Source organism: Bidens hawaiensis, unplaced genomic scaffold, assembly GCF_021521415.1.
Source record: "Bidens hawaiensis isolate Kalapana, Puna unplaced genomic scaffold, B.hawaiensis_p1.1 tig00012328_1, whole genome shotgun sequence".
NCBI lineage: Eukaryota > Viridiplantae > Streptophyta > Magnoliopsida > Asterales > Asteraceae > Bidens > Bidens hawaiensis.
In genome coordinates this window covers 102,975-163,922 of record NW_027492003.1, presented here as the reverse complement: position 1 = coordinate 163,922, position 60,948 = coordinate 102,975, and the positions used below count along the sequence as shown (strand labels likewise).

Here is a 60,948-nt window from a genome sequence, read left to right as displayed (position 1 = left end):
CCTTAAGATGGGAGATCAACCCTACGACCCGCTGACATTCTTGTTTTTTGATGGGAATGAAGTAAGCACGCGTGCGTTGATTTGACAGGTGTGTCCCCCCTCGTTGGGCTACGGGACCACATGTTTGTGGGTGGTCATGCGATAAACAAGGCTGAGGCGGGTAAAGTAGCTAAGCACGAGAAAGCTTGCCTTGAGAATCAGCACGTGTTCGTACCATTTGCTTTTGACACTTTTGGCGCTCTCAGCCCTGACGCGGTTCAGTTCCTTAAGCCGGTTCAGCAGGTGGTTAGCAATAACTCCGCTCATGCTAAGGGGAACGTTGTGTTTAGTAGGGTAGGGTTTGTTATTCAGAAGGGGGTAGCGGCGCAGCTTGTTGCCCGTCTATCTGCTTTTAGTCTGTAATTGTCTATTTAACGGAACTCTAATGTACTTACATATATAAAATATTTGTAGTTTTTTAAAAGTTTAAACCGTAAAATTCACACTTTAGTCATTTTTTTATTAAATAATATTTTTATTCCGCGGAGTTATTATTATTATTATTATTATTATTCCGCGCCTCCGCGGTGTCACGCTGTATAAACGTAATGAGTATCCATCACTCAACACTGGCAATAAACAAACCTTCACTTTCTATTTAATCAAATTACCATCTAATAATAACAATAACAAACAATAATAATATACAAAAGTTATAAACAAACTTTTATAAAAATCAGTTACAACATCTCCGATCCAAACAAACACACCAACTGAATGAGCGGCAGCGAAGAAGGAAGCTCCGGCCACTCCGCCGGAGATCCGCCACCGGCAGCCACAACCGCCGGAGGAAAGAAGAAAGACAAGGCGAAAGTAAGCCGGACGTCGTTAATCCTGTGGCACGCTCACCAGAACGATCCAACGGCTGTGAGAAAACTATTGGAGGAAGATCGTTCGTTAGTTCAAGCTAGGGATTATGATAACCGGACTCCGCTTCACGTCGCGTCACTTCACGGATGGATCGAAGTGGCTAAGTGCTTGATTGAGTACGGTGCGGATGTTAATGCACAGGATCGATGGAAGAATACGGTATTATTATTATTATTACTGATATTATTATTGTTTTCATCGTCAGTAAAATTAGAGCTGTTTGAATGATGTAGACAAATTGTTAGGGCTATGATTACTGGTAGGTAGGCGTGTAAATGAACAAAATGTTAGTTAAGATGTTCGTTCATTTAAGTTCGTGAACTGTTCGTTTATTTGTGTTACTGGTTGGAATTGGAATGTTATATTATTATTATTATTATTTGTTAGATTGTGATAAGAAGTGCTTGATGATTGATAATTGATGTAGTGTAGTTTGATTAGTTGAGTATGTGAAATGTTGTTGATAAATTGTTTGGGCTAGGTTTACCAGTAGGCCTGGAAACGAACCGAATGTTCAGCGGATGTTCGTTTATTTACTAACGAGCGAACTAACATAAAAAAAATTGTTCGTTTAATTAAACGAACTAACATGCACATGTTTTGTTCGTTCATTTACGTTCGTGAATCGTCCGTTTATGTTCATTTGTATAGGTCTGTTTATTTGTGTTCGTTTATGTTTATTTAAGTCGTTAATTATGTAATTTTATGAAAATTTTAACGTAATAAATATGTAAATTTAGATGTGTTTTTATTTTGGATTTTTGGATGGATATGTGCTTAATGTTCTATATGTGCTTTTTTGTGTTCGTTTATGTTTGTTCAATTATGTTCAATTATTTGCGTTATGTTCGTTCATTTGGGTTCGTTTAACTCATTAACTATGTAATTTTATCTATTTTCAAAGTAATTAAATATATAGCTTTAGATGTGTTTTTATTTTTATTTTTATTTTTGGATGAATTATGTGCTTAATGTGTTATATCTGTTAGTTTGTGTTCATTTATGTTTGTTTGTGTCCGTTTACATTTGTTAATATATGTTCGTTTATGTTTGTTCGATTATGTTCGTTTACATTCCTAAACTGTTTGGCTGGAAGTTCGATGAACTAAATGAACGAACACGAACAGATCAAATGTGTTCATTACGTCCATTTACATTCGTTAATGTGTGTCTATTTTGTTCATTAAAGCTTTTTAATGACTTTTTTAATCTTATCATTTCCTTAATGAATGAACGTGAACAAGAAATTCCGTTTGGTTAGTTGTCGTGAACCGTTTGCATGTCTGATAAAAACTTAAAGACGAACATGAACTAGGTCTTGTTTGGTTTGGTTTACAGCCCTACCAGTTTGAGTTCAGTATTTCCTTGTTGTTTATGCTCAATTTTATTGGAAATTCGTAGAACAATTAAGGTTTTATCTGCATGTAGAAGAAAATAAATTGTAGGTTTTTATAATCTATCATGGATTATTTTTTATAACATGTTTACAATTTGAATTCTTGTATAGATCCATATTGCTCATAATTTCATCTACATGGCAGTATATCATATGGACAGCTTGATATTAATGCTTTTTAGGTTTTTTGTATTTTATTATAGTCTATTCAAAAGTGGTTACCAAGTAGGTTTGACTGACAATTATAAAAAAACATAGTTTATATAGATACAGTGCATCCGTTTATGCTGTCCACTAAAGCAAACATTTTAGTCCCCGCCGTGTAGCTCAGTTGGTTAAGGGGGCGTAAGACTTGGAACAATAACCTAGAGGTCGTGGGTTCGAAACCGATCCTAAGCGCCAATCGCCTTGCCGCTAAGTTAGGCTGATTTACCTCTCACGTGATGGGCCTGGGACGGTCTGACGTGGGCCGGTTTGCGTGTCCGGAACAACACGTTTTGGAACAATAAAGCAAACATTTTAAACTCATTCTGGAAGCATACATGTTGCAGCAATCTTACCTAGATTAGTAGGTTCTGCTTGAGTAATCAATCGCCTATTTGTACACTTGTTTATATTCTAACATCAACAAATATATGATTATAATATTCAATTAACATGCCTAATTGCTTCTTTTATGTAAATAAAAATAATTTTGGTAGTAAAAGAATCATCTTTTTGATTCAGTCAACTCACAATACTTGATATTGTTCATGACAGCCTCTAGCTGATGCAGAAGGAGCTAGAAAACATAACATGATTGAGTTACTAAAGACGTACGGTGGTTTGTCATATGTAAGTTCACAACACCTGTCAAGTAATATATAATTTATTCTTGAAGCTTTATTTTGTGGTATAAATTTATGATGCATGTTATGCTTACACAATCATTCTTTAAATCAGTTAATATTGTATTTACCAATACACCATTCATCTTTTAAGACTTTTGTTTATGGGATCCTATGTCTTCATTAGTGATCTTTATGTGTTCTTAAGTTTCAAAGGCTTGACATTTTTTGTGCAGGGACAAAATGGAAGCCATTTTGAACCAAGACCAGTGCCACCGCCCCTTTCAAATAAGTGTGACTGGGAAATCGACCCTTTAGAGCTCGACTTCGCTAGCTCCCACTTAATAGGCAAGGTATGTGATCATTTGCTAAAATCTTATCTGTTTAATATATAAAGTTTTAAACCGTTAAGGAAGTAGTGACTAATGACTATAACTATTTATACTAATAGGGATCTTTTGGTGAGATTGTAAAATCTTGTTGGCGTGGTACACCTGTAGCTGTCAAACGCATACTTCCAAGTCTTTCAGATGACAAATTTGTGATGTGAGTTTTATCATATCTGGTCAACTAGTCAACTACTGTAAATTGTAAAAACAACCCTTTTTTTCTTATTCTCGTTTTGTTACCAATCCAGTCAGGACTTCAGGCATGAGGTCAACTTGCTGGTCAAACTTCGCCATCCTAATATCGTGCAGTTTCTTGGAGCTGTTACTGAAAAGAAACCGTTAATGCTGATAACCGAATATCTTCGAGGGGTAAATTTAAAGTACATTAATATTTACATTCATGTTATAGATTGTTATCTGAATATTAATATATTAATGCAGGGTGATCTTCATCAGTTCTTAAAGGGAAAGGGTGCGCTAAGCCCACAAACAGCTGTAAATTTTGCTTTAGACATTGCCAGGTACTTCTTATATTATTTGAGTTAATTACACGAATGGTCCATATGGTTGTCCATATTACACCATCAATGTTACCTCGCTTGTGAACAGTAAGGACCATAGGTGCGATATGGTTAAACTTAAATCCGAGGACCATCTGTGTAATTAACTTTGTCTTTTATAAAATAGCAAAATACACCTTTTTTTCATTTTTATTCTTATTATTTATTTAGTTATTTATTTATATATTTGTATTTGCAGAGGCATGGCTTATCTTCACAACGAGCCTAATGTCATCATCCATAGAGACCTAAAACCAAGGTTTGTCATCTTGTTTATTTGATATTTTGTATATTCACGATATAAATAAAGATTAAGGTTTATCTTTAATTTGGTTCATTTTTATTATTCTAGGAATGTTCTTTTAGTCAACTCGAATGCAGATCATTTAAAAGTTGGAGACTTCGGACTTAGCAAGCCTATTAGAGTTCAAAATTCACACGATATTTACAAGATGACCGGCGAGACTGGCAGCTGTATGCTTTTTTCCATTATAATTTTAGCATTTTATATTATTTTCTACATAATCATCTTTATAATTTTTTCTTGGTGTAATTACAGATCGTTACATGGCTCCTGAAGTCTTCAAGCACCGTAAATATGACAAAAAAGTCGATGTGTTCTCTTTCGCAATGATTTTATATGAGGTAAATTCTGGTTGAATAATTTTTGTTATATAAGATTATAAAGATAAAACAAATAATACACAGTTTGATAATTATTTTTTTTGAATTTTTTTAGATGCTTGAAGGTGAGCCACCGTTATCGGGTCAGGAAGCTTATGAAGCAGCAAAATATGTGGCCGAAGGACACCGGCCTGTATTTAAGTCAAAAGGTTACACACCGGAACTCAAAGAGTAAGTCAACTAGTCAACTATCAGACTTAATATTAATATTAATAGTATGTGATTTTGATTTGTTTGAATTTAATTCGGTAGGTTAACAGAGAACTGTTGGGCCGCAGACATGAACAAGAGACCGTCTTTTTTGGAGATTTTAAAGAGGCTTGAGAAAATTAAGGAAACAATACAACCAGATCATCATTGGCATATTTTTACATGACCAATCATCGCTTGCCACTTGGCAGTCATCGATCATGTTCGACACATCATCACGTCATCCGCTTATGAACATATTCAGTCTTAGGAAAATGAGTTTCCGTCTTTTTTTCTTCAGGTGAGTGTTAAGGAGTTTCAAGAAATCTTGATTCAAATAATGAAATCTTACTTTTATATCTTGTCTTTTTTTATATTTAAAAGATAATTCTGTTACTTGTTATGAGGAACGATTCAACGTTTTGTAAATGTGTACGCGTTACTTGTTATGAGGAACGATTCAGAATTTTGTAAATGTGTACGCGCTTTTGTATGTGTTGCTGCAAGATACACACACCTAGTGATATTGTATTCATAGTTTTTACATGCGACTCTTATGTAGTCAACTGTTGACTTTTTAGCAAGACTTTCGAAAAAACCGTAAAACAAAATGTCAAGATTCTTGGCTTAAATGAGCTTCTTCTTTTCAAAAAATGTCTTCAAATGCCATGCTTGTAAAGCGGCTACAGATACGCAAACAAACAGTGAAAGGAAACTCAACAATGCCATTCTCGAGTTTGTGTTGATGTTAAGTTGTTGCATTTCACGTTCCCTGCAGGAAGCATACAAAACACGACATTCTGTTATTAACATGTTCGGTGTTTGACTTTTAAAAGTCAAATGAACTACTTAAGAATGATTCATGAAAATCGTTTGTTGACCTTTCTCGGAGATAAAGCATCTCTTCATGAATGTAAGTGATGGCATCTTCAAGCTTCTTTAGCTCTAATTCCATTGCCTTCAAATCAGTTAATAAAAAATAGTATTATATTATGTTCTAGTGTTATATTATCATAATTGTATATATAGTTTTTATATATATTTAATATACTAAAGAAAAAAATTTATATAATTTGCTCTTGTTATCTTCGGCTCATGAGCCCACACAAGCTTTTAATAAGTGAAGCTCGGGCTTGCTTATTAATCAAGCTTAAGCTTGAGTTCGTTTAAGCTCGGCTCAAGCTTTTAAAAAGCCTATCTCGAGAAGCTCACAGCTTGACTTGTTTACCCGGCCCTAGTTAGAACCGAAACCGGCCTGAAAACGTTGTGACAAGAAAGATGCTTACATCTACAGACCCTTTTTTAGCCACACTTGACCAATCCTTAGCAGCCAGACCAGACCTCCAATCAAAATCAACCGAAAACTTGATCGCCGGACGATGATCAAGTGCAAAAAAACAAGCTAAGTAATCCCCACCCTCAACAGCTTGAAATGAAAACTGTCCTGATTGCACATGATCAGCATAGTGATATGAATTCCCATGCATAGATGTCACATAATAAATTCAAAAAAAAAATAAAAAAAAATGAATCCAAAGTCAACCCAAAATCACTAAAGGTGGCAACTTATGGTTTAGAGAAGGGTCATCAATACACACCTTCTTACGTCTAATCCCATATTGTTTCAAACAGCAGGGCCGTCTTTGAGGCATGGCAGGGTAGTCGACAGCCACAGGCCCGACACCCCGTTAGGCCCGAATTTTCGTTTGTTTTCAAAAAAAATTATATGTATTTTTATCAAAAACATGTGTATAATCAATGTTTCAACACAATTATATAACCACTAACTTGGTCTAATGGTAAAGGGGTATGACATCTAACCAATAGGTTGTGAGTTCTAGTCTTATTTAAGACAATTTTAAGTTTATTTTTTTACAAAAGTTTTTTACACAACTTAAATCATAATCAAATAAGCCCATTTATAATTAAATTGTTTAAACCCAACAAAATGTTTCTTTTACTTAAGGTCCAAAAAAAAGTTCGCCTTTGGCCCAAAATTTTTTTCGTCTTTTCGGAGCCGGCCCTGTCAAACAGCAGTCCATATATAGTTATGATAGCCGTTTTGAACAAAAGTTTTCAAAGTTTGACTTTTTTTTGTTCAGAATAAACGTACAGTTTCAACCGGTATTTTTCAAAGTTTGACTTTTTTTTGGGGTCAAAACGGCCGTCTGAGTGTTTTGTGGACAACAGTTTGATAAAAAAATGATTAAAAATTTTCATTGACTGCTATGGTCAGAACAGCCATCCGGATATAGTTCGGACGGCCGTTTTGAACAAAAAATTTTCAAAGTTTGGCTATCTATGGTCAGAACGGCCATCTGGATCTTTTTCAAACGGCCGTTCTAATAAATAACTTTCAGAGTCAGACTTTTATGGTCTAAACGGTTGTTCGGATATAGTTTGGATGGCCTCTATGAACACCAAATTTTAAAGTTTGAACATTTATGGTCAGAACGGCTGTGCGGATATCTTTCAAATGGCTTTCTAACCAATAATTTTCAAAGTTTGACTTTTCTTTTTCGTCAAAACGGCAGTATGAGTGTTTGTGGACGACCATTTGAACATGAATTTTTAAGTTTGCCCGTCGATGGTCAGTACAGCCGTACGAATATAATTCGGACGACCGTTTTAAACAAAAAGTTTCAAAGTTTGGCCGCCTATGGTCAAAAAGACCGTCCGGATCATTTTCAAATAGCCGTTCTGACCAATAATTTTCATAGTCCGACTTTTTTGGTCTAAACGGCTGTTCGGTTGTAATTCGGACAACCTCTATGAACAACAATTTTCAAAGTTTAACCGTTGGCCGCATGGTTCTTTTTCAAACTATTGTTCTGACCAGTAATTTTCAAAATTTGACTCTATGGTCAGAACAGAAGTCCATAACAAAAAATTTCAAACGTTGACTTTTTATGGTCAGAACGGCCGTCCATGTCTTTTTCAACGGCCGTTCTGACCAACAATTTCTAACGTTGACTTTTTGGTCTTAACGACCACCTGAGTGTTTTCTACTTTTAACTTTTGTACACGACTGTTTGATGGTGTGAAATCAAATACCCGTAAAGTGAGTTTATGTGAATCCGGTAAGGGGCTTCGTTCATCGGGTTTAACGACGGAATAGTGACCAACTGTCATCGAGTTGGTTTTGATATCTTCTGATATGCATTTGGTGCGACCTGACTCGATATCAAACCGCACCGATTGCACAACGGTGGAGAGGATGGGTATTGAAGAAACGTGGATCGACTCACTGGTAGACGATCTACTTTCCTCGGGTGTGATTATGCTATTTCACCGATGGTTCTCTGGGATCTGGGTTCTTCCACCTACAAAATGAACAGCACCGTAAACTTACCCCTCAGAAAGGGACAGAGGGGTCCTCTTTGGGGTAACCCTCCGGTGTGAGAATAAGAGTTTGTAGGAGAAGATAATAATATGAGAGTAAGGAAAATGGAGTGTATTGCTTAATATAGCATAATACTGTGTAATTGGGTGTCTCTCCTTGTGGAGTTGATGTGGTATTTATAGTGCTAGGGTTTCCAATGATTGGGCTCAGACCTAATTAGGGCCTTTTTGGCCTCCTCCAATTGCTTTGCGCCACGTGTCCTTGAGACACCTGGTGCTTTTTCATTGGTTATAATCACGTGGTAGCACATGGGCTTTGCTGAGTTGTCCACCTTTCATTGGCAGCTATCAGCATCAGCATATTCTTATTCCTTAAAAAGATACCTTCTGGAAGGTTGTCTGACGTGCACAATCAAGGTTGCCCTAATCCTGATTTGGATAAGGACGAGGTTGATTATGTGCATGTGTGATATGCGCCAATCCTGAGGATGCGCGAGGTCTTCTCTTTATTCTCACGCGCAGATGTTTCATGCGCAGATGTGATATGCACGAGCATGTGATATGCGCCACGCGCGGATGCGCCACGCGCATATGTGATATGCGTGAGCATATGTGATGCGTGAGCATATGTGATGCCTGAGCATCTGTGATGCCTGAGCATATATGATGCCTGAGCATGTGATGCCTGAGCATGTGATGCATGAGCATATGTGATATGCGTGAGCATATGTGATATGCGCCATGCGCATAGGTTTTGGCTTTGTGCCTTCATAATGTCTTGATTTCAAGCCTCTTGTCTATATCTTGTGGGTTGACCCGCCTCGCTCGGTGTTGAGGCGGGTACATACCTCTTCAAGCCCCCCCAGTCTAATGTGTGTCTTGTCTCGCGCGAGCGAGGCAAGATAGATATTAGACTTAACAGTTTGCTCTTTTAGTAGGGGTTTGTCTTTTTCTTCTTATTACTCATCGTTGCGCGAAATTCTATCCTTTTTGTTGCAAACGAATCGTCCATGTACGTGGTTGGTTGTTGCTGACGTGCGTCAGTGATGGAGACGTGTCAGACCTTTCGTGTGCTCGAGGTGCTACAGTTGCCTTTCATGTCCCCTCACATAGTGTCAGGAACACGTGTCGCGCTCGCGTTGGTCCGTACCTGCGTGTGGTGGCGCGTGAACTCTGGCAGCACCTGTATAGTTTCTTTTCGTGTCCCCTCACACAGTGTCAAGGACACGTGTCGCGCTCGCGTTGGCTTACACCTGCGAGTGGTGGCGCGTGAAGTCCGATCAGTACCAATTTTTCTCTCTCCTGGGCCTATAAAAGCCAGCCCTTTTGAGTTTTTTATCCTTCATCTTCTTTGTTGTTTATTCAGAGCTTTTCTTTCTATTCCGATTGTCTATCTTCTGCTTCCAGATCTCTGTTCTTCAGAAGCATCCTTTGTCCGATTTTACAGTTGTATGTCTGATAGCTCAGACAACACAACCTCCCCCAGCCATCGCCGTGTGAAATCATTAGTAATGTCTACGTTGAAGAAGACCGGCAAGGGGAAGAGGGCTGCTGAGGCCTCATCGGAGGACGTGGGGAAAACCAAGGCAGTGAAGAAGTGGGATGAGATCCCCTGTAAACTTAGGCAGTCCGATTTTGACAGCCTTATCGCCTCTCAGGGGTTTCTCCCTGAGTTTGGCTGCATGTTGCCTGGGGCCGGGCAAACGGCGGCGGACCCGCCCACCGGCTATATATCCCTTTATTGCCATTTTTTCACCCACTGCAACCTTCGTCTCCCGATGACAAGGTTTGTGGGTGCGCTGCTTAAGTTTTATGGGATTCATATATCCCAAGTCCATCCGTTTGGACTTGTGCGCATGACTCATTTTGAGTTCATGTGCAAATCTCAGCGCGAGGAGCCCACCCCTCGGCGCTTTCAGTTTTTTTATAAGCCCAAGATCCAAGATTCTTGGTTCTCATTCATTCCTCGCAGTCAGAAGGTCAAGTGCTGCACTGTTTCCTTCAAGAGCCTTCATGACTGGTCTGAGAGATTTTTTTACATTAAGGCTGGTGTGATCCCCATCCGCATGACCATGCGCGCGATCTCTTCTGCGCCTGCGGATGTGGGTGTCTTCAAGAACCCAACTGGCGCCTGGGTTAAAACGTTGACTGCCGAACCATCCCCCACCAAGAACATTTGTGAGGAGGCGCTGGTGGGGGTTGGTATGAGCAGGAGGTGGGCCGACAGCGCGACTGAGCCCGTTATCCAAGTTGACGGCTTGTGTAAGTTAACTCAATCCATTACTTCTGCGCGACTATAATTCGTTTTACTGATATCATTTGACTTGTTTTGTGCAGTCAGCAAGGAGTATGTCCACGCCGCCTATGACGAGCATATGGAGGGTGGCTCCGTCGCGCTGGGCGCTGGGGAGGTTGGCTTTCCCGATCGCTTCGATGACATGTTCATCCCTGTTGATCTGGGATTTCTATTTGATAGCGATGCGCCTGGTAAGCCTTTGTACTTATGCCTTTATAATACCAGATTTGGCTAACCTTTCTGTTGCGTGTATTGTAGACGCGCTTGAGAACTACGAGCTGGAGCTCGCGGAAGAGGAGGAGGAGGAGGCTGAGGCGCCCCAACTAAAGCGTAAAGCTAAGGGGAAAACTGGCGCAGGGGCCAGTAAGAAACAGAAGAAAGATGATGCCCCTGTTGTTCAGGATCCTCCTACTCAGGCGAAGGGACTTGAGAAAACCCAGGTGTTTACCACCAAGTTTTCCTTGTCTTCCCTGCCTCAAAAAGTGGGCAGACCTCCTGTCCACACGAGGTATGGTGTCACTACCTCCTCCCTTCGCGCGGCGGAAAAGGGGAGCGGCGTTGCGCCTGCCGTTTCTTCTTCGACAGGTATACTTTGCTTATCCTTTATGGTTCTATGTGCGCGATTCTGATAGAATTACTAATGAATCTTTGCTCACTCAAATGTTTGTAGAGCCGGCGACCTTGGTGGATCAACCTCAGGCCCAACAAGGTGCCGAGCCTGCGCCGGAGGTCGCTTCGAAGTCCCCTGTTCTACCCTCAAAAAAGGGGAGAATGGACTTCATGGCGATGTTTGATTCGCGAACGGAGTTGCGCCAAGGTATGTATTGCGCTTTTATTTTCTGACTTTTTTCTTTTAGATCAAGTCATGAACCATATCTTTTTGTTGATTTTTTTTTTCATAGGAGTCATAGCTGGCGTACAAGCTGCTGGCGGCACTCCTGGCGCCGGTGCCAGCGCCGTTGGTTCTGCTCCTGCTCCTGCAAACGCTGAATCTCCCCTCATCGGGATTACTAAGGAGCAGGAGGCCGTTTTACGCGCCGATCTGGCGACGTCAAGACCTCCCTCACCTCCTCCTGCGCGCAGCCCTCCTCGCGAGACTGATTTTGGTTCTCGGTCGCAGGAGAAAAGGCCTGTTTCAGAGGAGGATGAGGAGGTTCAAGTTGAAGGCTCCGACAGCGGCCCGCGCCAGCCCTGCAGCGCCACGAGGTTTCGTGGCGCAGTCTTCTCGTGGGACCGGCGCTGACTTTTCTGCTTCATCCCCGCAGGTATTGGTTCGTTTTTGCTCCGCTGCGCGGACTTCCATATTAGTGTTTTGATGACTTAGATCATTACTTTGTGTTTGCAGGAAGCCGATCACATTTACTGCCCAAGATGGAATATTACTGAGGACAGCTCATTTCAGTCCATGGGTGTGTGTGCGGACTTCTGGGCTCATTCTGTGCCTCCAGCTGAAAGGAGGTTTCAGGAGGGCCGCGCTCGCGATGACTTGCTCAACGATCATCTGTTTGCTGGGTCGGCTTTCTTTGCTGCCTCCCAAGAGCTTCGCTATGATTACGTGAAGGTACGTGATGCTCTTGCGGAAGCCAAGCAAGAGGCTAAAGTGTCTGCTTGGCATCTTTCTGATGCTCGAGAGAGAGCTGAGAAACTCCAAGCAGAGCTCAGCGAGAACAGAGCAAGTGCCAACACCGCCTTCGTGAAGCGCGGGCATGAGCTACAGGCTGCGCGGGAGAAGCTACAGGCGGCCGAGGAGGGCGCGGCCAAGTACGCACGTAGAGTGCGCGACTTGGAGCTTGACGCGAAGCGCGTGACCAAGCTCTTGTCCAGTCTATAACTGAAAAATCATCATTGGAGAGTGAGGTTGCGCGCCTGAAGAAGGAGCTGGCGGCCGCGCGGGCCGAGAAAGATGAAGCCTTGGCGACGGCAGCGTCTAGCCAGGAAGCACTCGAGCTTGCGCGAGCGGAAAAAGAAGAAGCCTTGGCGGCAGCAGCGTCCGACAAAGAGGAGCTGAAACAGACTAAGGAAACTGCTGAGTTGTTAAACTCTCAGATTCCTGCTCTTGAGACGTCTGTTGCTTCCCTCGCGCAGGATCGCCAATGGCTAATCTCACAGGGTATGACTCGTTGCGCTTACGCGATGAAATACTCAGACGAGTTTCAGGCCCTTGTGATGGATTGCAACGCTGCCGCGCGCTTGGTGGGTCGAGCTGAAGGGTTTAAGGATGGCTATGAATATGGCATGCTGAAGAAGAACCCATCCGACTACCCTTATCAGAGCGACGTTGCCTGCGCGGACATGGCCGCGATGGGGGAGAAGTATTTGAATACTCCCATCCCCATCCTTGCGCAGGTATTTTAACCTTAATGAGATTACCTTGACTTATTTTCCAAGTCTTTTTATACTCATATTTTTCCTTATGATTTGCAGATATCCGCGCTTGCTGACCAGCCCGATCTCGGCGCGCTAAAGAAATTACTTGACGAGTGCGAAGGGGCTGGTGGCGGCGATGATGGCGCGGGGAATGCCGCCCCTGCTAGCGGTTCTGGCGCGGCCAAAGGACCCGCTCCTGACACTATTGTGACAGAAGGCGACTCCATTCAGGACGAGCATCTTAACTATGGTCAGTTTGGAGATGACGAGGAGTGGGCTGCGCTAGATGCTGAGGGCGGTGATGAGGACGATGAAGAGGTTGACGTCGACGTGGAGACTTGAGAAACCCTTCATGTTTTTTGTTTTTTATTTGTAGTTTTGTATCTCATCATCTTGTAAACTTGTAAATTTCAATGCTTTGGAATGAAATTTTGTTTTTCCCTTATTCGCATCTTGCGCATTCCCCATTCATCTCTTTATATTGCATGTTTGCTTGTTGAATATAAGATATGCTTGCACGTTGAAATAAGAACAAGGTTGTAAGGAAATTATTTTACTTAATCCTTGTCATATTGTAAGTGTTTTTGCAATATCCTGACTATGTTGACACGTGCTTTGGCGTTTCATTATTCCTCTTTTGCGCGATGTTATCGCGCATTTATTATAGGGAATTATGAGTTTTTTAGCCTTTACGTGTCAATATGTGTTACTCTGATATCCATTACAATTTCATGCGCGACCTCGACCTGAGACCTTAACAACTATGTTTTGGCATTTGCTTTGCCTTAGTTGTGCTTAGGTATTTTTATGGTCAGGCTGCGCAGCATGTAGGATGGATGTTGCGAGTGATTTGAGCTAAGGCTCACATTATTGGGCTAAGGCCCTGAGCTAAGGCTCATATTATTGGGCTAAGGCCCTGACGTTTTAGAGTTAAGACTCGTTAACGCGTTTGAGCTTGAAGCTCGCGCATGTATGTTTTACTTCGTTTTATTTTTTGTTTTGATGTCAATACAATGTTGTCATATTGCTCAAAATTAATAAAGGGAAGTGTGAAACATGTATGCAAAAGGTAATAGAATCCACATTAAGAGAAGATAGCGCGTATCATTATTCATAATGGCTTAAAGAGCCTTGATTACAAATTTGACAATTTTTACATGAAACATTTTCTAAGCTGTGCCGCGTTCCATGCGCGCGGGATCTTCTTTCCATTCAAATCTTTCAAAGCGTATGCGCCTTTTCCCAATTCTTCCGAGACTTGATAAAGTCCCTCCCAATTGGGGGACATCTTTCCCGGGGGTATCGCGCGGCTAGCTTCATTGTTTCGAAGGACAAAATCATTCTTCTTGAAGTGGCATTCTTTCACGCGCTGATTGTAATATTTTTCCAGTTTTTTCTTGTACTTGGCTTCACTGATGATAGCCGCCTCTCTGCGCCCTTCAAGTAAGTTGAGATCCAACCTCCTTTCGCGCTCGTTATCAATCTTGTTCATCATGAGCACTCTATGGGATGGGCATCTAATTTCCGCTGGAATCATAGCCTCCGTTCCATAGGTTAGGCTGAACGGGGATTCGCCATTGCTGGTTTTGCTTAATGTCCTGTGTGCCCACAGGACATTAGGTAGCTCTTCGACCCAAGAATGGGATTCTCCCTCCAACCTTTTCTTCAGCCCATTTAACAAGCTTTGGTTCGCGCGCTCCACTTGGCCATTCCCCTGAGGGTGGTATACTGAAGTGAAGATTTGGTTGATGCGCAATTCCTTAAGCCAGCTGGATATCTTCCTGTCAGTGAATTGCTTGCCATTATCACTCACAATTTCCATGGGAAAGCCAAAACGGCATATGATGTGGCTCCAGATAAACTGCTTCATCGCTTCGGCTGTGATTTTTGCTAGTGGCTTGGCTTCAACCCATTTTGTGAAATAGTCTACTGCCACTACCAAAAATTTTACTCGCCCTTGCGCTTGCGGTAGGGGGCCCACAATATCGATGGCCCATTTGTGAAAAGGCCATGCGGAGGTCACCGGAATCAAGTTGTTCTTTGGCCGCATGGTGTTTGGCGCATAGCTCTGACACGCTTTGCATTTTTGGATCTCTTTTAAAGCGTCCAAGTACATGCCTGGCCAATAGTAACCTGCGCTCATTGCCTTGGTAACCACCATGCGCGGGCCAGCATGTATTCCACAGATTCCTTCGTGTATCTCTCTGATCACGTAGCTTGCTTCCTCAGCATCTAGGCATTTCATGAGCGGTCCAAGATAAGAGCGTCGATATAGTGTACCATCAAGCAGTTCATAGTTCTGCGACTTGTGTCTTATCTTCCTCGCCTGTGCGCGATCGTCCGGTACCTTTCCCTCCTTCAAGAATTCCATTACTGGAGTTATCCATGATGAAGGGGTTGTATGAGTTACAAGGACAGACTTCTCTCCCACCGACGGGTTGCTCATTACTTCTACCCTGACATCTTTGCCAAAGTGATCGAAGCTGGTTGATGCCATCTTGCTCAGCGCGTCGGCAGATTTGTTTTCACTGCGCGGAATATGAATGATTCTGAAGCAGTCAAATTGCTCGATGAGCTTTTTCGCCTGCTCTAGATACAGAGGCATGGTGTTCTCCTTGGCATCATAAAGGCCATTGACCTGTGCTGCTACCAAGTATGAATCAACATGGGCCTCTAGCTTTTTAACTCCGAATTTGTGCGCGATGCGCAGGCCAGCCAGCAGGGCTTCATACTCAGCTTCATTGTTGGTGCTCTTGAAGTCCAACCTGATGGCGTAAGTATATTCCTGATTCTCTGGATCCACCAGCTTGAGGCCTGCGCCAGATCCTTCGTTGTTTGAAGCTCCGTCGGTGAATAATCTCCAAACATTTTCTTCATCATTGGCTCGCGGAGGGTCTACCTCGCGCTGAGCCTCTTCAATTTTTCCTTCGGGGATTTCTGCAATGAAATCAGCCAAGACTTGTCCCTTTATCGCTGGACGGGGCTTATAGGCGATCGTGTGCTCTCCTAATTCCAGCGCCCATTTTGTCAGCCTTCCCGAGAGCGCGGGGCGCCGCAAGACTTGCTGGATGTTGTAACCAGTCAGAACTTCAATGGGATGACCATTGAAATATCTATGAAGCTTGCGCGACGCGTGTGTTAGTGACAAAACTAACTTTTCCATGATGGAGTAGCGCGTCTCAGGATCTGTCAGCACCCGACTCACATAGTATATTGGCGTTTGGATTCCCTTGCGATCCACCAACAATACTGCGCCGATGGCGCGCTCTCCTGCTGATAGGTACAATGTCAAAATTTCACCAGGGAGTGGAGCTTTGAGCGCGGGCAGATTTATCAAACATTCTTTTATCTCACTGAAAGCTTGCTCGGCCTCAGGAGTCCCTTTGAATTGGCTTTTCTTTAAGCAATTTCTCAATGTGTTGACAAATGGGGTAGATTTGCTTGCATGGTTCGCTAGGAACCTGTTGATTGATACCAATCTACCATTCAGCTTCTGGACTTCTTTCATGGTGGATGGCGAGGGCATGTCAAGGATGGCCTCCACCTTCTCAGGGTTCACCTTGAAACCATCCTTGGTGACCATTACACCTAGAAATTTTCCCTCTTGTACGCCGAAAGTGCATTTGCTCGGATTGAGCTTCATGTTAACTTCCTTTAGGCGCCCAAGGGTTTCTTCGATGTCTTTGAGCATTTGTTTTTCCTCCCTGCTTTTGATCACCAAATCATCCACATAGACTTCTAGGTTTCTTCCAATTTGCTCGCTGAAAACGGCATCCATAAGTCTTTGGTAGGTGGCTCCCGCATTCTTCAAACCAAAGGGCATTTTTGTGTAACAAAAAACACCCTTGTCGGTTCTGAAGGCGGTCTTGTCCTCGTCTTGTGGTGCCATTTGAATCTGGTGATAGCCCTTGTAGGCATCCAGGAAACATTTGAGCTTGAATGGCGCCACGGAGTCCACCTTTGCATCGATGTTTGGGAGGGGGTAACAATCTTTTGGGCATGCTTTGTTGAGGTCCTTGAAGTCAATGCACATCCTCCACGACCCGTTACTTTTCTTTACCATCACAGGATTGGCTACCCATGTCTGGTATCGTATCGGGCGGATGATGTTTGCGCGTAGTAGATCCTCAACTTGCTCATTCATGGCCCTCGCCTTCTCATCCCCCATGACTCTCTTCTTTTGAGCAATTGGCTCTACAGACTTGAACGTGTTGAGAGAATGTTGCGCCAGGTCTAGCGGAACCCCAGTCATATCAGAGTGTTGCCACGCGAAGACCGACATATATGCTCTGAGCAATCTTTTCATTCTCAACCTCGTGTCGTCTGATATCGTAGCGCCAATTGTGATTGTCTGCTCCGGGAATTTTGGGTTGAGAATCCATTCCTCTGGCGCGTTGTCTGCCATTGGAAGTTTCATTCTCCCTTCCCGCGGAGTACTTGTCACTGCACACAAATGATCTCGGTATACAAAAGTTACACCTGTAGGTGTTGGGAACCCCAACGCGCCGTGCGCTGGCGACGGTATGGCGTTGAATTGGGCAATCGTTCCCCTACCCAAGATCATATTGTGGCATGAAGTGGTGGGCAAGACCAAGAAGTTGACTACTTCGGCTCGCTTGTGTTTCTCATCCCCCATGGTTAGTTCAAATTGTATTTGACCTAGGGGATGAATGATTTCATTTGAAACACCAGAGATCGGTGCATTCACAATTTCAAGCCTTGCTTGGTCTGCCAGATCCAGTTTCCTGAAACATTGCTCATACATGATGTCTGATTCGCTGCTAGTGTCCACCAGGACTTTTGACACTTCATAATGAGCAATGTGTGTAGTGATGACAAGAGGACTGCTGATGGAAGGGCCTCCCCTGATTCTTGGGAAGATTACTTGTTGCTCGCAGCCAATCTCCTTGGATTTGCGCGCTTCTCTTTCTTGATATTTGCCCTTGCCTTCCTCCCTCGGCTACACAGATTCTTTTGTACTTTTTGCTGGCTGAGGCTCCTGGTTGTTCATTTTCTGGTCTTGAGTTTTTCACCAGGTGAGCCAGCTTGCCTGATTTCACATCTTTTTCAATTGCATCCTTCAAGTGGTGGCATGCATCAGTGTTGTGTCCTGTGGACTTGTGAAACTCACAGTACTTGCCACTGTCTGATGGTCCCTTGTAGTGTAGTGGCTTGGGGCTTTTGAACTGGACATTCTCAGTGCTTAACACTTGTGAAGGCGTTTTAGTGAGGGGAGTCCATATTCTTGGCAGAGGTCTGTTAAGATCTCTGCCGCCTTCCCTCTTGTCACCCTCCCCGCGATTACGAACGTCTTTTTGGGGCTGGGGTGAGCTTGGTTGCGCCTGCTTTTCTGCGGGAGAAAAACTGGTTGGTTGCAACCTGGACCATACAGAGTTCTGTTTGCCCCTTCTTTCGTTGCTGCGCGGTGTCTCAGCTTGATGCGCTCTTTCTCTTGCCCTATCTTGGGCAATTTGTTTTTCATTTCTCGCGAAGACTCGCGATGCTTCCATTAGCTTGGCCCAAGTGGTTGGCATGCCATCTCTGCTTACGAGAGCTCGGCGGAGTTGATCACTGCGCGCGCCTTGTATAAAGGCCACGCGCAAGAGTTGCTCAGTGATACCTCCGATTGCCAGAGACTCCTGATTGAAACGAGTTATGTAGTCTTCAATCGTTTCATCATTCCTGCGCACGCAGTGCATGATGTCGTCAGGGTCGCGCGTGTGTCTGCGCTGCTGTACGAAGTGGGCTTGGAACTTTTCCAATAGTTCCTCGAACCCATCGATTTGCCCAGTCGGCAAGCTCTCGAACCAGACACGCGCCGCGCCCGTGAGGCAGTGAGCAAACATGTGACACCATGTTGGCATCGTCCAGCTTTCTAGGTTTCCAGTGTTGTAAAAACCTTGTAAGAAATCGTCTGGATCCGTTGTGCCGTCATATTTGCCCAAACCACTTGGCATCTTTGTTTTGTGCTGAATAAGAGCCTTCGCGATCCGCTCAGTGAATTTTGAATGTTTCACCAAGATGGCTGGCCTGTATGGTGTGGTTACGTCCACTTGCCCTCTCACTGGTGGGCTGTACGGCGTGTGCAGATCCAGATCGGCTTTGGCTCCAGGCGCCATGTTCACGTGCGCGCGGAGCTGTGAGCCTCCTGCATGAGTATCTCGCGTCTTCCTCATGCTGTGCACTTCTTCATCACTGAACTCAGCGTTTGCAGTGTGAACAGAATGACCATCTTCCGGCGCGCGCGCCCTTTTTGTTCCATGAACGTTTTGCTTGTCAAACGCTAGCCTTTGTGTTAAGTCGGCTGACTTTTTGTGTTTGACCAGCTCATTGTACTTGTCCATTAGACGTCGTTGCTCGTTTATGAGCCATTCTTTGGGGTCATTGGTTTCATCTTCTGGACCCATTGGTCCCTTTTGTTTCGCGCCGGCAAGATTTTGGAACGTGAGATCGTCTGGAGGAGTTTCAGTCTGGCTATGAGGAGTTGTGATGAAGGGATGGTTACTGGTGGTGCGCGTAGAATCACGCGGCGCCCTCAGAAACTGCTGTCCCCCATTAACATCCTCACGCTCAATATCCTCCAGAACTTGATCGACGTTACGAACACCAGAAACCATGGTGAAATTTTTTTTTTTTAGAGAACTGGAGATTTTGTTGCCGTTGTAACAGGTGATGGCGCCAATGAAGAAACGTGGATCGACTCACTGGTAGACGATCTACTTTCCTCGGGTGTGATTATGCTATTTCACCGATGGTTCTCTGGGATCTGGGTTCTTCCACCTACAAAATGAACAGCACCGTAAACTTACCCCTCAGAAAGGGACAGAGGGGTCCTCTTTGGGGTAACCCTCCGGTGTGAGAATAAGAGTTTGTAGGAGAAGATAATAATATGAGAGTAAGGAAAATGGAGTGTATTGCTTAATATAGCAGAATACTGTGTAATTGGGTGTCTCTCCTTGTGGAGTTGATGTGGTATTTATAGTGTTAGGGTTTCCAATGATTGGGCTCAGACCTAATTAGGGCCTTTTTGGCCTCCTCCAATTGCTTTGCGCCACGTGTCCTTGAGACACCTGGTGCTTTTTCATTGGTTATAATCACGTGGTAGCACATGGGCTTTGCTGAGTTGTCCACCTTTCATTGGCAGCTGTCAGCATCAGCATATTCTTATTCCTTAAAAAGATACCTTCTGGAAGGTTGTCTGACGTGCACAATCAAGGTTGCCCTAATCCTGATTTGGATAAGGACGAGGTTGATTATGTGCATGTGTGATATGCGCCAATCCTGAGGATGCGCGAGGTCTTCTCTTTATTCTCACGCGCAGATGATTCATGCGCAGATGTGATATGCACGAGCATGTGATATGCGCCACGCGCGGATGCGCCACGCGCATATGTGATATGCGTGAGCATATGTGATGCGTGAGCATATGTGATGCCTGAGCATATATGATGCCTGAGCATGTGATGCCTGAGCATGTGATGCGTGAGCATGTGATGCATGAGCATATGTGATATGCGTGAGCATATGTGATATGCGCCATGCGCATAGGTTTTGGCTTTGTGCCTTCATAATGTCTTGATTTCAAGCCTCTTGTCTATATCTTGTGGGTTGACCCGCCTCGCTCGGTGTTGAGGCGGGTACATACCTCTTCAGGTATGATCACAAAGGTTGAAAGCATGAGTGTTTGAAGGTTCATGGTAATTAACGTATGTGTTGGTTTGAGTTAACTCGTTAAGAGGTTTTAGATATATTCGATGTGTTTTAGGTAGAAGCTGCTTTCAAGCATCACAAGATGTCATGTTGGCTTGTTGCTATAGTAATAGTTTATGCATGAAAGACAAATATATATTTTATTACTAGTTTGAGACCCGTGTATTACACGGGTAATCGATGAAAATTTTAGACTCTAGCCATTAAGTAAAACTCAGTCTACACAATGATCATATATTGTTAATACAATTATAATTTACATTAAAATTGTAAAAATTACAGAACTATTGTTACACAACTATGTTACAAGTAAGTAAAATAAACTTCCTTAGGCGGTCCGTAGTGGTGGGCAACAAAGGGCGATAATCGGTTGTTGGGGGCGATAACACACGCCCCCCCGGTCTACAAAACGGACGATTTTGGGCGGGGCGACTTGCAGTTGTCGCCTGTGCTCTTATTTGTTTTATTATTATTATATGTTTTGTGTGATATATATATATATATATATATATATATATATATATATATATATTAGGTTACAACACCATTACATCCCCAAAACAAAAACTTACCCTTTGCTGACTGTGCTCCACATGACGCAAAACACCCCATTTTGTAGTCCCTCCACTACACATAGCCTTATACACTACATTTGTTATATTGGTTGGTATAAATTGTTTATAAAAAATCAAAATCTTTAATCTATGTCTGATTGTAAGAACATCCACAATGGTGGATAAATAAAAAGAAACTAAACGCGTCACATCAACTGCCACATCAGATTTTCACTAATTCACTTTTAAACACCAAAAACTCTCATTTCTCCTCTAACAATACATCCACTTTTAAACACCCATATATTCCACATAATCACTTACTTCTATATTTTTTCTATAAGCTATAATATTTTTATAAGTATCTTATTTTTTTATTTCATATTATTTAAATATTTATAGATGGTTACTGTCTTTCAAAAAAAAAAATTAAGATGGTTACCGTTGGTATATAATCTTAGAAACAAATAATTTTTTTACCATTGAAAGTAAAATCAAACAAAAAAATTTATTTTTTAATTCAAAAAGAAAGATAATTAAAGTGAGGTTAAAATTGGTTTCAAAATCTAAATGAAAATTGAAAATTAATTATATTAGACCCGTTTATCATGTTTTCTTTCATTTAGTTTTGTGAATATACTTTAAACTGAACATCACCTCCAATAGACATTTGTCAAGTTCAGAATTTTGAACCAAATTAAACATGGTGTTGGAGTTGCTCTAACTTTTGATAAGGTAAGATATAAGTTTACTTGTAACTCTTGATGTAGCCATATATAATAATGTGACAAATAAGGTTCTTTCAAGTACATACCAAATTACCAACCCTAATAATGATAAATATTACCATGAAACTAACAAAAAGTATTCATAAATGTAAAATATCATATCTTTTAAACAATTAATATCATGTCATTTGAGATCACCCGTTCATGTTTATCCGAAAAACATGATTATCCCAAAAACATATTAACTAAACTTATCCTTAAAATTTTATAATCTGAAATTGGTTGATCATGATAAATTTGTTATCATTAATATTATGTGTATGAAAAAAATTTAATTGATTTTATATTTTTACAATTAAAAGTTGTATAATAAAGCAACATATATAACTGAAAATTAAAATATAATAGAACGATTTGCTTCATTTCATATGAATGTAATTCAATGAAAAATAACAAAAAATACTAACCTTAAAGTCATTATTCAAATAACAGTGATTATTCTGAGTTAGCAGAATATTAGAATATTTAAAGTTGCATAAAGTGAAGGTAGTGATTTTTATTTAAAATAATTTTAATGTATTGGATAAGGAATATTTAAAATTTGAATACTAATATCTTGTTATTACTTATTAATTAATATTATGGAAAGTTGTTGGAATACTTAATTAATCGATATATATATATATTAACAACTTATAGAGATAAAAAAGAAAGAAAAAAAGAAGAAGCAAATATTTCTGATTTTATGAAAGCATGGTAAATGACTTTTAACCTGATTAACTATTTTTTTACAATTAATATAAAATGGAATATCTTTGAAATATAATGAGAAACATGATCAAGTTACAGATACTATGAAATATAATAAATATTTCTATTAAGTTATATTATAATTAAGGTGTGAATCTTAATGAATTTTTATAATATTTGAATAATAAATGTTGACTGCAATTTTTTTTAAATATTTTGCGCATAGCTTTATTGTTTTGAATATAAACCAAAGTAAACACTTTAATTATGTACTAACCAACTGAAAACACTAACATAACCTCAATTTGTTGTATCTATATAAAAATAAAACTAATAATTTAATATAATATTAAAATTATGTAAAAACCTAACGAAGACGATATTCTATGAATCTAGATTTCAATATCATAAATAATTTGGAAAGCGAAAATAGTGGATGGGATTGAAGCAAATTTTTGGTTTAAAAATTTAAATTTGAATACTTTTAATTAAGTAATTTGTATTACAAGACATATTATATTAAATATATTTAAATGTATAAAAAAGTATAAATCAAGTCACAAAATATATGTTTTGAAACATTTTAGTTTAAGTTATGAAAGAAAATATTGAAAACTAAATATTTATTTTCTTATTGCTAAAACCCTTTATATTACACAAAAAGTCAATAAATTAATTAAAACAAAACACCAAGATTTATGTAATAGGTATTATTTATGTTTGCAATATTTGTATAAAATGTTTGGAGAAAATTAAGAAAACACACATTTTTCCGAGTTCAAATTCATATGAGAAAATTTTAAATCAAAATCTGTAACCAATCTTATATAAAATATTATGTACTATTGGTCGAATAGTTTAAAAACAATTTGTAGTTTATTACCATACAAATCCAAATTCATAGACAATGACGCGCCTTTATTTTCTTTAATATGCAATTACATGTAACTTGAAAATTTTATTCTAAGCTTACAACTTCAATATTGAAATTTCCTTATTTCACCATTAATGTTAATTAATGAGTTGATTAGGATTTACATTTAATAAAAGTAAACTTGAATTAATATATTGAAATAACTTAAAGATAATGGACCATTTATTGAAATATGTTGAAAAAAAGATAATGAGAGCTATAAGATTGACAAGTGGCAAAATTAAGTAGTCTTTTATTAAAATAGATAGATTTTGAGGATACAAAATAGTGTGAGATCAGTTATAAAATTAGTGTTTAAAAACAATTATATATATATATATATATATATTATGGCTATATTGAATATTCTAACATATACTAAATTAGTTTAGAAACTCGTATATTACATGAACTATAAATAGAGAAAATTGAATAATTAGTTATGTGGATTTAGAAAATGCTACAATTTTCGATGGTTATGGTTATAGCTAAGACGGAAACCTTAATTAGGATAAAGTCAAACACATGATTTTTAACGAAAAATTAATTTATCTAAATCAAATTATTATCTAGGTGTGAAAAGTAATTTATGCTCACAAAATTATTTTCTAGCTGTGAAAAAATTATTTATCTAAATCAAATTATTAAAAAGGTTAAAAAGGTGAGTATCTTATTTTATTCTTCTTTTACTTGTAGTTTTTATTTGTTTGTTTGAGCTTTTATTGTTAGTTTAAAAAGTGTTGTTTCTGTTTATCATTAAACAGGGCTAGCAATGAGTGGTTTTCTTTTATTTCAATTAACGAAGCTATCAGTGACTCGTGGAATGATTAAGGAGGTGAGTACCTCATTATAGTCATGTTTTACTCGTCATGGTGTCCATTCGTTCGTTTGAGCTTCCATTTGTTCATTTGAAAATGCTGCTTCTGTTTTCCCATAACGGGGCTTGCAGCGAGTGGTGGTATTTTGTTTTCAATTAACGGGACTATCAGGGACTCTAGGTATGATTGAGGATGTGGGTCACTACTTCTGTTATTGTTTTACTCATCATGGTTTTCATTTGTTCGTTGGGCTTTTCATTTGTTCGTTTGAAAAATGTTGATTTTATTTTCACTGAATGGGACTAGCATCGACTGGTAGGCTTTTGTTTTCACTAAACGGGGCTATAAGAGACTCGTGGGATGATTAAATAGGTAAGCATCACATTCTATTCTTCTTTTACACGTTGTGTGTGACATTCGTCAATTTCGGGTCACTTTTGTTATGTAAACCCGACCCGTTTGTAACCCGAACATTTCAAATATATAAAATATTGGATCTTGTCATTTAAAATATATAAAATATATAAAATATTGGTTTTTTTTATATTATGCATTGTTTGACCATTTAAACATACCCATTTTTATGCAAACCATAAAAGAATCTTTATACCCAACCCTTCACTCCTTCCCTATATATACACACCCATCTTCTTCATTTTACTCTTGCTACATCTCCAAAAACTCTCTCAAAACTCCATAGATTCAAGGTTGTTATTTCTTATGTATTCTTGAAGTTTTGACTTCTCAAGTCAAACTAACTATAGTATTTCATTCTAACTTGTTCATCTAACATTACTAACTCTTGAATATGGTGGTACAACATATATATAATACACACCCCTTGTTTCCTTTATTTGTTACTTCACCGACTTTGGTTGGTTAAGTTTCGAATGTCATAAGGCAAGGCTTCATGGAGGACTTCGTGTTCTTGATATATATTTACACACACGTAACTTATTATACATATCACTTATGACTACTTCTAACCCTTTAGTTTGTTCATCTTATTTACAAGTTCCATGGTGTGGGTTTGTATAAGACTAACCTCGGTTTAACCGAAACTAGTCCAAACCGGAAACCGAACTTTTGTTTACTAGTTTTGTTAAAATAGTTGTTTAAACATGTTTATTGCTAGATTTGAGTTTCAAAAATCATTTTTACAAGTTCTTTGATATTAAGCATATGGAATCCATCTATGAACTTGTTGGGAGATGGAAACCGAACTAAACCGAAACTTTTGCTTAAAAGACTTGTAGTTAACTTTTTTTGTTGTAAAATTTAAGTTTTCTTCATTTATAAACCAATATACAAGTTCTATGATATTTGGGCATGTAGAAACCATCTATGAACTATTTGTGAGATGGAGACCGAACCAAACCGAACTATACCGAATTTTACTCGCTTAAGACACACAAGTGTGTTTTTAGCTATCAAGACTTGTATATTTCTTTAAAAAATAGTTTACAAACTGATTTTAATTATTTTCTTAAGTACTTGGAATAGTTGGATCCAACTTGATCTCATAACATAGTTTGGACCGACAAAACCGAACACTCGCTTAACGTGCGTTGTTAGTTCTAACCAATAGATCTACATACTTGGTTAAGTGTTAGTATGTTTTAATGAGTTATCTCATAACAATTAATATTTTGGAAAGTTGACTTTGGGTTTGACCATTTGTGAAGACCCGAACCGACAACCCGAACACTCGTTAAAAACCCGTTTTAGTATCTTTAGCCTAATGGAACTTGCATTTTAGCATTTTCTCCACCTTATTACTTAACATTGGTTAAGTAAATATTAAGGTTAGATACTTTAACCCGGTTTTGAGCAAACTTACATTTTTTTAAAAGGGTTATTATTATAAATTCTTAAATAGTTACATTTTAAACCTTGAACTTTAATTGATTAGTTTTTGCAAAAATTATTTTATTTAAAGATCTTCAAGACAACCTTTCTAAATCCAAGACTTTCTTTTATTTAGGCTTCATACTTTAAACTCGTCGTTCCGACAAATCTCCAAATAATCAATCTTTCAAGTTTATTACTTGAACGTGAGTAACTTCATACCCCGTTTTCTATCTTTTATTTTGGGGGTGACATTTCAACTTATCTAAACTAAATGTTTTATACTTGGGTCTTAAACCACAAACGTTGTTGTATACCTTACTTGAATAATTGCTCGATTTGGTGTTCTCATAACATAGTTTGGACCGAAAAAAACCGAACACTCGCTTAACGTGCGTTGTTAGTTCTAAACAATAGATCTACATACTTGGTTAAGTGTTAGTATATTTTAATGAGTTATCTCATAACAATTAATATTTTGGAAAGTTGACTTTGGGTTTGACCATTTGTGAAGACCCGAACCGACAACCCGAACACTCGTTAAAAACCCGTTTTAGTATCTTTAGCCTAATGGAACTTGCATTTTAGCATTTTCTCCACCTTATTACTTAACATTGGTTAAGTAAATATTAAGGTTAGATACTTTAACCCGGTTTTGAGCAAACTTACATTTTTTTAAAAGGGTTATTATTATAAATTCTTAAATAGTTACATTTTAAACCTTGAACTTTAATTGATTAGTTTTTGCAACAATTATTTTATTTAAAGATCTTCAAGACAACCTTTCTAAATCCAAGACTTTCTTTTATTTAGGCTTCATACGTTAAACTCGTCGTTCCGGCAAATCTCCAAATAATCAATCTTTCAAGTTTATTACTTGAACGTGAGTAACTTCATACCCCGTTTTCTATCTTTTATTTTGGGGGTGACATTTCAACTTATCTAAACTAAATGTTTTATACTTGGGTCTTAAACCACAAACGTTGTTGTATACCTTACTTGAATAATTGCTCGATTTGGTGTTCTATGCTTATTTGACTATGTGTTTATCGCTTTTGGATGGTGGAACTATAAATCCTAGACCATTTGGCAACCCCTCATGGCAAGGTGTCGTTAACGTAATGCAATTAACGATAACTATAAAATCCTAAACTATTTGGCAACCCCTTATAGTTGGGTGTCACTAACTTGTTAGCGATAACTATTTATCCAAGTTTATAGCTATTATTTATGGTTTTGTATACTAGTTTTGTGGCTTTTCATACTATATATCTATTGTTCAAACTTATGAATTGCTCACCAACCTTTGTGTTGATAAATTTTATTTTATGAAATGTTACAGGTTTGCATCTAGGTTGATTATAGAGTTCGGTGAAGAAAACATCACAAATACCGTCAGGATATTAGCAAAAATGAACAATATTTGATTTGCTTTATTTTGTTATATTTTGTTGTATTTGAGTTATGAATATTTGGTTATGTGACATTTTCGATGTTGTGAAATGAAACGAGTTTGTTAAATATTGTCGCTTTAAATAGTGTCATGCGCTTATGAGCAATCGTTGCACCCCGGCATGTTCCGCCGCCTTTGGTCGGGGTGTGACATTGTGGTTTTCATTAGTTCTTTTAGACTTCCATTTGTTCGTTTGAAAAATGTCGATTCTGTTTTCTCTGAACGGGGATAACAACGACCGGTGGGCCTTTATTTCCTATTTACGAGGCTATCAGGAACTCATACGATGATTGACGAGGCAAGCCCCTCATTCTAGTCTTGTTTTACTCGTCTTGGTTTTCATTTGTTCGTTTGACAAGTGTTGCTTTTGTTTTCACTTAATGGAGCTAGTAGCGACCGATGGGCTCACTAAACGGGACTAGCAGTGACTGGTGAGCTTTTGTTTTCACTGAGTGGGACTATCAGAGACTCGTTGGATGATTAAAGAGGTGAGTACCTCATTTTATTCCTCTTTTACTCGCTGTGGTTTCCATGTGTTTTTTTGAACTTACATTTGTTCGTTTGAAAATGGTCGATTCTGTTTACACTAAACGGGGCTAGCAACGAATGTTGGGTCTTTGATTCCTATATATGGGGCTATTAGGAACTCATATGATGACTAATGAGGTGAGTCACTCATTTCAATCTTGTATTACTCGTCGTGGTTTTCATTTGTTCGTTTGAAAAGTGTCGCTTATGTTTTCCCTTAACGAAGCTAGCAGAGACAAATAGCCTTTTGTTTCCAGGCAACAGGGCTATCAGGGACTCATGGATGAGTAAGTAAGTGAGTCCCTCATTCTAGTATTGTTTGGAACGATGTGGCTTTCAATTGTTCGTTTATGCTTCCATTTGTTCGTTTGAAACCTGTCGTTTCTATTATCACTAAATGGGACTAGTAGCGACTGATGGGCTTTTGTTTTCACTGAACGAGGCTATCAGATAGATGAGGCATGATTAAAGAGGTAGGTACCTCATTATATTCTTCTTTTACTCGTGGTATTCATTTGTTTGTTGGAGCTTTCATTTGTTCGTTTGAAAAATGTCGCATCTGTTTTCACGAAACGGGACTAGCAGCGTCTGATGGACTTTTGTTTTCACTGAACGAGACTATCAGAGACTCGTTTGATGATTAAAGAGCATTCATTAACCCTTACCAACTTAGCTTTAACGCCCTAAACGTTAAGATACAATTGAGCCTGACCCTGATCAAAATCTTTTAACGGGTTAGTTTAAAAACTTTGTAATGTAATGCCAAGTTAACAGACTCTTCATTAAACTATAGAAATATATTAAAATCAGTCACTCTATATAATGTTACATAGCAATAAACTTCCCATGTTTTTAGTGTAAACAAATTATTTCTCATTACTAAACTTTCATTTCTTTATAAAAGTCATTATCTAATCTCAAAATATAAAAATAGTTTTAAATGTATCTTTGATAAGACAATACAAACTTAAAAATTTTTCTTTGCATTATTTCTTTTGGATGATATAGTCCCACCTAAATATAAAAATGTCGTGTGAATTTGATTTAATGGTTAGTTGGCCTGCCTCCCATAAAAGAGATATATGTTCGATTCCAACTTAAATGATTTTTATAGACATCTAGATAAAGAGACGAATCAAAGCTTTAATCTCAGGTTTAAACCTATCTGAAGGCAAGGGATTATGGATTCCATTCGTTCCCGTGCTTCAAGGTGAGGGAAGGGGGTACGATCTCATAACTGTCGAAAACTCAAGCCTGAATATAGCTTCAAATATAAATGAACACATTTTTTTTTTAAATTTGTACAATATTAATCCACCGTCACGCTCACATTTCATATTTTCTTGATTTTATAATAACCTCTCAAATCATCTTTTTAAATCTTTTTGCAAACTTTTAAACACCTATTTTCTATATTATCAAATTCCCATCAATGTGTTATCATCATCATCATAAATTCATAACCTTGAAATCTTGAATATTACATTTCCCAATTTCTTGATCACACCAACCTCATAAAGTTTGAATCTTTTCATCAAATTCATGTAAAAGATTCAATCTTTTTGCAAATTCTTGAACACCCAGCTCAAGTTTTGATCGGGGTTATTAATATTATTAATTTATGTTCAATTTGGTATAAAAAATTGACAAAAAAAATGTGTTGAGAATGAGGAAGAAATGGATGTTAGATCTGATATCAGTTCCGGGCAGGGGTCAAGGGGGGTTAAATTATCCGGGCAGGTGACCCAGAGGACCAGATTAAGGGTCTGGTTTATTAGGGTTTGTTCAAGTATTTTGATTTGGACTTGTTTGGTTCAGTTTTTGACTGTTACTGAGCTTTGGCATCCGAGGTTATTTGCCGGGATCTTGAACCCGATCAATGCGTATATTCGGGGACCTCCACCGCCACCTCTACCGCCCATAAGTGAGTGTTGTTGTATAAGAGGGTGTTTGGCCGAGCTTTTAAAAATTGTTTATTTGCTTTTTGCCAGCTTTTGCTTTTCAAAAAGCAGATAAGCAATTTTTAAAAGCTCGGCAAAACACCCCTTAATTGTTGGTTCATTATTCATGTTTGTTTGTATGTGTTTTTTTAGTTAGTTACAATTTGTATGTTTGTTTTAGGTAAGTAGTGGCTAAATAAACGTATCTTGACACCACTGACGTGTCATATGGCCCGATGACTCGTATGATATGACAAGGAGAAAATGGGCATTTCGGTTGTATGAGTGACAAATCATACTTCTTGTATGATGTTTTTGACTGATAAAGAAATGATTGATATGATCACTAATATGGTCATACAACACGTTTGACCATTTTTCGTCCTATTTATGGTCCTTTATGATGTGAAGGGCCATAGTTGATTTGATAGTATATGGCCCGCATGATGTCATATAATTTGTATGACATCATATGACCCGTATGATGTGACATACAAGCTGTGTATTGTGTACACTTTTGGGGGTACACGTATGGCCGTATAATGTGACAAGCTTTGCAAACCAGAGTTGAGTTGACATCATACGTCGCATATGATGTGACAGATAAGCTGGTTTTTCGGGATGGTGTACCAATAACATGACCCCTTTAGGTAAAATGTTTTAGTTCATATCTAGGACCGTAGGACATAGGTATGTCACATAAAATTTCTGAATGCATATGCTACAATAATTCCTTTTAAATTATTAGCAATTTGTACCAAGGTATAGGGGATTTTGTTTGATTTTAATACTTTGTTGTGTAGGGAACTACACGAGTAACGGTTATCTTAAAGTTTCTTGTAACGGTGGTTTAAATCAAATGAGAGCCGCGGTTCGTATCTCTTTCGTTTCCTTTCATAATTAATCTACACTTCACATAAATCATTTTCAATCATATACTAAATGTTGCCATTTCAGATATGTGACATGGTGACAGTCGCTCGTCTTTTAAATCTCACTTTGGTTGTTCCAGAGCTCGATAAAAAATCTTTCTGGTCCGATCCTAGGTAATCACATTTGTTCTTTTAATAACAACTTATTACAGTATATTTATATTTTGCTGTTTCTTCAGTGATTTTGAGGACATATTTAACGTACGTCACTTCATTGATTCACTAAGAGATGAAATCCGGATTATTAGACGATTACCAAAAAGATTTAGCAGAAAATACGGATTCGCGCCTTTAGAAATGCCACCTGTCAGCTGGTCAAGTGAAAAATACTACCTTGAACAGGTATTTATTATTATTATTATTATTATTATTTTAGTTCTATTGGTTTAATATATTTATGGTTATGATATTGCAGATTTTACCACTTTTTAACAAGCATAAAGTGATACACTTTAATCGAACCGATACACGATTAGCAAACAACGGGATTCCACCTCATCTCCAAAAGCTTAGGTGTCGTGTCAATTTCCACGCGTTAAAGTTCACACCGTCAATCGAAGCTCTCGGGAATAAATTAGTGAGCATACTTAAAGAAAAAGGTCCATTTATGGCATTGCATTTGCGATACGAAATGGACATGTTGGCGTTTTCGGGCTGTACACATGGATGCACTATTGAAGAATCCGAGGAACTTAAACGTTTAAGGTAAATCCATATACCCGTTTGACCGGTTGACCCGGCTGGCCCGTTTTGATGACAAGTTTTGTTTTTTAGATACGCATTCCCGTGGTGGAGAGAGAAAGAAATAATGTCGGAAGAACGGAGATCGCAAGGTCTTTGTCCTTTGACACCTGAAGAAGCAACGTTAATATTACAAGCGCTTGGGTTCGGTCAAGACACGCAAATATATATTGCTTCGGGTGAAATTTACGGGAGCGAAAAACGACTTGCGGTTTTGAGGAATACGTTTCCTCGGATTGTAAGTGATTGTTTTGACTTTTTATGTTTTTGAGGTGATTGGTGTTTTTGACTTTTTGGAGTGAAGAGTTGACTTTTGGGTTGACTTTTTAGGTGAAGAAGGAAACGTTGTTACATCGGGAGGAATTGAGACAGTTTCAGAATCATTCGTCTCAAATGGCGGCTCTTGATTTTATGGCTTCGGTTGCGAGTAACATTTTTGTTCCGTCTTATGATGGTAATATGGCAAAGCTTGTTGAAGGCCACCGAAGGTAACATTTTGATGCGTGTGTGAGTAATTTAAAAAGATCTTGGGTCGTTTGTAAGAGCCGAAAGCGAGCCAAGGTCGGCTTGGATCTTGGCTCACTTGTTGGCTCGTTTTAAATTAAATGCCAAATGTATTACATATGTATATATTTTTTTAACATAAAGACGCACAAAATTTTCTAATGATAAAAAATAAAATAAATAAAGTTTTAAATTTCTTGCGTTGTTTAAAAGCAAATCCTAAATTTTTTATACAAGTTTTAATCCAAAATTATAACCCATTGTTTATATATATATAAATTATGTAGTTTACAAATATTTAGTAGTTTTTATACATATCAGTATTTTAAAGAATAAAAAAATTTAAAAATTCTTTTGAAAAATAAACAAGCCGTTAAGATAAACGAACCAAACCAAGCCGAGCCCGCCCTGGCTTGGCTCGGGTCGTTTACACACTAGTGCCCGATATTTTGGCTCGTTAAGATAAAAGAACCGAGCTGGCCCACCCTGACTCGGCTCTAGTGTAATGTATACAAAGATGGGTAATTTGGTCTTTTTACTAGGACAATGAATACCGCTAAATATTTCGAGTAAAACATAATGTAATTCGACCCATTTATGAACGGTTCAGTTCTGTTTGTGTTTTAACTCAAACGGGTCAAAACAAAGCATTGACCAAAAGAACGGGTCAAACTGGGCTGAAAACTTGTTTTGTAATATTGTCAATTTGTAATGCAGGTACCACGGGTTCAAGAAAACCGTCCAACTAAACAGGAAAAAACTTGTAGAATTGATAGACTTGCACCAAAACGGGACTCTGTCGTGGGACGAGTTTTCAAACGCGGTTAAATCATCACACGAAGAGCGAATGGGCCGACCGAAACATCGTACAAGAATTAAAGAAAAACCTAAAGAAGAAGACTAGTTTTATTCTAACCCTGAAGAATGCTTTTCTATGAAAGCAAATTTTTCATAGTTGTTTATATTTGATGAGTGCAACAAGGAAGCACTTGTCTTTATGGCATAAAGATTTGTTTTTTTTTTTTTTAAATATTTTGAATATAATTACTCAATAGTTATAAGAATGCTAATTTTCTTTGATAATTTGACAAGATTTTGTTCATGCAAGTTTTTCATATTTTGATTCTTATATAGGATTGAATTAGACACATTTTGGAGTACAAATCTTGACTCAAACCTAAGATGACCCGAATCCGTTCTGACTGGCAGGGCTAGTTCTAAAGAAGTAAACTCAAGCTAGCATTTTAAGCCCCCATTATAATAAGGTCTCAAATTTTTAGTTGGTAATATAAAGGCAACGGATAAGTGTCCAAGTTAGACAAAAAAAAAAACTAAATGATGAAAATTACCTTTAAGTTATTTGAGACAAACATATTCGTGGTTAGTTGTATTGCTTTGTAACAGTATAATTCGAAGAAGGCACCCAATTCTTGTTTCATTTAAGGGCTTCAAAAGGTTTGGGGTCGGCCCTGCTGAGTGACGCCCAACTCATCCTAACTCGCTTGTCTTGCCGGATCATATCTTCACATCATTCTCAAATTCATGTCGTTCGGTTTCACTTATCTTACCATCACAACTTGTAATTCCGTTTAAAACTAAAATTATCTTATAATAACTTCAACTTTTACAAAAAATATATAAGCATATATATTCTTTAATATTAAAAATCTAAATTAGTATCCAATTTCCTCCAAATTGCATAGATGGCCCAAGATCATAATCACCCCAATAATAACCACTAGAAAACTAACCCCATGATAATCATATTTCTTCTTTATGTTTATATAAGAGTCTTTTTAGAAGGACTATAAAAATAACAAAGTAAAAGATAGAGGGTGATTGTGAATATATGCATATTAAAGATTTAGTTTTCACATCATATATATAACTCTCATTTTGTAATTCATTTACCAATACCATATTCATTCACATATTCATTCGTTCATAAAACTTTTACTCAATATTACATGCCATCTTCATCAATCCATCAAGAACCCTACATTTGTTCAAAATCTTGAACACTTGATTCTTGTGTACGTTTTCGTTCCAAAAACAAACGATACAATGATGAGTAAGTTTGATCATATTTTTAACCTGTCTCCTTCTTCTAGTGATGAAGAATTTGAAGAGAGTTCAAAGAATATAATCGCGGTATTCAGGAAAGTACATAAAATGAAAGAAACTGATCATGGTTATGATCATGGGGTCACATTGGATACAATTATCAACGAACCGGATTTATCCAATGTTCTTAGACGTCTTTTCGGAAATGAAGAACAAGTTCATGATCCAGAACCACAAGATCATGATCTTGATGATAATAATATTCTTGAGAATATGCAAGAAGAAAGTAGAGATAAAGATGTACAAGATAATGTTGAAAACCTTGATAATATTTTGCATGAAGATAGTAAAAATGAAGCCTTGGTAAACCCTAATGAAGTGTATGATCAGAATATTATGCAAGAAACAAGAAGTGAAGGTTCGGTACAAGATGATCGTGTTGAAAACCCTAATAAGTTCTTGGAAAGCAGAAATAATTTGGAGGAAGATAGTAAAAATGAAGTCTTGGTAAACTGAAGAAACACTAACCGGACCCCGGGCAGATTACGAGTAACCTGGGGGTTAGATAGATGTTTCCCACGAGGGGTTAGACCCGGTAAAGATGGTTCTTCTGATAACCTGCAAAACAGACACCGTAAGCTTGTCACTGAGAAGGGGGGGGGGGGTTCCTCCTTGTGACCACCCTCCGGCGTGAGAATCAGACTAGATTGCTCTTTAAATATAAATGTATATTAAGAGATTGCTAGAGCAGATATCAGGTATATGATGATAAGATATGTTAAGATAAGATGAGATGAGATGGTCATACCATTTGTGGTATTTATAGCCGAAGGTAGGTTTCCAAGGAGGTGTGGCCGGCTGCAATAGTATTCCTGTTCAACCAACAGTGGCCTACGCACGTGCCCTGCTGGTAGTTGGTGGGTAGGCAGCGGCTGATAGTGACCAGGCCTGCTGTGTACTATTCCTTTTCCACCAACTGCCGGCTATGCACGTGGTATGGCAGTAGTTGGTGAGTAGGCAGCGGCTAATAGTGACATACAGTACAGGAGCATGCTGCTCGCCATACTGTTGTCAATAAGCTGTCGTATCTTTAGTCAGATCTTTTGCCCATACCTCGTCAGGTACAGTACAGAAGATCTTCCCGTATCGTACGGACTGGCTTATTTGGGCGGGAGTATTCCCCCTCCCGCCCTTGTGCGAGATTGTTCCCGGCTTTGCTCATTCCTTCAGGTGACACTGAGTGAGAGCTAAGTGCCTTGTGCGTGTAGCCTTGCTGCGCGGGTGGCCTTCCCTGATGGCTTGTATCTGAAGCTGCGGGAACAGGCGGAGTCCTTCACCATTGGGAGGCATTTCCTGCGGGAACAGCTTGCGTACTGCGCGTAAGGACGTCACGTCTCTGAGCATGGTGGGTCCTGCGGATCCAGTTGGTTTCTGCGCAGACGTCCCTCTTCAAGGTGAGTCTTGCGGGTCCAACTGGGCTCTGCTGGGACCTACCTCTTCAAGTCCCCCCAGTCCAATGTTCTTCTCATGAGTGTTTAATAAAGTGAGGTGAACTTTTGGACTTAAGCAAAGGGTTTTGAAAAGGGGTTTTTTAAGGTTTTCCATGGGGATTCTTCCCGCGGAAGTCCTTGTCAGTTGCAGAAATTCCCGACTTTCCTGCTTGATCTTTGGGTATGATGCGGGTAGGTCTGTAACCTCCTCGCAAGTCAGGAGCGTTGAGTCCCACTTGTGTGGATTCTCCATGAGGTTTTGGTAGTTTTGAACATAGTAATCAATTATGTTAAAACCACCAATTCCATCCTGGAGCTTCAAACAATGTAGTTCTCGACGTTCCCGCTATGCGGGGATGTTATTTCCGTTTCCGCAAGCATTGCCCAGAAGATCCTTCTTGGTTTCAATTCCCAGCGGAGCGCTAGGTATGTGAAGGGTTTTGCCTTGACACTGTACCCGCGCTCGTCTTACGGTTACTTTACTTCCAAGGTATTCCTGGCGTCAATTCCCTGCGGGTGCTAGGTATGTGAAGGGTTTTGCCTTAACACTGTACCCGCACCCGTCTTATAGTTACTTGGTTGCCGAGGTATTCTTGGCTTCAATTCCCTGCGGGTGCTAGGTATGTGAAGGGTTTTGCCTTAACACTGTACCCGCATCCGTCTTACGGTTACTTGATTGCCAAGTTATTCTTGGCTTCAATTCCCTGCGGGTGCTAGGTATGTGAAGGGTTTTGCCTTAACACTGTACCCGCATCCGTCTTACGGTTACTTGGTTGCCGAGGTATTCTTGGCTTCAATTCCCTGCGGGTGCTAGGTATGTGAAGGGTTTTGCCTTAACACTGTACCCGCATCCGTCTTACGGTTACTTGGTTGCCAAGGTAAGGGGTATTTTCCCGCTTACTTTTGAATCTTTTTGAATTTTTTTGAAATTCGAAGAGTTGGTGAAAGGATAAGAACAGTCCAAACCTCTGAAACGTCGTGCGACGGTTTCTTCTGACTGTGTCAGGACGTGCAGGAAGTTATGGTGACGTGACAGTACATGGTCATTCCAGACGCTTTTTCAGGCGCGTGGGCGCGATTTTTCGGGCGCGTGGCCGCGAAATTAATGGTACGCGTCCTGTCAACAGCTGTTGCCAGCTTGCTTTTTGCCACGTGTCATAGTTTCATTGCACCTTCAATTTCTCTCTCTTCCGCATTAAATTCATCGCATTAATTGCGATTAGTATATAAAGGGGGAGAGGGTTCTTTGTAATCCACACTTTCACTCTTCTCTTCATCTTCAAAACGATTTCCGGCGAATACTCATCTTTTCAGTCGAGCATTCCCTTGAAATCGTTTTCTTCTTTCATCTGCAAGATGTCTTCACGTGATCTCGAGTCTACAGCCGATGACAAGAGTACTGTTGGTGAGTGCCAGTGTGCTCTGCCTGTCGATCTGTATCAGTACATCGTCAGGAAGTTCATGCTCGAGTCTCTCGAGCCTGAGTTTCCTGAACCCCACCAGACGGTGTACGATGCCCCCAGAGGCAAGATCGGGGTATATGCTGCATTCTTTGTTTATGGGAATCTTAGGTTCCCATTGACAAAGTTTGTTTACCGTGTCCTTGAAAGGCACGGTGTGCACCTGACCGAGGTGCATCCGATGGCGATTGCCAAGGTTCGCCACTTCGAGTGGGTGTGCCGGATTCTGGGCATTGAGCCCTATGTTGACCGCCTGATGACCTTCTACTCTTGGAGGTGCATCCAGGGGTGGTATACTCTGATAACCCGGATTAAGGGTTTGAAGATTTGCGCAACCGAGCGCAGTCTTCGCTCGTGGAAGCGGGAGTTCTTCTACATCTCCGCTCGCGCCATCCCCCTTGCCATGAAATTCAAGAATGGGCAAGCACTTCCCAGCCTTCACGCCTCCAACTACCAGGAGGCGGAATGGTTTGCGAAGATATCCCGAGTCCAATCTCCGGTTTACCGGTTTGCGGAGTCCGGGATGGTGATGCTGGGGATGAGCCGGGTGTGGAAGGCTGCGGATGCGCAAAAGATCCCAATCGTCCTCGAATACGGTTCGAACTCTGTTCCTTACGGTATGCTTTGTTTCCTTTTGTTGATTTAGAATTTCTTCTAATCTTCTTTCCTGTTTATTTCAGAGGGGAACGACTTGCAGTCGCTCATGTACCCGCGGGAGGCTGACGGTCCCGCTCGGATGGGTACTCGCGCTCTAGACGAGAACGAGTTGCCCATCCTAGAACAAACGGCGGATCGGTTCGTGGAGGTCTACCTGTTAGGCCATGAGATCCTTAGCGCCAGGCGGCCAGGTAAGGCGCTATTCGACCCTCGACCCCTCAATGTTGAAACCTCTGCTGGAATTCTGATGAGGAATCCGCAGATGGTCCTCCGTTGGTGCGGAAGAAGAAGGCTGCCGGCGGGAAGGGGAAGGAGAAGGTGGCCTCCACTGCCGATCCGGTGCCTCGGTCTGACTCGGAGACCGAGAGCGAAGAGGTGGCGGGGAATCCCGGTGGTGATAAGATCACTATTCCGGAGGCTGTGACAACTGTCACCGAAGAGCCCAGGATGACAACGGTGACCGGCGTGAAGAGGCCGTCTCCATCGGGTTCATCCCCGCCCGTCCGCACTTTCAGGCTCAAGAAAACCCGTAAGTACAAACTTCCTATATCTTTAACTTCATAGTTTTCCATCATTAACACTTTTCTTCTTTGTGCAGGCGTGGATGTTGACGCATTCCAGGGTGGAGCGCAGAGTACTCCGCCCATGACGGTAGGCTTGGTCAGCCTACCTGAGGCGACGACCCAGGCGCCTGCGCCTGCTTCCGCTGGTTCAGTTGCTCACTCCTTTGAGCCGACTGTTCCAGCTGTGATGACGTCACCGCCGGCTGTGAGTGCTATTTTTACCGCATCTTTCACCGAGCCGGCGGTTACATTTGCTGCGGATTCCGCGGCGGCGACCGCGGCGGCTTCTACCATGCCTCCGTCATCGGCAACGACGGCCGAACCTTCAGGTATGCATGGGGCTTATCGCCAACCTCTGCCTCCTTCCCATCTGCCTGACCTCTTGGATGGATTTCCGTTGGGTTCAGGTGATGGGTTTGGCGGCTATCGGCCTGTTATTGACCCTACAGGTGCGTAGGGTTCTTTTGGCCCATTTTATATATTTTTTTATCATCTTTTCCTAACTGCTTTATGTTTTTTGCAGTGTCGAATTCCAATGAAGTGTATGTTCCACGATGGAACATTCGCCGAGGAACAACCCTTCGCACCCCTGTGGAGTGCGTAGAATGGGCTCGTCACGCTGCTCCCAGTGGTGCGTTGGGGGAAGCCATGGCTAGCTACCAGGAGGGTAGGCTAACCAATGAGCTTCGGGTTCTCCTGGCCCGGATCCAGCCGCGCGTCGAGCTGCTTTGTCGTGAAAACGACAAGTTAAAAGCAGCTCGCATTAAAGAAGTGGCTCAGGCGCGGGCTGTCCGGGAGGAGAACCAAAGGCTTTCCGCAGTGGCTGCGGAAAAGGAGAAGGCCTTCAAGGCCCTCGAGGTTGAAGTTCAGGCTCGACTCGAGGCCCGTTCCAAGGCTGCCCAAGCTGTTAATGAACAACTTCGGCTGGCTAAGGAAACTGCAAGGAACGCAACCGAGAGGGCCACCAAGGCTGAAGCTGTTGCTGAGCCTCTACGCGTGGAGAATGAAGAGCATAAAGCCAAATTAGAGGCTCTCCAGCAGGCTCATGATGCCTTGGCGATGGAAGACGCCAAAAAGCTCCAGGAGATCTTGGACCAGAGGGGGGTGCTTGACCATACTGAGCGGAAGCTAAAGGGCGTCGAAGAGGCTGCGGCTAAAGAAGTGTTGCTTGCCAACCTCAACAAGAGTGAAGCCGAACGCGCCCGTAACGAAGCTCAAGCTGCCCTCCAAGAAGCTCTGGTTGCCTAGGAATGGCTTCTTCGAGAAGCGTTGTCTCAGGTATGCTTTTTATGTCTTTACGCTTTTCTTTGTAAATAGAAAAGGTTCTGATACTTGTATTTTCTTTTTTGTAGGTTGTGCATCGAGTCTTCTCAGAGACGTCTTATGACGATGCTATGAGCGCAGCCCTCAACGCTTCTCATGAGGATGGGGAAAAGGCCGGCTTCCTGCTTGGTCTAGGGTTCGTTGAGAAAGGCATCCCGCCTTCCAACTTCCCTTTGTATAATGTTGATACTGAAGCTGTTTACGACCAAGCAGTGAATCAGTACGCCGCCTTCCCGCATCCGGTGGTGGAGAATGTGAATCAAGTTGCTGCTGCTGATGATGGGTTAGCTATCCTTAAAGCTTTCCTTGAACTGCCACGATCTACTGATGGTGCTGGTCCAAGTGGAAGTGGCCCTGAAGCCTGATCCTGAAGATCCCTTCCCACTGCTAGGATAGATTTAGCTTGTATGGATTTATTTTCTTGTAGGCGGGTAGTTACCCGGCCATTCTTGTAATGAATCATTGTGAAATATAAATCTTTGTGCGGGTAAGACCGCTACTTTCATTGGATTCCTTGCTTTGTAAACGTTATATGACTTGCATACTTTAGTTTAAATTAGCAATTTTCCAAGTGTTTAGAATAAGTTAACCTTTGAACGTGGTAGATAATAGGTTGAAGTTTTGCTTCCTCTTTCGTGATTGTGCGGGTAGGACCGTCACTTGCACTTAGTAGGATGGCTAAACTTTACCTATATCTGACCTGCGTGGAGGTTTTCCTCATCTTTTTTGAAATTTCTAAGTATTTAGGATAAGTTAACCTTTGAACGTGGCAGATAATAGGAGTGAAGTTTTGCTCCCTTTCGTGATTGTGCGGGTAGGACCGTCACTTGCACTTAGGATGGCTAAACTTTACCTATATCTGACCTGCGTGTAGGTTTTCCTCATCCTTTTGTTAGAAATTCTCTGTTTTGAATAACCGTTCGACGCGCGGTTGTTAATAGGTTAGTGTTCAGTTTCCTCTCATGATTCATGCGGATAGACCGGCACTTTCATTTAGTGGGATGACTGAACTTTTCCCTTTCAACTGGCCTGCGTGAAGGTTTGTCGTTTTTTGGGTTTATGCGGGTTTTGCCGCCTTCCCCACGCAACGACTTCACGTAATTATGCGGTGAAAACCGGCATATCCGTGTTGAATAAATTAACCGTTCGACGCGCGGTTGTTAATAGGTTAGTGTTCAGTTTCCTCTATCATGATTCTTGCGGATAGACCGGCACTTTCATTTAGTGGGATGACTGAACTTTTCCCCTTCAACTGACCTGCGTGACGGTTTGTCGTTTTTTGGGTTTATGCGGGTTTTGCCGCCTTCCCCATGCAACGACTTTCACACTTATGTATACGGTGAAAACCGGCATCAGTGTTAGTTCATAAAGTATAAATGTAAAATCATCAGCGTCGATGTTCTAAGGAGAATCATTTCCATTAGAAGTGGCTCTTGGCCTTTTCTTTACAAATTTGGAATTGATCTACATGCAAACTGTGTAATTGAACTCCCTTCCATGTTGTTGGGATGGGAGTGCCATCGAGCCGATACGCACCTGGTTCGGGATCTCGTTCTTTACGCAGCATGTAGTCTCCACATTGAAGCTGGAATTTTATTCGTGTTTTCCCTAGCTGGGGTTCTACACGCATCAGCCTGCTCAGCGTTCATTGCGCCACGAGGTGCGCGAGCGTCCCATCTCTGAAAAATGCTTCGACCATGTCCTTTACGTCTATGCATTCTTCGGTGTTGTGGCCTTTTGTCCTGTGAAAGTCACAGTATTTGCTCCAATCAGCATTGTGACGATGTCGGATTATTTGAGGCTTTGGCCATGGGAGCTCCTCAGTAGCGAATATCTCGGTGACGCTTTTGGTGAGCGGCGTCCATCTGGAGTTCTTGTTTGACTGTACGTTATCCCTTCCGCCTAACCGATGCTGCAAGCCGGATGAGGTGTCAAAGTTTACCCTTGACTGCCAAATGCCTAGCTTCCGCTTTTTGTTTAATCGGGCGGTAAGGACGTTGTCTTCTCTTGTTTTCTGGGTGTAGAGGTTTGTGCTCTGTGGGAGATCTCTACCCAGTTGCTTCTCCGTTTCCGCAAAGCGTTTAGCTGCTGTCATGATGGCATCCCATGTGGATGGCATGCCATCTTTACCCGTTAAGGTGCGGATGAGCTCTGGGTCGTTCGCGCCCTGAATAAAAGCAGCGCGAACAAGATCTTCGCTAATGTTACCCAGACTTAGCTTCTTCGAGTTGAAGCGAGTGATGAAGTCTAGCAAAGATTCATCTTTTTCTCGAATGCACTTGAGGATTGTCCATTGCTCATCGGTATACTTTCTTTGCTGGCTGAAGTGTTGGCTAAACTTCTGTTGGAAGTCTGCCCAGTCGTAGATGTGGTTGACCGGTAAACGATCGAACCACGCTCTAGCAGCCCCAACAAGCGTCATTTGGAACATGTAACACCACGTAGGTTCCGTCCAACTACTGACGGTTGCCCCCGCTATGAATCTGTTCAAATGATCATCTGGGTCCGATATACCATCATATGTGCCTATGCTGGACATTTGTTTGGCACTTTTTGGGGCAATTGCTTCTGCAATGTCCCTTGCAAATTTGGACGTTCCCGCATTTGCAACGTTTGGTCTGAATGTTTTGGAGAAGTCACGTGGACTTCCACCTGTGTTTTTTGGTTTGAAGGCTTCTCCAAAATGCCTTCTTGGTTGGGAGTCCGTTTCCTTACGCTTCCCTTTTGCCCTATGGCGAGGGTTCGCGTCGGAGTCGGACTCCTCCGAGTCATCGTCCCAGTATTCTTCGAATTCGTCAGCCTGTTGGACGGAACGCAAGCGTTCGTCCAACTCAGTTTGGAATTCCTTTTGACGTGCCTCCGCCCATGCCTTAACTTCATCAAGTGTTTGGCGGGGGAGTCTTGTTCGTTTCTCTAACTAGGTATCGGTGATTCCCAGTGAGTGATTATTTACTGCACTTGCCCCAGCTTGGGTAACTGGGGTAGTGTTCGTAAAATTTACTTCACTTGTCCCGGCTTGGGTAACCGGGGTAGTGTTTGTAAAGACTGTGTAGCCGGTATTCCCCCCAGTAGCTGGGGTAGTGTTTACCGGAGTTTCTCTAACCATCTTTCCAGAAGTTTGAAAAAACTGAAAAGAAATGAAGTTCTAGCTTTATGCACGGATGGCGCCAATGAAGAAACACTAACCGGACCCCGGGCAGATTACGAGTAACCTGGGGGTTAGATAGATGTTTCCCACGAGGGGTTAGACCCGGTAAAGATGGTTCTTCTGATAACCTGCAAAACAGACACCGTGAGCTTGTCACTGAGAAGGGGGGGGGGGTTCCTCCTTGTGACCACCCTCCGGCGTGAGAATCAGACTAGATTGCTCTTTAAATATAAATGTATATTAAGAGATTGCTAGAGCAGATATCAGGTATATGATGATAAGATATGTTAAGATAAGATGAGATGAGATGGTCATACCATTTGTGGTATTTATAGCCGAAGGTAGGTTTCCAAGGAGGTGTGGCCGGCTGCAATATTATTCCTGTTCAACCAACAGTGGCCTACGCACGTGCCCTGCTGGTAGTTGGTGGGTAGGCAGCGGCTGATAGTGACCAGGCCTGCTGTGTACTATTCCTTTTCCACCAACTGCCGGCTATGCACGTGGCATGGCAGTAGTTGGTGAGTAGGCAGCGGCTAATAGTGACATACAGTACAGGAGCATGCTGCTCGCCATACTGTTGTCAATAAGCTGTCGTATCTTTAGTCAGATCTTTTGCCCATACCTCGTCAGGTACAGTACAGAAGATCTTCCCGTATCGTACGGACTGGCTTATTTGGGCGGGAGTATTCCCCCTCCCGCCCTTGTGCGAGATTGTTCCCGGCTTTGCTCATTCCTTCAGGTGACACTGAGTGAGAGCTAAGTGCCTTGTGCGTGTAGCCTTGCTGCGCGGGTGGCCTTCCCTGATGGCTTGTATCCGAAGCTGCGGGAACAGGCGGAGTCCTTCACCATTGGGAGGCATTTCCTGCGGGAACAGCTTGCGTACTGCGCGTAAGGACGTCACGTCTCTGAGCATGGTGGGTCCTGCGGATCCAGTTGGTTTCTGCGCAGACGTCCCTCTTCAAGGTGAGTCTTGCGGTTCCAACTGGGCTCTGCTGGGACCTACCTCTTCATAAACCCTAATGAAGTGTCTAAAGTTTGTGAATATTATCAGAATAATAATATTCAAGAAACAAGAAATGAAAATTTGGTACAAGATTATAATGTTGAAGACCCTAATGGATTGTCTAGAGTTCTTGATCAGAATAATATGCAAGAACCAAGAAACGAAGAATCGGTACAAGCTGATCATGTTGAATACTCTAATAATTTGCATGAAGATAGTAAAAATGAAGCCTTGAAAAACCCTAATTATGAAGTGTCTAAAGTTTGTGAATATGATCAGAATAATATTCAAGAAACAAGTAATAAAGATTCGGTACAAGATCATGTCGAAAACCGTACTACAGTTCTTGATCAGCATAATATGCAAGAAACTACAAATGAAGAATTAGTACAAGATGATCAAGTTGAAAACCCTAATGAATCATCGAACGCGGGTCCCAGTTCTTACACGCGAATGTTGGTTGAAGCAAATGCTTCAAGGAGATTACCGGAAAGAGTTGAAGTATCAAGAAATGGAAATTGTAACATCCTACTTTCGGTTATATTAATAAAATAAAGTTCGTTTATTTTATAACGGGTCGTTATCGGTTTAGTTGAATAGAATACGAGATGGACTTGTGTTGGGTATATGGATATGGGTTATGGACTTGGGTTATGGAGGAATGAAGGAAAGACCATGGGCTTAAGCCCATGATCAAAAATATATATATACCCTTAATCCTCCATTTAATTCATTTACACATATCCATTACACCATCCAAAACACACACTTAAGATTCTCTCTCTAGTTCTCTCTCTCTCTAAACCGATATCAAGAAGGAAACCGAGAACCGACCCGAGGTAATGATAGTATTATATTGTATGAGCTTAACCCGTTAGATATAGTTGCGAAACGACGAGCCGACACCGTTTAACCACTTAAATCACGAGATCCGGGTGGAATTGGGTATAAACCGAACCTATGATGAGCTTAGGGATCACCCTAGCTCAGATATGGATCGAACGGGGCGAAAAACGGCGAAAAATGAGTTAAAACTCGTTTTTTCCGGTGAGTACGCGCTTTTCCGACGGATTTCCGGCAATGGCGGCGCCGGAAAAGTTAATACGAGGTTACGGGTGTCAGGGAATGTTCTGACATCCCCTGACCTAACCCTAGTTCGCTAGGGAGTAATTGACGAATTAGAAGCGATTCGCTAGCTGATTCGTCTAAGGGAATATAACGAACTAGCTTTGATTCGTGTACTAATTCGTTAAGGAAAGACTGACGAACTAGCTTCAGTTCGTTAAGTCCAATTCGTATGTCGACCAGTTCGTTATAAGGTTTGATTCGTTATGAGGACTGGTTCGCTATGAGGGTCCAATTCGCTAAAAAGGCCAATTCGTTATGAAGTAACAGATTAGCCAGTTCGTTATGAAGGACAGAAGTAACGAATGAACACCAATTCGCTATAGAGCATCTTAACGAATCAGAACTTTGAAAGAATGACAGAATAGTCCCTAGACTTAGAAAAGAATGTTTTAATTACAATTAGGCCCTTGAACTTTTAAGTAGCAAATTAATTAACGATTCAAATGTTAATGGAAAATGTGTTACGACAGTTAATGGAAATAAAATTTTTCCAAGCTGACCTGGCAGCTCGACCCCAGCCAAGGGCTCTGCCCCTTGGACCCTGCTAGGGGCTGCCGCCCCTAGACCCCGCTGCCAGGGGCGCTGCCCCCGGACCTCCGTTCGTTGTGGGTTATATAAAGATAGAAATACAACATGAGTAGTAGTAGTTAATTGATACGTGTAAATATTATACAGTTAGCCGTGCACAACTCAAGAAGGGAATAACGATTAACGGAGAGCGTAACAGGATTCAGGTGAGTTTCTAGCCCCACTTCCTTGTTATGTTTTCGGGGCTGTGTGCATACTCGATGTGATAGTGAATACACTTATCTTAAGTGATAAGTGCATGCCTTGTATGATTTACGTATGATGATTGCTTGACGATGCGTGAACGATCTTCGGATATTGCATGAACCGTCAGGTGGTAGTTAAGATATGATTGATAAGTATGAGGAGAGATATGATGTATGTATGAATATATGATGTATGTATAATGTATGTATGTTATGATGATGGTACGTGAACGCTCTTCGGAGATTGCACGTATTGTCAAGGAAAGCATGTATGAACAGGTATGGTACAGTTACACGAAACAAAGGGACCAGACCCTAATAATATCTGTGACGTTAGGGACCAGACCCTTATAATATATGTGATGTTAGGGACCAGACCCTTATAATATCTGTGATGTTAGGGACCAGACCCTTATAATATCTGTGAGGTTATAGGGCGAAAGGCTCTTTAAAACGTATGATTATGTATGTAAAGAAAGTATGAAAGTAAGAATGAAAGTATATGCACTTATGTGTGTATGAAAGAAAGTTAAGAGGTTAAGTATAAAATGTAAGAAGGTATTGTATGATTATGTGATTAACTAGAACTCACTCAGCGTAGCTGACTTTTAGTATGCACGCAGGTGAGTAGAATGAGGCAGGTAGCTTGAGGAGGACACATGGCAGAGTTGGACGAAGCTGGCATCTGAAGATTTTGCTATGATGTTTTATTTTAGAAGACTATGTTTGTTTTTAAATGACTATGAATGCTCGATAAGACCAGAATTATGGTTATGGAATGTAATGGTTTGAATGTTTTTAATGTTCCGCGAATGTTTTAATTAACTCTGATATTTAGAACTGCGTTTATAAGTAAATCCAACACGAAAGTAGGGTTACCGGTAACGGGGCCTTACAGAAATACTGTAATTATGGAGTATCATGAATCATGTGATGGGAAACAGAAACAAATAATTACTATGGATACAAAATTTAAAGGTTTGTCTACTTCAAATGCATTCGATGCTCTAGATGATCATTCGGATGAATCAAGTGCTATAGATGATTCGGATCATATAAATCGACAACAAAACGATCGAATTAGGGCTGTCCAAACTCGTCGTTCGCTCGGAAACTGCTCAAAAAAAGTCAGTTCAATTTGTCTCAGTTTGGAAATGAGCCTATCGTATTGGGTCGATTTGAAAATGAGCCAAGTACGAACAAAGCCTCGACCAGTTTGGTGTGGTTTGTTTTGCTCGCATTAGTTTTTAGTCTATTACCTTTCTTATACATTGCATTAAGCGATGATAAGAATGTGTAAAGAGAACAAAAAAATGCATTGGAAATTAAGTGATAGTTTGATGATTCTTGATTTTCCGTTACATGGCTTTTGTTTTGTTTTTTTTTGTTTTTTTTAATTGACGAACTAAAAAAACAATAAAATCGTGAGTTGTTTCTTGTTTTGATCTCTAAAATAACAAAGTCATGGACCTAATACCGACTGTTCTCAATACCTATCAAAATTTTCAGTCAAAATCACGGAAATTTACCATACTAAGCGAAAATTGACAGTGACCGGGGCCACCCCGATCCCTCCTATACTTCGCCCCTGCTCACATGTCACGTATGATCTTCAAAATTGGATATGAAACTGATGCCAACTAATTTAATTGTTAAATAAACTAATCTATTGCTACCAATCTTTTAACGTGTTTGAAATCTATAAAAAATAGAAAAGCAAAAAATAATATATTTTGTCTTAATAATGATGTAATAATAGATATATCGGATTAAATCACCTATTATTTAACCCATCTCATATTTCCACAAATTATCGTACAGTTTGCCACATGATTTAGCTCGTAGAAACCATTATGTCCAATGGCATTGGGCCTGTAATTCTACTCCTAACCCAATAATACATGTTTGAACATTGGGCCAAATCTGCCAAGTTTTGTTTGATTAAATGGTCCAAGTAAATACATATCAACTATTTGATATAGAGGTGCATAAATCGGGTTTTTATGAGGTTTCGTGTATGGAATCGAGTTTGGATATAATCGGGTATTAGAAAATTAGATATTGGCAATACCTAGGTTGGATTCGGGTACATTCATTTTTTCTAAAAACCATACCCTATGTAGAGGTACACAAATCGGGGTTTTCAAATATCCGGTTCCAGGTATGGAACTGAGTTCAGGTATGACCGGGTATTGAAAAATTAGGTACATACAATACTCAGGTTGGGTTCGGTCTGGGTATTGTCTTTAAAAACCATACCATATGTATCGGGTGCGGGTCAGGTATAGAATCGAGTATTCTAAAACCGGATATTTAAATACCCTATTTTCGGGTATTGATAAAACCATACATTCGGGTTCTTTTGTGCTTTTTCCGGGTTATTTTCGGGTAAAGATGAATTTTTTAAGGGGTTGCACTTTTTATGGGTATTTTTCGACTATTTTTAGGTATTTTTCGGGTATAGATCGGGTATTTGAAAAACCATGTTTCAGGTATTGGAAAAACCATATTTCGGGTATGGAACCGGTTTCGGTTTCCGGGTATTACCGGCCACAAATCGGGTCCGGTTCGGGTACGAGTTTTGGTACTGAAACGTTTACCCTACAAGTAGGGTTGGGAATTAAAAAAAAGGTTCCGGGTTTTCTTTCGGGTTCGGTTCCGGGTTCGGGTTTTTTTGTGCACCTCTACGCTATGCACCAGGTTCGGGTCAAGTATAGAACCACATATTTTAAAACTGGGTATTTGAATATCATATTTCCGGGCATTGAAAACACTATTTTTCAGGTTTTTATTGGGCTTTCTTCTTAATATTTTTTGGGTATAGATAGAGTTTTAAGGATCCACATTTTTTGGGGTATTTTTCGGGTAAGTTTCGATATAAATCGGGTATTGGAAACCCAGTTCCGGGTATGGAACCAGTTCCGATTTCCGGGTAAAACCAGATACAAATCGGGTCCGGTTCTAGGTGTTAGTTCCGATTTTCGGATATTACCAGATACAAATCGGGTCCGATTCCGGGTACAAGTTTTGGTACTAAAATGCATACCCTATTCAAACGATATGAGTAGTGTCAGACACAAGTTCAGGTAGTAAAAACCCCGTTCCGGTTTTAGAGTTTTTTATGCACCTCCACTATGATATACTCCTTATAAGGTAACTTGAAGAACGCGACAAAGAAGAAGCTAGTTCATAAATACACCTCAAGCAATTATTTGAATATTTAGATTGTGATGGCTAGGGATTTGACATGATGGGAGGACAACCTAATAAACACCCCTGTAAACTTGATTAATTTACATTTATTCTTTTTACTGTTTAATTAATTTAATTTGATATATTTTAGATTTTTGTTTTATTTGACTTTTACTTATTACTAAAGCTTCTAAGCGAATCAAACATTCAGTAAATTGTTTGGCAAAAAGTTCGTTTAAAAAATGGATGGACATGAATAAGAAAATTTGTTCGATTGGTTTAACAAATGAACATGAACACAACCCCCCTTTTCATTCAATTGTGTTCGAGAACGTTCAGTAATATGTTCTGGAACGTTTGTTCATATTCGTTTGTAAATGTTCATAAAATTTTGTGTACATTGATTCATTTTATCTAAACCTTTAAAAATACTTTTATTTATTACCACTAGCATAAAATAAGAAACTAGATTCTCACATTGTGTTTGCATTGTTTCCATTTTCTTTCTCATTATTCATATTGACGAATATATCGATCTCAACCTCTAGGCTTCGTTTATTTTATTTTTGTTCATTTGTGTACATCAACACATTCTTTTTCTTAATGAACGGGCACAAACATAAAAACTCGTCCGGTAAGTGCTCGTGAATCGTTTGCGAACACATTACTTTTGTAACAAACGAACATTAACAAAACTTTATTCATGCTCGTTCGGTTCATTTACAACGCCACATACTACTCAATTTGTTTATGCTTGGTTAATTTAGGATTTCCTTGACTACAAGTTTTCTTTTGTTTTCCATTAAAAATGACAAATACAAAACAAATTTTTTTCATGTAGTGGCATATTTTTTTAAATGTATGAACCAATTACCAAGTGTTATTGCTAAAAGTTTATTATGTCTGCTTATACATTAAGAGGTTATTAAGTGATATATATTAAGTGAGAAAAACATACTTTATTTTTGATCGATTTTAAAATAGCTTGTTAATAAAATCATTTAAAGACTATCAAACAATCCATTAAACTTATTAGTGATAGTTGCAAATCTATTCATAAAAGATGTAAAATAATAAATAATTGATGTATACGCGTGGATCAAGAAGAAAAGTTTCAACAAAACTGATTTTAATCCAAATTTCAGTTTTTGTAAATTTCACTAACTAAACGTTTCGTTTAGGACCATCTTGAATTAACATGCCAATAGACATCACCGGCTATATATTGGCTTTCGAGCAGGATCGTCCCTAAAAATCAAACATATTTTTTTCCCAGGGATCCTGGACAAGTAGAAAATGAGCTCCTAGTGGATTTAGTTAGATAAATGGGTTTACTTGTTTAACAAGGCTAAACTAAATTATCATGCCAATAAAAGTCACAAGCTATTGGCTGTTGAGCAGGACCATTTCTAAAAATAATATTTTTTTCTAGAGCCCGGAGCGAGTAGAAAAATGGGATTCTAGTGGATTTAGTTGGGTAAATAGGTTTATTGTTTAACGAGGCTAAACTAAATTAAAATGATTTAACAAACAATATGTGGACTTGAGCGATTAGCCACATAAAAAAGGCGAGAAAAACTAAAATGTAGGTTGTAGGATCGATTAATTAAAATTAGAAAATATATCATAACATAATTATTTAATTTAAGCATTCTATTCTTGATAATACTTTTTGAACGGCTTGGCACAATTGGGTGTCGAGATTCATTAAGAGTTGCCTCATGATTAACATTACACCTTACCAAGTTCGAATATCCTCACAACAACACAATGAGGATAACAAATACTTGGATGCTAAAAAGGTAAAAAACCAAACATTTATTGATTACTCCAATTGGGCATACCAAACGAGGTGACACTCAAGATAAATCTTTCGTGTCCACTATGTTGTGTTTATTATGTTTTGTTTAATAAATGATAAAACCTACAAAATGTACAACTGAAGCCAAACATTTAAACAAGAGTGATCACATTCACAAACGTGTTTTTCATCTCACCGAAAATCCTTTTTCCTTATTTTCAAGTTATTATCATTAGATTGTTGTTGTTAAGAAATTAAAATTAATAAAGTTAATAAGTGCATAAACAATATAGTTATTCCTATTTTGGTGTGGTTGTAAGATAAGAGTTCAATTCTTGCATAGTATTTTATATTTAACTGTTAAAAAACATAAATAATGCATAGAAAGACTTATATTAGTTGAATGAGTATTTAAAACAAATATTATCAATAAACTTATTTTACCTTTGACTAAAGTTTGACCGAGTTGACCTAATGACTCGTTTATGACATATAAATGAAAACACGCTTGCTTATAATTATTAAGTATCATTTCCATCAAGTAGCATGCAAATGCATACACGCATGGTTCGTTTGTACTCAACTTAATTCTAACAAAGTTTCCGCTCTAGGAAAATCTACCATATTTGTTCAACCAATAAAACATAACTCAAGTATTAAATCATGCATTTTGCATAAATAAATCATACACTAAATAATTAGCTATTAAAAGTTTACCATTATAGGCAAGTCAAACTTTTTAGCCACATTGATCACTAAGTCCAGATTATGCTTAAATCATCTAGCATTATATGGCATCCTAATTATTACCACATCAACATCATATGCATATCATGCTCACCTCACATTTCTCAAACTGTTCATGAAATAAAGTTTCTATTACGAGCAAGTTATGAACTAGCATCATGTAACATCCTAAGTATTTTGAAGTAGCCCAATACAACATCCTAATGCATATCATCAATATCAAACAAACAACAGATCCATCATGTGTATGTTCTAACCAAATCAATTTTTCACATTATCCATGCAATAAAGTTTGCTTTATTTACAAGTTATGAAGTAGTTTTCCTTAGTTTTCTCCGACAACAAAAATACATCCAGTCATCCTAACATGATCCTATAGCACATATTCATGCAAAAATATCAATTTATCATCCCTACCATGGCCTCAGTGGCGGATCCAGAAAATTTAGTCAGTGGGTGCAAAAAAGTACCTAGAACTCGTCAATTTAAACTAAAACAAGTTAAACAAAAATGGGTCGGGTCAAACCGAAACGGGTCGAGTAAAAAATTTACATTAAACAAACTACATATTGAAATGTAAATAATAAATTTCATTAAAGATAAATACATATAACAACGGACCTCTACGTAATTTCATCTTTTGAAAACTGTCAATTATAGTTTTATTCCTAACACTTAAAAATGCTTCTTTTTTAAACACTACAAATTACCCAAGCATCCAAAATATCTTTGGATGGGTCACTAAATTTTTTTTATGGGTCACTTGGGTATTTGGACCTAATATATTATAAACTTATAAAATAAACTATGGACTTGAGTGGGTGCAAACGCTCCTCCTAACCGAATACTGGATCCGCACCTGCTTGGGCTTATACAAAATTAATAACACAAAAAGTTTCCTCTTTGGAAAAGCTATGAACAAACACTCTTTTATCAATTTCTTTACACAACCTATGCATATTTCATCCAACTCAAATAATGATCAATACAAATAACAGTATAACACCATTTCATTAATAATGACAATCTACCAACGATACACAATCATCATAAGAAATAGGATAATAACAATTTATCAATAACACACAATCTTACATAACCAATCCTTGAATTTTAACATGATCAAATTAGTTTATCAATGATACTAAGTTTCCATAACTCTAATTATATGAACATGAACAATAGATCGTAAAACACAATACTTATTATATGAAAAGAATCAACCAAAGTAATCCTTCCGGATCCAAATCAAAGCAACATGCGTGTGTGTTCCTTGATAAAAAACTGAACCAAAGGAGGGTGTGGTGGAGTTCACAAGCCAAAAATGAAGAAGAAAGGAAGAGAAGAAAGCCAAGGATCAAGTAACTTATCTTTGTATAAAGTGTGTGCATAATTACCTCATAAGTGATTTATAAATGGCCTACTTACTGTTTTTAATTAAGGTTTTCTTTAAAACACCATTTACATGTGCATGGTTAATACAAGTTCCTAATACTCCATTATGTGTTGGCATATATTATTTTACAACACATAACAAATAATAACATGGTTTCTCATATGAAATATTTCAATTATTCGTAACTTGTTAATTTATTAGACTACCAATGTTTGTGGACAAACTCGTATGTGTGATCATGTGACATGCATGCTGCTGTCATAACTGAGTTAACTAGACAATAGAGTTTTGCTCACGGAGTTAACCTGAAAATTGTCAGTTGTCACAATGAGCTCCTTGTAGGCAAAGTTGACAAAATTAGAAAAGTTGAATGAGTTAAAATATAAATTGTTTATAGTATATTAATGGGTATTGAAATTAAAAGAAATATATTTATTTATTATTTTACTAACATTACTATTTTATAAATGGGTATTGAAATTAAAAGAAAGTTATTTATTTTTATACTAAATTACTATTTTATAAATGGGGTTGAGCACGAGACAAACCTAGTTCTCTTCCATTGTTCCTTCTTGAACTAAAACATTGAAAACAAATTGATATGATAAATGTGAAGATCAACATTAATTATACATCTAATGGTTGATCTTACTGATCCCATAATTCGGAGATCGCCAAAAAAGTTCACTTTAGAAAGATGCGATTCGGATATAAAACTTATACGTATATTGAGAAGGGAAACTTATACGTATATTCGGATATAAAACTATTTAAAAAGGGTAAACTTGTAACAAACAAATATATATGTTAGAACTCGATCCATTTATTACTTCAGAGTTGGATATATATGAAGGTCAATAATTAATTTAACAGTACTTAATGGCAGCAAATGTCAAGTTTAGTAGTTTTCGATCTCATGGACAATGACATGTTATACTCTCTAGTCATTGTTCCTTCAGAAATATCATCATATGTTCTGTCCAACTTTGACCATATATTGTTCTATGTTTCAAATAGAGTGTGTTTTCTTATACCAATATTTTTTATAATTAATATATCATGATATCTTAATTCTTAAACTTTTAATTATTTTTGTTAATATAACTTTTATATTATTTTCTTTAAAAAGGTTTGACTCTTTGAATTTATGGTTATTGCCAAAAGTGTATAGTTGTTGAAATACTAAAACCATGGTGACCACAAATGATTAATTTGTTTACTAAAGTTAGCATTGTTAGAAAGACATTTATGATTGGAGTGACGTAGTTGTACGTAGCTAGAAATAATAATAATAATAATAATAATAATAATAATAATAATAATAAATAATTTACCTTCTTAACTTAAAAGCTTATTAAACGACAGCTTTCCTGTTGGATTACCTTTCCCACAACTGCTGACTGAGCTGTGGCATGACCACCAATCAATCAATCAATACCTCTGCCTTTGTAATTACTTTGTTACTCCAATCTTGTCCTTCTTTGCTTTATAATAATAATAAATTTCCAAAAGAAACCCTAATTTATGTTTTCACTAGGAGAGTGAGAGGAACATATATAGTTGGGATATATATATATATATATATATATATATATATAAATATATAGAAAAGGGTTCAAATAAAAAGAAGTTGTTTCCTAGGAATGGTAAGAACCAATAGAATTTTTGACATTTGACATTAATCCCGCTATACTAGCCACTCTTAATATATCCTGAATAACCCTTATTTCTTATCTGATCGAACCTTTCACACATCCACCTAAGTATCTTCATAATTTTCCACCTCCAACTTATAGGGTCTTCTTGAGGGCCTAACATGTTCCATACAACATATAGCCAGTCTAATGACAATCCTATAAAATATACACTTTAATTTAGTTGAGAACCTCCTGTCACATAATACCACTTATGAGTTGTGACTGCTCTCCACTTACACAAAGTTTATCTGCACACTATGTGCGACATCAGTATCATAGATAATTAGATATTTGAACTTGGTTGACTACTGAACCACTGCATTCAACGATGATCTGAATGTTCTCATGGTCGTTCACACACTGAAACCACAGTAAAGGTACTCAGTCTTAGAGAGACTAATCTTCAAACATTCTATAAGGTTGCTCACCACTCCTCTAGTATCACATACATGTTTTGTTTAATCTATACGACTTACACATCATGGTCAACAAAACATATGCACAACAAAACCACCTCCTAAATCGACTTTGAAAATTCCTCCAAGGCTACCGCAAAAACAAATGAAACAAGAACCCTTGGTAGAGGGCTACCTCACAAGGAGATGTTAGTCTCCGACGTGGATGCACACATATTCCTAATTAACTCTTTATGTTACCCAAGGAACCCCTCTACCTTCATTGCATATCCCAAACCAGTCAATGTGACACACTGTCGTATGTCTTTTCAAGTTAATAAACACCATATGCAAATCACTTCTTCTCTCTATACCTTTCCACCCTCCTCTTCATGTGTATTGCCTCTGTAGCGGTCTGTCCTAGCTAGAATGAATCCAAATTGCCGGTTCATCGTAACCTTAGTTTCCTGGTCTAACTCTGACCCCAAGTACGTTTTCCCAAAGTTTTGTAATATGACTTCACAACTTTTCCCCGTATAGTTCTGATAACATTGGGCGTCTCATTTCTTCTTTATAACTTTAATTAAATTAATGTGTAAAATTAGAAAATTACCTTCATGTGCTAATTAACACATGACATGATTTAACGAGAAAAATTAATTGGGTTAAACAAAATGATAAACAAATGTATATGATGTACCATACCACTTGTTGATGGCTTTGAAAAACTCATGATGAGCTAAATTAAATTTTCCCATTCGAAGCTACGATTACCCTACAGTCTGTTAAGGTTTTATCCGGGACCCATTTACAGTTCATATTAAAGAATTTATATAATGTGGATATGATGTTACATGGATGGATGGATGGCATGTAGGGTGTTTGTCGTCACTTTCTATATATGTTTGAACAAATAAATACATTAAGGAAGAACTTATATTAATATATAATATAATATGTTAGTGTCATAATATGATCAAGAATAGAGAGACTGACCAGACAGGAGAACTTAATTCACTGAAAAGAAAAAAGATGAATGCATAATTGCATACCAGGCACCACACGTACATCTTATTAAAGATTCACTCAAAAAGTTTTCATATTTTATAAGTAAAGAATGAAAATATCATTGCCATTTTTAACGGTCACAATGATGATCAATATTTTAATATTACAAAAAAGAGTCTTCTAGGGGTGAAAAGTCCAAACATTCCTTAAAAGTTAAAAGTTAGTTAACGAGCTTTAACTTAATTAATATTCAAAATTAAGTGAAGATTTATGCCAGAGACCATAAAGTTGAGTTCGAATATGTTTCCAACCCGGTTTTACCACATTGGGTTTTTGGGTTTTTCATGGAACAAGAGATATAAAGTAAGCTTGGCATATCCAGCACGGTTTGCTATTGAGGATGTATGAGTTCGTCTTTTGTCACTGGGTTACCATAAATAGCTAGACTTTTATTCGTTGGTCGTTAAAAAAAGAGAAAGTCCTTAAAAGTTAACTTTAGTTAATGTAAAAAATCTTATTTGTGACAAAACAATTACACAAAAGTTGTCCAATATACTATTATTCTAGAGAGGCTAATCTCTTTAATTAAAATTCAAACGGTTACAATGGGAAGGCAGGTTAACGGGCAGCAAGCTGCTCCACAACCCCTTTTAGATAGCAAACTTGATCATACTAAAAGCAATATGTTTTGTTTCGTAGAGGCTGATAAATTACTATACACGATCTTTTAAACCCTATTCAAAAAGTCAATGGCCTCCGTGGCTAAGAAACCAAAAGTATTAAAAGACTAAGGATCAAAAAACCAAACATGCAAGTAGGTATAAAGATAATTGACTTTTTCGTTAATTACTATATATCTGATAGGTTCAACTATTGCTGGCGTTTTGGGATTAATTTGAGACAATTGTTAAAGTAGTGGTGTTCTAATGAACTTCTTATAGGGTGTCAGAAACTCATATCACGGGAAAAAACTTTACGCATAATTGATATTTTTATCACTATCAAGTTTAGTGTATATATTTATACATATAAGGTTTTCATTTAAAATATAATTTTTATTTTAACTTGGAAAGAAAATATTATCCATATACATTTAACGGGTTTAAATTAAATACAAATGAAATTAACGTGTTAATTGTGATAATTAAGTAGAGTAATTATATATACAAGTAAAGTAGTTATATAATTCCATCATAGAATAATATAATTACTCTATTATGTAATTACTAATTATATAATTACTCTACTTGATTATCACAATTACTACATTAATATCCTTTATATGTTAACTTTCCCCTACATTTAACTATGTACTGCTGACTACTAACAAATAGCCGGTAAACCCTTAATTCTATGACTGTATCTCATGTTTTATACCACAAGTTTTAATGCAAAAGTAACGCGATTAGCTATCAAACAAAATGATGTATGATGTTATTTTTATCATACAAACGTTTTAGCATTTACTAAAAACTTGTCACCGATGAACATCATGGTGTATCCTTCCATGGGGTCTCTAAAATCTAAATCATTTTAAGAACTGCAAAAGAGGTACCGAGGGCATTCATGTTTGTCATGGACCCACTTGCAGTTCATATTCAAGACTTTATATATGTGATGATATGATATGATGTTTTGGATGAAACTATGAAAGGCTAGTTGGATGTTTGTAGTCATCTTCTATATATGTTGCATAAGTTAAGGAAGAGTATAATGATAATTAATTTAAAATGTTAAGTTGTCGTATGCTAATTGCTAATGAATAGTGAGGCAGACAGGAGATTTAATTCACTGAAAAGAAAGAAAGAAAGATGCATACATAACTGGTACCACGTACGCTTCGTAATAACGGTTCACTCCAAAAGGTTGTCCACTCTTTAAGACTACAGAATGAAAATATCATTGTCAATTTGAAGCGAAGTCTCATAAATAAATATTATTATTATGTATAATTGTATATATAACTAACACCATAACATTATTATTCAATAAACCATAAACCTTATAACTTATAACACTTTATACTGAACTAAAACACTATACTATTATTACGAACAAAACACTATAACAAATGATGTGTGGGTAAACGAATATGTTTATAGTGTTTAATATCATTATTTTAGTTATTTATATGTATGTAATACAATTATTTTGTGAATATTATATGTGTAGGTGTTTGGTACTTAAACAAGTTAATTCGACACGCTCATTATGGTAAATAATCAAGTTATAGATAAAGGGAAGCAACCGAAGAGTCGGATCGGTAAACGAGCAGCTAGAAAAAAAAAGCGGGAATTTTGGTGCAGGGCAGGCCGTAAGCTGCGGACTAGTCGCAACAACCATGGTTGGGTGTAACTGGGGATTGTTGGCCAATGTGTTAGACTCGTAAGGTTTTTTTATCCACCGTAAGTTATGACCAATTTTGTTATTTTCGGAGATAGTTAAGCCCGATTTTCATATTCAGTCATAACTTCTTCATACCTAGCAACCTTGATGATTTGGGAGCTATTCCACGGTAAAATAAAACCTCTCAATCATCAATTCTTCGACGGTTTCAAGATTCCAATCAACAATCGTGTTAATCGTGATGCCGAGGCAATGCTAAACCACTCGTGACTTATTCAGGCGTTGGGTTTAAGTAAGAAGTGATTATACTATGATTTCTATCTATGTTTGGATATGAGTTTTGGTTAATCATTTGGTTAGTCAAAAGTTTACGTTGTTTTGATTGTTTAAACAAATGTTTATCTAGGATTTTACCATTAACTAGTGATTATTATTAAGTCTTATATATGTGTGCTAGTTGTTAACTAGACTAGATCAGTTGTGTCAATTAGTCGGATTGAGCTTTGTTAAGCAACATAACCAAATAATAGTCTTTTTTAATTACTTATCAATCATACTATATAAATCATGTCTACGTGATTTTCCAATTGGTAGGAATTATAATTAATCAATTCATCCATAATTTGAAACTTGAAGTGTGGTCAGTGTTTCTTTAATAGTTTTTACAACAAGAGTTTATTCATGTTAATTTCTTATTGTTTTTGTAGCATTTTCCATTGTGAAGATAACCTTACTTTTCCGTACTAGTTATAGGTGATTAAGACCAAAATTACTTAGTTTTTTATCAGGCCACGACATCTATATAAATGGCGATGTTGCCGGGGATTTGAGCCAATTTATCGAGTTGTAGAACATGTTTAGAAATATGTATGTGTCCTCATTTTCATTTCATGTGTGTTTATCATGATGTTCATTGTTTTAAAACTTGCCTCTTTATGCCAAAACCAATCCATACATACCCTTACAACCAGCGACAAGAGGCGTCTTCACGGAATCATCGAGACTTTTTTGTTTAAACCAATCGGGCTTAATTGTTCAAAATAATTCGTTGGTATTTTGATTTAGTGGTTAATGAGTTTATTTAGAATGAGATTATTTGTTTCATTGTTTAAAGTGAGCTTTGTTGTTTGATAATTGTTAAGTAGAATTTATCGCTTTATATGATTATAATTCTTGAGAGTTTAACATTTCTTGGGGACGGTTTCAAAATTTTTAGGTGTTACTTCGGATCACATCACATATATACTAAGAAAAATTAAAAAAAATTTCATAAGGTGCGACCGCACCCCATAACGATATACTAGGTACGACAACGGGTGTCACGTGACACATGGGCGACGGCAACGCCTATAATGTTTCAAAAGGCGGGCGCATACGCTCTTGGGTGACACTTGAGGTCGATTAATCACCTTTATAAATTCACAAGTTACTCTATTTATTGTTTTTTTACACTTTTTAGTGGAAAAGGACCATAAAAAATTTAAACATATCGAGTTTTCATTTATGGGAAAAGACATCACCTTTACTTGCCAATGATATCGTTAGATTTGATAATAAAGTTACCATGCTCAGTTGCTCACGTCATATACTACATCGCCATCCTTCCAAAAACAAGTCATGAGGCTTTCTTAATGTAGAAATTATTGGACATAATTTCAGACTCCAGGTCATAACTCGATAAACTTGAGTGAGTCGGTCATAGTTAGTTATATTTCCTAATTACAATATGTTTCCTAATTATAGTGTAATTATAATTAGTAATGTCTTTGCTAGAAAGTTATGTTAGTTTATATTAGCTGTTGCATGTTTAATGTAACTAGTCTTAGAACCCCCAATTGAATTTCCATTACTGTTTGGATGCCAAGCTTGAATAGGATTGTAACGAGAATGGCGCTTGTCTCAAGAGGATACATGTTGAGGATTAGTTGTACATGTGGGCTTCACGGAGGAGAAGAGAGGCGTTTTAACTAAGCATTTTTTGTGACACCGGTGTGGAAGATTTGGAAGTGTAGAAATGAGAGAATATTTACGAGTAAATAACAGACGATACCAGGGGTAATTGCGGATGTTAAAGAGATTTTTTTCTTTTTAAGAATCAAGGCACACGATCCACTTTAGAAATATTTTGAAAGTTTGGTGCAAGTTTAATTTTGTTAACTTTCTTTTATAAAGTCGTTAGGAGTTCCACGTTTTTGTTTTAATATATCCGGTTTAAAGAATATATAGAATTCTAGCTAAGAAGATGACTATGTGTTGAGGTACCATCTTTTTTTTGTCTAACATGTAGGCATCGACCTGTCACTATAAAGAATTCCATCAAGCTAGAAAATTAAAACTCTAAAGTACATTATTATTGGTCTACCCATAAAGTCATAGCCA

General features: G+C 38.7%; 3 protein-coding genes across 3 annotated transcripts; 2 read left to right on the top strand and 1 right to left on the bottom strand.

Moving 5' to 3' along the window:
* Positions 1 to 694: 694 nt before the first annotated feature.
* LOC143540766 (serine/threonine-protein kinase VIK-like) lies at positions 695 to 5,429 on the top strand. The gene is made up of 11 exons (XM_077033740.1): positions 695 to 1,068; positions 3,065 to 3,139; positions 3,369 to 3,485; positions 3,584 to 3,678; positions 3,770 to 3,890; positions 3,963 to 4,042; positions 4,281 to 4,340; positions 4,434 to 4,555; positions 4,641 to 4,726; positions 4,821 to 4,936; positions 5,018 to 5,429. Exons 1-11 carry the CDS (start codon positions 757 to 759, stop codon positions 5,139 to 5,141), a joined length of 1,308 nt encoding a protein of 435 aa, XP_076889855.1. The 5' UTR covers positions 695 to 756; the 3' UTR covers positions 5,142 to 5,429.
* Positions 5,430 to 5,512: 83 nt separating this feature from the next.
* LOC143540768 (transmembrane emp24 domain-containing protein p24delta9-like) lies at positions 5,513 to 6,498 on the bottom strand. The gene is made up of 3 exons (XM_077033741.1): positions 6,241 to 6,498; positions 5,836 to 5,912; positions 5,513 to 5,726 (listed from the first exon to the last, which is right to left on the bottom strand). Exons 1-3 carry the CDS (start codon positions 6,439 to 6,441, stop codon positions 5,582 to 5,584), a joined length of 423 nt encoding a protein of 140 aa, XP_076889856.1. The 5' UTR covers positions 6,442 to 6,498; the 3' UTR covers positions 5,513 to 5,581.
* A 23,440-nt stretch (positions 6,499 to 29,938) lies between these two features.
* Positions 29,939 to 33,362, top strand: LOC143540734 (rhamnogalacturonan I rhamnosyltransferase 1-like). The gene is made up of 8 exons (XM_077033716.1): positions 29,939 to 30,185; positions 31,005 to 31,072; positions 31,159 to 31,247; positions 31,313 to 31,475; positions 31,549 to 31,838; positions 31,908 to 32,112; positions 32,205 to 32,362; positions 33,096 to 33,362. The coding sequence occupies exons 1-8, from the start codon at positions 29,939 to 29,941 to the stop codon at positions 33,280 to 33,282; spliced, it is 1,407 nt and encodes a 468-aa protein (XP_076889831.1). The 3' UTR covers positions 33,283 to 33,362.
* The last annotated feature ends 27,586 nt before the right edge of the window (positions 33,363 to 60,948 follow it).

Excerpts from the sequence above, each read along its gene's own strand:
- LOC143540766 (XM_077033740.1), top strand. The coding sequence starts at position 757 with ATGAGCGGCAGCGAAGAAGGAAGCTCCGGCCACTCCGCCGGAGATCCG. Across the intron at positions 3,891-3,962 it reads TAACCGAATATCTTCGAGGG|GGTGATCTTCATCAGTTCTT; the intron begins GTAAATTTAAAG and ends ATATTAATGCAG. Across the intron at positions 4,727-4,820 it reads TCGCAATGATTTTATATGAG|ATGCTTGAAGGTGAGCCACC; the intron begins GTAAATTCTGGT and ends GAATTTTTTTAG.
- LOC143540734 (XM_077033716.1), top strand. The coding sequence starts at position 29,939 with ATGGATGTTAGATCTGATATCAGTTCCGGGCAGGGGTCAAGGGGGGTT. Across the intron at positions 32,113-32,204 it reads GGAATACGTTTCCTCGGATT|GTGAAGAAGGAAACGTTGTT; the intron begins GTAAGTGATTGT and ends TTGACTTTTTAG. Across the intron at positions 32,363-33,095 it reads CTTGTTGAAGGCCACCGAAG|GTACCACGGGTTCAAGAAAA; the intron begins GTAACATTTTGA and ends TTTGTAATGCAG.
- LOC143540768 (XM_077033741.1), bottom strand. The coding sequence starts at position 6,441 with ATGCATGGGAATTCATATCACTATGCTGATCATGTGCAATCAGGACAG. Across the intron at positions 5,913-6,240 it reads CTAAAAAAGGGTCTGTAGAT|GCAATGGAATTAGAGCTAAA; the intron begins GTAAGCATCTTT and ends ACTGATTTGAAG. Across the intron at positions 5,727-5,835 it reads ATGCTTTATCTCCGAGAAAG|GGAACGTGAAATGCAACAAC; the intron begins GTCAACAAACGA and ends TGCTTCCTGCAG.